The 72,089-nt window shown below is 28.9% G+C and overlaps 1 protein-coding gene across 1 annotated transcript; it reads left to right on the top strand.

Moving 5' to 3' along the window:
• Positions 1-44,886: 44,886 nt before the first annotated feature.
• On the top strand, positions 44,887-71,164 carry LOC129989247 (probable C-mannosyltransferase DPY19L1). Its single transcript, XM_056097636.1, has 21 exons — positions 44,887-45,111; positions 47,154-47,178; positions 48,074-48,161; positions 51,438-51,575; positions 52,119-52,239; positions 53,542-53,635; positions 53,768-53,825; positions 55,191-55,282; positions 57,457-57,529; positions 57,695-57,799; positions 59,541-59,627; positions 59,716-59,772; positions 60,495-60,575; positions 60,753-60,854; positions 60,955-61,026; positions 61,999-62,046; positions 62,983-63,102; positions 63,701-63,875; positions 65,605-65,704; positions 66,160-66,285; positions 68,598-71,164. The coding sequence occupies exons 1-21, from the start codon at positions 44,919-44,921 to the stop codon at positions 68,740-68,742; spliced, it is 2,100 nt and encodes a 699-aa protein (XP_055953611.1). The 5' UTR covers positions 44,887-44,918; the 3' UTR covers positions 68,743-71,164.
• The last annotated feature ends 925 nt before the right edge of the window (positions 71,165-72,089 follow it).

The following is a 72,089-nucleotide window of genomic DNA, read 5'->3' as shown; positions in this document are numbered from 1 at the left end:
TTATATAGGGAAGAATAAATTAGACTTTTGCTTCAGGTAAAAAAACATTTTCAACCATGACAATTAGGGTTGATATTATAATATTTAAGATATATTAATATTTTAAGATATATATGCAAATTTCACTTCAATATGCCTGATGATTAGCCATAATTTTGAAAATCTGTATATTCATAACCAAACAATTTAGTAGATATTAAGTAAGACGTGCCTTGCAATTTCTTGGGAAAGAGTTGTCTCTATCTATTCATATTTTCCAGGATGCGTGAACAAAAAAACTGCCAATGAAGAGAATTATAGAAGAGATCAAATATCATGCGACATTTGATTTCCCTCTGGCCTCCAAGAATCCCTGATCTAACTCTTAATAATTTTTTTCAGTGAAGATAAGTAAAATATCAAATTTCGTTTCAAAGCTAACTGATTAAATTGATGCAATCAAGACAAAATACAACTGCAGAAATCAAAAACCGGACAAACTATGAGATGAGATTCTATGCCAAGCAGATATAGTTCCGGTTACATGTGGTAGTTCGGATTATTTGCAGAGTATTTCCGAATTTATAGTGTTCTATAACGCTGAAATGTTATTTTTGGAATCATTGTTCAAAGAATACTTTTTTTTTCTCATATACGAAACATTTATAGAGAAAATATTGCATTTATTGAAAAACTCGAGTTTAAATTGTGAGAAATCTCTAGGTTTCAGACCTTCCTTATTCCGTATTATACATTTTTGGAATTATGTGAGAATGATACATAAAAAAAAGCTTAAAGTTAGTCTATGGATTTTGATAAATGGTATTCCTCCAAATTTGTGTATTCCTATTAAATTTTGAACAAAACCTATTTAGACGAGGACTGGCTGTCTGATTGTTCAAATACAAGTGGACATGATAAAAACAAAGCTTTAAGACTATATAGATAATATTTAGTAACAAGTTTAGTAGTTAAAATGTAATCCATTAAATGTAATAATTTTATATAATAAAATATGAAAACAAATCAGTCAAAGAGTTGACAGTCCATCTGTCTGTATTTTATCATGCATGTTAAAGCTGTAACTCAAAAACTAATTGAATTAAATGAAGGAAATTTGGTATGTAATCATGTGGCTACAACTGTAATACTATGACTTCAGTCGGTTTGAAAAAAGATGTCCGTATTCGTTTCTCTGATACATATGTATTAACCGCATGTCAGCCAAATCTATAAAGAACATGCGCTAGATTCAATAGCAATGCTGGGCTCGCACCAAATATCGATACTTCGTAATTATTGTTGATAAATATCATTCCATTAACACACAAGTACGGATTTTCAAGTACTCTAATCCAATTAGTGGGACACTGAAAATAAAAATCTGAGCATTCGTGTCACTCATTGTCTTGTCCAAGGTGCAAAACCTTTCATGGGGAAAAAGATAATATGTTTATTAAAGAGTAAATGATGAAAAGTAGGGGAAATCAATCACGCTGGTTATTTCACTTAGAAAGTATAGCCATTCTTTTGTAATTACCCTGTGTAATTCACTTTTCAAAAAATAATTGTGACTCTACAGTTTATAGTAAAAATACAATTGACCCCAATATTTTTATTACAACCTTAAAAGAGAACACTTATTTTCTGCGTGTTATGAAACACTACATATATAAAGCGCCGTATCAAATCTTTAAAATCAATCAAATATTACTAGGTGAAGAATATAAAGTAACTATTTTTTATTATTTTCAAACAGCAGATAAAAGCTATTTCAATTTAAAAATGTATCACTTTCATGCGATAAGGAAATACATAAATCAAAAAATCGAATAATTGTTGAATAAAAAAAGAATCATAAATTATCATAGAAGTATTCTAAGCAGACGTTTTAATATCTTAAATGCAAATAACATATTCGTGAACGCCCTACGTATTAAAAGTCATGTAAAAGGGTGTTACCGTTCACTCTGAAATCGCCCCCTGGAGTTTGAAAACATTTAATTTATTCCATCTTTTAAATGTCGATTGAGAGATTGGCGACATAAGCTCTCCAGACCGGTTTTGTCTACGAGTGTAGCAAAGCCGAGTCTTTCGAAAGTGTATAAAACTTTTTAATTTGTAACAATAATTGCTGAACTGCCATTGTGTTTTTTATATTATGTAAGGGTAAAAACTATACATTATTTTTAAATCTAAATAATAATTACTCGCAGATGTTGATGAAATGAAAATGCAATGCAGTAGAATTTCTTTTGTGTGTCATTCAACGATCAGCACCAAATTAAGGTATTCATGAAAAAGATATATTAGCGATTCTTAGAAGAATCCAACACGATTAATAACGAATAATGACACTTTATTCCACACAAAAACAGGCAATATATTTAATAAAACAGAGCCGAAATGTGCAGAAGAAAAACACTTGCAGTAAATAGCAGCAAACAAGCATCAAATTGATAAAAAGCAGCATAAAGCATTCAGAGAAAATTAGCTGAAGAAAGACTTCGCTTAACTACTCACGACTCTCGGCTCTTCTGTAACTTTATACTGATTGATTTCAGCTCTGTCAGGCCACTTTTTATAATTTCGGTGAAAGGGAAAAGAAGCTTCAAGAACAATTACTAGAAATCGATGGAGCTATGACCCTAAGGGAGCTACGGTTCTAAAAGAGTTATTGTCAAGATTCTCAAATTCATTTCATTGTTGCCGTCAAAAGTCGTCAAATGATTGCCAAGATGGAAATCGTTGACTCATTATCCATTCATAAAACATTTCTAAAGCTGTACAACGACCTTCCTTATCATGAAAGTAACTGTGCAGAAAGGTAGTATTACAAATTCGTAACAATATGCTTATAAGTTTTCTTTTTAATACGATTCTATGTTTTGATAGATTATTATGCTTATAATTTCAAACAATATTTATAAAATTTCAACGTCACAAAATTCCAACTATTTTATAAATAATTGGACAATAAGTAATTCAAGTACTTTCAGACCTACTACTTTCACAATTACCTTTCTTTAATAATCATGTATTCATACTTTTCATACTTGAATTTTTTTTCCCCACCAAATGGATAACAAAATATAATTCTCATTACTTAATACATGTCGATATTTTAGATTATTCCATTATCACGTAGAGGAACTAAAATGACTATAGTAGCAATTAGTACATTTCTTTTTCTTTTTTCTCCGAGGAGGGGTGAATTTTCAAACAAGCGTTTAAATCCCCATTTTCCTTCAAAAAATAATTCGGCTGAAATAGTAGTGATATTTGGTTTGTTATTCTAATTTAAACACTTTGAACTAATTTGCATTCTTAGAAATTTTTTCTACTATGATCTTAAAAGACTCTCTATAAAATACCTTTAAAAACTTTTTAATATTTAAATTAATAAGAATGAATTGGAATCAATTCTATATCGTGAGCTAATGAAAAAAGACATAAATAAGCAACATAAATAAAGAAAATTCACTGTAATATAGATAATAGTTCATTAGCTGCATAAAATGCATTCATCCATTTTCTGAACAGAAGCACTACAAAAAAAGAATACAATTTTGAGTATACAAAGAAGAAATATTGTGATTGTCAGAAAATTTGAAATCAGATTTTGACGAATCTTTACTTTTCAGACCGCTCTGAGTCCCGGGAAAAATTTCTTTTTAACTGAGTCTGTTTTTGGAAACAACTATTTAAAAATGTTTTATGTTAAAAAGAAGAAATTTGGTATATAAATTTTATACTACATTTATAGATCTCTATAAAATTTTAAAAGAAATTCATTCAGAGGTATCTTGTTAGTCCGGTTATCCGAATGCAAGTGAACATGATAGTAACAAAGCAAGTGTTGAATGGATTAAATTTTATATGCAGGTTTTAGCATCTAAAATGCAGATAAATATTTAATTCCGAACCAACTTTGTCAAAATAATTTAAATAAAATTTGGTATGTTATCTTCTGACTAAAATTATCCTATATCAAATTTTGATTTCAATCTATAGTAAAAAAAAGAAAAGTTTGTTCAAAATACAAATTTGATTTTTAGGTATTTTATATTAATCACCTGCCAGGAATTAACATCCAAATATTACACAATAAATTCAATAAAAATGAAAGATTCAAACAAAAAAAAGCTATAATAAAAGGTGATAACAGCTTTATTAGAAAATATACGAGAAAATTTTGGGGCGACCACTTCTACTGATTGATTATAAATTACACAATTAACAAACATGATTCGAAAAGTTTTTTTAGCAGGATACTCTAGTAGCAATTTGGATATTGAAAAATGGCGCTTTTTTAAAATGCTTCTTAGAACAGAAAAAAAATCGAGTTCGTATTCGGAAATTTGCCCTTCACTTTTGCCCTGTGGTGATTTGCATCGAATTTGTTGCAAAATGAATTGTAAAATCAACAACCTAAATTTCAATCATCTAGCAGACTAAGTTTTTGATTTATTTATTGTTGCCGAATTACTAACAAACATTATGACAGAAGAAAACTGTACTCAAGAAACTGTACATGATCAAAATCCTTCAAAATCTCGAAGTCAATTTTTTTCAGAATTGCAATGATTTCTCTATTTGTTCTTTGTATTAAAAAATGTAGTAATCAATGCTAGAATTTTTTTAAGAAAAGAATATTCAGAAAGATGTCATTTTTTGTAATTTACATAAGATACTCTTAAACTTTTTTTTGCTTCTTTAAAAGACTGAAATATCAATGACCTATAAAGACAGCGTAAACATGTTTGAATTTCATTTGCATGCAAAAAATTACAGCATATCCTGGATCATCAATGACCGAGGTAAGCATTGCACAAAAACACTTTGAAGAAAAATTTACCCCTTTTTGTTCCACGTTTTCATTTTAAAATTCGTAGACTCTTTCTCCAAAATGCGCCTAGCCATACGTCCCCCAAAAATAAAATTGCAACTGTAGGCATTTCCTTTCAGTTTAAGGTAACGAATTGACCTTATGTCATCGTTTTTCTAAGATATTAGAATATACTTGAATGAGGTTCAGCGCGCTTTCAATGGAAAATTTCCTTGTAGAGGAATTCTAATCTTCTGCAGCTATTACATTAAAAAAAGGGGAGGGAGGCATTGAGAGTTCATCGTTCTACGAAGGACAATGTGCATAATTAAAAGACGAAATATGTGTGTTTCTAAATAAAGGCTCATTTCACTTGAAAAACAAGTTTGTTTTTTTATGATGATATTCGCTCCCATTCATCACGTGATTTCCGCCTCAGTAGTATGAGCTATTTGTTGAAATGCAACAGGAATTATTACAACTAAAAAATAAACAATTGATTTAGAATAAAAAATAACCCAATAGCGGATCCTCAAGATTAAAATTTTACTTTCTTTAAATGCCTTTTCATATTAAATTAAATCAACTAGCAACAAAACAGTAAAAGTAGATTTAAACAAGCGGGAGTAGTCTCTCCGAAACTTTCTCACATGCTTCCCAATTAAGGTTTTAACCCCCCCTCCCCCGGCATAAAATTATTGATCTTGTGAAAGGCCAAAAATGCCTTACTTGATACTAGCAAACAGCAGTTACGAAATATAGCTCTTTGACGTAAATCTAACATTTTTAATGAATTTATCGTGCGAAAATGCATTTTAAACGCATTTTCTGTCGACCGAATGCAATTAAAATTTGACACGCAATTGCAATTGTAATCATACCGAATTTCATTGCTTTAAGTCATTTTGTTTATGAATGTTTTTGTTTATATGCATGCAAAAATACAAATCGACAGACACCCTCTAACAGGATATCTATGGAATCCTCTCTGGATATCTATGGAATGTATGTTTCAAATGTTAAACCTGTGTTAAACAAATTTTATCTGTCAAGCTCTTTGCATTTTGTAGTTATCGAACTCGGACAGATAAATTTTCTCAAAATGGATTTTGTTCAAAATTTTAAAGAAATCTACAAATTTGGTACAAAAACCATACATCAAATTTCATCCGTCTAGCTCAAAGCGTTTTTGATTTATCGTGCTCATAGACAGAAGTAAGTGTGTTTTCCGAACTCAGGGGTGTCTAAAATATGAAGATTCGTCAGAATCACGAATTCAAATGTTTGATGATTGCAATATTTCCTCTATACTTCGTAAATGAGAAGGTAAAAAGCAACAATAATAACAAAAAACGCATTTTTATGGAATCCGTGAAATATATAGTTACGCTACTGTTATATTCTACGTGTTAATCTAACCTCGTTTGTAATTTCATAATAAGAATACGTGTTATCGATAGTTACTAAGTAAAAATCGTTAGTTTGTGATACGAAATTTTATTGGTTTTAAGTGATTGCTTTTGAAATGTTAAAGAAATCGCTTAGGAGTCGTTTGATTTTTGGAGACGAAGGGGGGAGGAATAAAGAAAGTTATAAATCTTTACTTTAGAATAAATTTAAGGCAAAGATATGGCATATTTAGAAGTCAAATCAAAAACTCTGTTTCAAATTTTTCTTTTCTTTCTTCTTTTTTTGCATTTGAGATAATGGTTCTAGCTACACTTGGAGAAGGATTATTGACCAAAGTGATATGTGCCATATTCAGCCCATTGAAGCAACCGTTGAGTAAATATATAAAACCTGAGGTTGAAAACTGATTTCGATCTGTTTCGTTAACTGGAAAACTGTCAGGTGATATCAGCCTGCATTTATATTTTTCTTGACAAAAAATGTCCAGTAAAATATTTACCAAGCAGTTTTGTAATACCAGTCTACTATTTTCGATTACTGCTGTTCCTCATCTTCGCCAAGACCTTAACCCTTAAGGAAGAGGTGTTTTGTTATAGTGAAAGTTTTACCAAGTATTTCAGTTCAAGAACATTTAAATCAGTGTTTGAAGGTTGAAAATTCAATAGTAGTAACTATACAACTAAAGCCAATGCCACACTGATGCTGACTCGAAATTTACATAATCCCTCGTTGCAGTCATCATATTGTATATAACGTATTTCCAATGGCGGAAGATATAATTTAATTCCTTTATACAAATCAACAATTTGTTCTGTTGATGATTTGTATAGAGATATCGCGTTGAGATTTCGATTTCCTTCCATAACATTCGTTTCTTTGCTGAAATTGGGAAGTGCTCTGCCATCATTCCTGTTCCCCAGAATGAAACCCGTGACAAAAATTATTAGATTTCAAATATTATTCTTAAATAAACTTGGAAGGAAGGCATTCACTACTGAATTATTCCAGAGATTATTAATGCGATAGACTGCTGAATCAGGACTGTTAAAAGAACTGATAAATTTTCAGACATCTGATGCCTTTCGCATCACAAAAACAATTTGCACGCACTGTTCATGATGACGACAAGGACTGAAAAAATTCAATCTAGTGTCTATGTAGCAGTAGCATTATTTTTCAGCTCTTGCAAGAAATGAATTATTGACAATATTAAAAGAAAAAGATAGAATGGGACATCTAGAAATCTCTTTAATAAAAAAAAATTGACAATCGGACTCAATACTTTACTAGTACTTTTAGTAAAATATTAAAATTTATTTGATATGATTTGCTGCTTGTTTTGGATGATATTTAAAAATATATTTTCTGAATTTGAGCTTCTAAGCTTCCAATGTTTTACATAAGGTATTTAAAATCAAATCATTAAAGAAATATTTAAATCATAAAAGCAATGTTAGAACAAGCTTACTCATAAAAGATATTTAAAAATGAAGGACTGTTAAGTTACCAAATTTTATGCAAACTAAAGTCGCAAAGAGTTTCGAATTTCTAAATTGTTTTTCTTGAAAATTAAAACATTTATTTTTATTCTAATTTTTAATTTGAGCAATTTAAAAGTAACGATCGAGATAAATTGGCACATTTTATTTAAAATTGGGGTTAAGCCTTTAAGTCGGTTTTTTGGTTTTAGTTTTATTAACGTCCCATTTGAAGCAACACTATGGCTATTTTGGGACGGACCTCGTAATTTTGAACCGCTGTCAGATGACGAGGATGACACCTGAGCTGGCACCCCCCTCTCCACACCAGCTGGAGGACGTTTGGTCAGGACAGATTTAACGTGCAACAGACCCCTTTACACGACGGTTCTTCGGAGGGAATCGGGTCTCGAACCTGAAACCATCCGGTTCCGAAGCCGAGACCTTACCACCAGGCCACCGCGGCCCAAGCCTTTAAGTCGGAGTCAATTTACAAATCATTAACATCTAGGCACTTTTTTTATGTCTGAAGAAATAGAATTATTAAAAGAAAATCATTCTAAGTGCTGATAATAAAATGATGCAAAACAGGGTTTCTTAAATTTGTTAATTTTTGAAATACTTGAGAAAGTAAAATAATTCAATGCTCCCGAAATTAACTAATGATAAACTGAAAGGTATATATATTTTTTTATTTCGTGCAGTTATACAAAAATGGATAAATAGCATTTAAGAAATTAATTTAGCAGGCATTGAAAATCTAAATGATGTACTTAATTATTTTTGTGAATTAATACCGAAGAGCCAGATTGATCGACTATATGTAATGTCACGAACCTTATTCGCTGAATTTTTAATCGGAAATTTAAAGAATATTTTATGAAATACTTAAGAGCATGAAATGCGCATATTTCTAAATGAACGCCACTCATTGCTTGGATTCATAGCATTACTTTTTCTAAACAAAAATTTTTAAAAAAAAAAACATATTTTTTATTTGCTGCTGCCATGTACAGTAATAAAGCTTTGTACTCATTGAATTTTTTGTGTACATTTTGCATAATAGTTATGCGAGTTTACAGAATTAATAAATACATGATAAGTGTTGCCATATATAGATCATCTTCGCCTAGATTGAACTGATATCAAATTTCAAATTCCATTAAATATTCGGACTATAAAGCTTGCAATTTATGTTTCATCTACGCAAATGTGATGTGTGAAATCATTTTAAGAGAAAGTATTACGTGGTTGCAATTAAAGAACAATAGTTTGCATTCAGATATCATCAATTAAATATTTTAATAAAAGGCTAATGGTCGCGCTGTTTAAAAACGGAAGTAAATTATGTTTTTATACCTACAGATCAATTAGGCTATTTTATACTATTATACCATAATTAGGCTATTTTATACTATTATACCATAATTAGGCTATTTTATACTATTATACCATAATTAGGCTATTATATACCATAGTTTGGTTATTAGTTTGGCTTTTATATACTAAATCATTTTATTAAAATAGTTTAAAGTCAGATTAGAAGAGGTTTCATTTGTATGATTATAAAGGTTTTTCCAGATTAGACCAGAAACAAATAACTGCTTTCGAATAATTAAGAACTTAGTTATAAAAATCAGTAACCTTCATAAAAAGGACGTAAATAATAAAATAACAAAAAAAAATAATAAAAGGACATTAAAGACATCAAATGTTGTATAAAATGTAAATAAACAAATAAAGAAGAAATGATACCGTTCCTAAGATGTCATATTTGTGTCCATTTATTGTGTAATATTGTGAATTTCAGAATTAAAAAATATTTTAATTGAAAATAATACTAATACTCGAAATTATTTTAGTCAATTATTTTAATTATAATTGAAAGATTTGTGCCCAATTTGTAATAATCAATTGTTTTTTTGTTGTTTGTTTCTTATGGCACTTGCCACTGACAAGCCCACTGTTACAAAGACAGCGATTTTAAGCCTGATGGGGAACGTCTCTTATTTTTTATAGCAGCGCCAACTAGGGCCAAGAGTACGACTTTGCCATTCACGCATCACTCATTCGCTTGCACAACCCCTTTTTACAGGAGGGCACATTCACACATCTCACAGATAGAACAACAGAAGAACAACCATGCCCAAACCGGGACTCGAACCCGGGACGCCCAGATCACGGGGAAGACGCGCTACCCCTATGCCAGGACGCCGGCGGTAATAATCAAAGTCTCTTTAAGTGCATTGAGGGAGAAATTTTAATATGCTTTATTAACTACTTCAAAATGTATTCTTAAAAAATTAATTACATTATTTTAAACATAAAAATACTACAAAATGTGTCTACTATTTTCTTTTTAAAATCACCTTCATATCAGTGCACATTAAAAAAAATTTTAGCAATCCAAACAGTATAATCTTTTTTTATATATCAATTACAATAAATAAAAAAAAACTCTTTTTTTTTTGCCAAATATTTAATTTTTTTAACCAAAAAAAAAATGTTAATGTCTTTGCGAAGAAATTCCCAACTCAAATTTATCAGCTGTTTGAGATTCCTTAAAAGGTTGACAGTCAGCATCTAATAACAAACGCACTACTGTTCCATCAACCCCGCTTGAGAGTCCAATGAAACTTCATAAATTACTGTTACGCTGCTTACTACATAGAAATTCATGTTAAACATCAGCGTATAAGAAACAAAAGTCCAAAGAAAATTCTGCTCACGCAATTTTTTGCTCTGTCTGCCGCTGCTCTTCCTACAGAAAGGGTAATGACGCCTAAGATAATAAGATATTTTTTCACAGCAACTTGTTCGAATCAAAGATTGTTTTATTGTATTACACCAAAGAAGGTAATTGCCTTCCTTATGATGTTTACTGACTTCAGACATCAAGACTTTAACCTTTCGCTACAAGAATTCACCGTGAGAAGGTATTTTTGTTCAGCGTATTGATACATGGAAAAGGTTGAAAAACTTTCCGTGTTAATATGTCAGAATTAAATGAGCTTTACAGGGCCCATAATACATTCCAGAAGGGAATTCGCTGCATAAAAGTGAAACATTGTCTTTTTAAAGAAGGTATAATGCTACATTCTGAGGAAATACAAGAGCGGCACCGTGATCTTGTGGATGCATGTTTGGCCGAGGGTTGATCGACATTTGGGTTGTTTATATTATTTATATTTAATTTTCATTACATGCAAATTTATATAATTCATTGCAGATTATGCAAATCAACGTAATTTATGCAATTAAAGTAGTCATCCTTAGGTTGTATATAAGGAATAGTTACCAAACTGATGGCCATTCAGTCATCTAAATGCTTCGTCTACAAATTCTTGAAACTTCAAGTAAAATTGTTCGCTTGTAGATAAGTCTTAATTTGCAATTTTAAAATTATTATCTCACTTCTGTTCTTCTTCCCAAAAAAATTTATGAATGTCTTTAAAATTAAATTCTTTCTTCATTTCAGTTTAAAAAAATAATGATTTATTCAAAAAGTAAAATCATAAAAATTTTCTGAAAGTATCTTTATAATTTATTGTGTCTCAATAGTTGTTCTTGGTGTTGCTTTATTTTCTATTTTTCCTCTCTGAAAACTTTCCGGTTTTCACATGAATCCATATGATTTTACTTCAATCAAACCAAAATTTTCATCCTTATGTTGTTCCTTAATAAATTCAAAATGTGACATCTATTCTATATTTAAAACAATAAAATTCGTCACGAATTATAGCCTTTAGTAAAGAAGAATTTATGCAATAATTTTATGAACTATTTTGTAGATGAATTTCATCGATCAACAATAATGTTAAAAAATGATCACCGCAAAAAACTTTTATTGGTTTTTTTTAAACAATGTAATGAATTTTGAAATTTATTTCAGTTGAATAATCGTTTACCTTTTTTTCAACATTGATTTTTAAAGTTTCACAGTTGGAAAGAAATATCTTGTTATTTTGAAAGAATTTTGCTAATTTCATTGTGTATTATAAGCTTTAAATTTTAATGTTGAAATTTTGTAGAATTGAACATTATATAGCATTTTTATATTTTAAAACAGAAAACAAAATATATATTTCTTTTTTTTGGTGTTGATAAGATACTTAGTTATTTTAAAAAGAATTCTTCCTATAATACTGATAAATCAAATTTAAATTAATAAACCTTGATATACCGCTACTTTGAAAATTTCCATAGATAAATTCTTGTTATTATCATTGTGATGAAGAAGGCTCTTTTTTTAAACGATATTTTAAAACATTTGATTAACAAAATTTGCAAAATTTGTCCTGAAAAATATTTCTGTTTTGAACTTGTTTATAAATATAACCTGAATTTAAAATTTATTTGATGCAAAGTGTTACATTTTAAGTATTGTTGAAGCAAGATAAAAAAAAAAAAGCTTATTCGTTTAAAAAATAACAGACGACTATCTTCTCATACATTTAAGATAAATTTTACTCTAGATTTAAAACGAGAATATAGTCACTTTGTTTATTTATAATGAAAAGATATTTCACCAGTTTCCGCCTTCTCATGCTTCTGGGATCACTCTGTCTCTTATATTGCTAAAGAGAATTTGATTTTGGTGATAATTCAACAAAAAAAGTTTTAGCTTCTTCAAAGATAGATATAGTTTCAACAAGTCTAAAATTGAACACTAAAGAGAATTTGATTTTGGTAATAATTTAACAAAAAAAAAGTTTTAGCTTCTCAAAAGATAGATACAGTTGAATTAAATACAGTTCTAAAATTGAAAATAAAAAAAAATTCAAAATATGCTTATTTTTTGTAAACTTTAATATCCATTCACACTATTCTCCCCAGACGACGTCCTGTCATAGGGGTAGCGCGTCTTCCCCGTGATCTGGGCTTCCCGGTTCGGACATGCTTGCTCTATTGTGTCCTATCTGTGAGGTGTGTGAATGTGCCCCCATGTAAAAAGGGGTTGTGCAAGCGAATGTGACGCATGAAATAACTAAGTTGTACTCTTGGCCCTAGATGGAGCTGCTGAAAAAACAAGAGACGTTGACTCGGCTAAAAATCGCTGACGGATAACTGTCAGCAGGCTTGTAAAGTGCCATAAGTAACAACAATAACTATTTTCCCTAACGAGAATATATTTCTGAAACGTCAATTTAACATTATTATGCTATAATCATGGCCTATGAGCACTGTTAAAAATTAACTTTAAACACACTTTAACAAATGACAAGTATAAATAAACATTCTTCGCATTATTCTGAAAATAAAAATGTTAACTCCTTCCATTTTCTGGCACCTCCAGAATAAAATTTTTATACTTTTCACAGAATTAAATGTTAATGTAATGTAATTGAATGTTAAATTTGTCACAAAGAATAAATGTGAATTAAAGAAATAATTAAATAAAATTAAATACTGTTTGAAAACACTTATGAAATTAATAAATTAAGTTCTTTGGAGAACAACCAATTCAAATAATGCATATTTAAAAGCTCATGCTTCCATTCCCCAGGGAAACTTAAAATGAGTTTCAAGAAAACAATCAACATATTAAAATAATAATCTTTAAAAAACCGAAATTCATAAAATGTTTCATTTATTTGCATCTTTTTAAGAAACATTAATTTCAAGATAATTTCCCCATGAAGTACTGAATCTTAATTGATCTTTTTTTGTTGTTGTTGTTGTTGTTGTTTAAATGCTGAAAAAAAATTAACAAGACTTTTTGAAATGTTTTATTGCTTTAGTGCAAAATAGTATTTTCTGTTAATTGAAAGGAATTACTTTTTTATGCAATCTGTCAATGAAATCGACAAATACGGAATACAAAATAAGAAACTAGATAACAATCGATATTATGGGACGGTGTTCTGACTTCCTTAAGTTCACTGTAAACAAACAAAGAATATTCCTTTGTTCCCACTTTCAGCATCCAACTCTGTAAACTGCTATTAAATTATCGGATGTGATGTTCATTTCACAATAATATGGAAACATTTTATGAAAGCAATAAAAATTTATAAAAGGCTTTTCTTCCCGAAACATTGCTTGAAAAAAAAAAGTTAAATTTGTTATGACTGCTATCGGTTTCTGAACTCTTTCCTTCTTTTAATCTTTACATCAGAATCATAATTAAAATTAAAATTTGAAGCACGTGTGAAAGCTTTCTAGTAGATCTCAAACATAATTAAGAATTATGACTCCATAAAATCACGTGTAGATCTTTGGAATCTTCATATCAGCACCATAATTAATTCTGAAATTTGAAACACGTGTAAGAGCTTGAAATAGATCTCAGAAATAATTATGAATTATGAAACCATAAAAACACAGCAGATCTTTGGATACATATTAATTAAATTTCCTTTTACGATTGCTCTAAAAAAATTACTGCACGCACCTGCAGCCATTCGACCCATTTAAAACCACAACATGTCACCGTCATCACAAAAACATGGGCAAAAATAAGCGACCACAAAAGTCATGTGGTCTCAGAACAATCCGGTGTTTTTATTTAATTCTAAGTTATCGGGTTACTGATCCACTCGACGGGAATAAAATCGAGTTGTAGAAAGTTCTTGCTAATTAAGAAAGCTTTCACACACCTTTCCCGAATTTAAGAGGTTAAAAACCGACGATGCATACGAATAAAAAAAAGACAGACTGCTTTGTACTGTCCCCCGTCACTTTACAAGGGCAAGAAGTAAATTAATCTCTTTATGCATTTCTAGAAGCAACAATATTCCCAGCAGACGATTTTTAAAATCATACGAGCTTGTCGAATGCACTCGTATGTCTTTAACTGTCAACCGCAGTGGGAAAAAAAAGGGACGGTATTTAAAGTAAGGGTATTAGAAAAAAGTGGTCAATAAATCAGGCGATGGTCTCAGACTGCGTGGCTACTCGAGAGACAAGAAAAGAAGAGTTACGTTTCTTCCTTTCCAGGCACGTTCTTCAACTCTTCCCCTCCTGTTAATCAACAGCTGCCCTTCACCTCGAGCTCATTCATAAAACGATGAAGCGGCGCGACTCATTTGAATTCCGAGGGTGGGAGCTCCATTCTAAATCCTGAATCGCCGATTCATTCCTCTTAGTCATCCAGGTTAAAAAATTTGTCCCGATCGTCTGGGTATAAGTCCGATTTTCTCCACTGCTAACTCCTTCATTTTTCAAACTTTTTCGGAAAATACCTAAGCAAAGGCATGAAGAAGGAAAGGGTGTAGGAGAGTTTAAGCTATAGTGATGACAAGAGCGGATTAAATATTGTACGCGTTTAAAAACAATGCAAATTTCTACCTGCCCCACTGCCAAAACTATAATTTTTATTGCTTTTAATCTATAAAGCAGCTCCATATAAGTAACAATTATTATGACAGACTAAAATAAAAATAAATAATAGTAGATCATTTTCATGAGGTTTCCGTTAAGTGTTTTGCAAAAAAGTAATATATAAATTCAGAAGTAATTTTAGACGAAACAATGATGAATAAATATTAATTCGAAAACTCTAATACAAAGAGTTCTAAAGTTATTGTTTTGAGAAACAGATGCTCAATTCCAAAAAATAAAATTGAATCACATAGATCTGCAATTAATTTGAAAATACTATAGAGTTCTAATAATAATATTTTGAAATTTACTTAGTTTCGATTTAAATAAGTTCGAGTCCATGGTTTTTATAAATCGAATAAAAATATATAAGTAAATTGCCTTGAAAGTAATAAAAAAAATCTCCAACCTAGAGCCCTTTATAATTAGGATGCTCAAGGCATTTTTTCTACTTTGCCTTTTTCATAATCCGGTTCTGTATGGAAACCACAACGATAAAATAGTACTTATTTCAAGCGGCCTATTTCCGTATAGGCAGCTGCCTAATCTCCCTGGCTAAGGGGGCCCACAAACAGATATGTAAGTAAATAAAAACAATGCAAATTCTCTTAATCATAAAATATAAGGAGTGCAATGAGTATAAACAATGAAATATCGAAATAATTATTAAATAATTGAAAGTCTCATTAATTACTTCATTATGATATATTGGAATATTAATAATTCATTTCACTGGATATGTTACAATCCATTTAACAGACCCTGTAAAATTGTAATTTTCAATGCTATATTTGTTTGAAATTTATTGTTTTTATTTCCTTTCAATCAATCATTATAATCAAATGTTTTCATATGTTCATGAGGAATTCATTAGCTAATAATTATGGTTAATTTTTCTAGCATTTTGCCATTTTAGTCATCTATTTCCATGACATGCAAAGTCAAAAAATGAATAAACAAAGACATTGATATTTTCCCAAAGTTACTAAAACAGAAAAAATAAATCATTAACATCCTGATTAAGTTAAAAATGTGCCGAATAATAGATATTAACTGGGATTGGAAACGCAAAAATATACCACTGTTTTTATCGCTCTATAATACCAAATACTATACGCTGGGGTGGTATAATCAAATATTATGTTCCGAGCACTACTAATATTTCCTTTAAAGGTATATGCATTTTTGGCATGACACTGCTGAATAATAGTTACGAAATATAGATATCTGCAAGCATTTAGCATTTTTACGGAATCTATCGCGAAAATATCTATTTTAGACACCTTTTCTCCCACCGATTTACACCAAAATTCAATATGAAATTACAGTTGTAGTCACAAGATAGTACACCGAATATCTTTGATTTAAATCATTACGTTTGTGAATTATTACGTTACTTGGTACAGAAGTGCAAACTTACAGAAGGTCACTCGTTTGATGGATTTGGTTCAAAATATGATAAATATATTTCAGCTGCAAAGAAAATCAAAGAGTACCAAATTTTATCCTCCCAGCTCTTCGTGTTTTATAGCTATCGAGTTTACTGGTACTCGAACAGCTAGAATAAAAAACTTCCCGTATATGGATTTTGTTAAAAACTTGAACAAAAATTCATAAAAATTTTCAAATGTATTCATAATTATATATCCAAATTAGATCAAAGCATTTTTCAGTTATCGTGCTCACAAACGGACTGACTGAGTGACAGACAGATAGAAGGACTTCGTGCCAAAAAATGTGTTTGTCAAAATCAAGGTACAAATTTTTTGACAATTACAATTCTTCCTCTATACATCGTACAAGAGAAAGTAAAACTGCATACCGATAAACAATTCATTTAATAATTTTCCTCGTGTATTTTTAATGCTAATCGCATCTCTTAAATAAATTTTAATTTTAAAAAAATTAGAATTAAAATATCTTAATCTTAGTCTACTATAAATTCAAATAATAATAATAATCCTTATAAGATCATACGTTTTTGTCAATCATCTGCTTTTCAAAACGAGAAACAAGATTTATATAAAAATGCTCCAAAATGAACGATACCAGAAATTAAGTAAATAATTCCTATCGAGCTCATAAATCAGTCATAATCGTGATTTTTATTTAAACATATAAAGCGTAAAGAAATAAAACAGTATGATAGGACTCCACTAAATAAATGATTAGATATTAGAGAAAAAAAAAAGCAACATTTTTATGTAAATTATTTTTTCCTTATATTCAACTTACATACAATATCTTCTATGATGTATTCTATGCATTTTTCTATCTTACACCCTCCTTATTAGACTATGTCAGAATGAGGTTTATTTGTTATACATAAAAAATGAAGAAAAGTTACAGAAGTTATTCTAGATCAATTTATCTTAATAAAAATGTAAAAAGACCTTAAATTGAATGCATAAAGACAAAGCAAATATTTTTAAAGCTTATGATAAATAATTTTCCTATAGATCGTTTTTCTAACTGCCATATCACACCATCTCATAAAAAATATTAGATTTTCGTCAACTTTTAAGTATATTTCAAGGCTCTTTCAAGGCAAACAGTTCATCTTCCTCAGATATTCTAGAAATCACTGACATCACTGATATATGCCATTATTTACAAGCTTTGATATTTTTTTATAGATCAGCAATTTACAAAATTCTTTTGCTGAATTAGCTACTCTTTTCATTTTAGTCTCCACAGTAAAATAATAATTCTGGAAAGGGGAAAGGTAAAAACATATACAACATATTTAATAGAGATTAAAATTGATTTACATTATCGCAGTGGTCTAATGCCCTTGAAATCTCTAGCAATTCTAATAATAAGACAACCAGACGTTGTGCTTTCGTCTTGTCTTTTTTTCCAAAAAAAAAATTAATCTAAATGCAACAAGTCTATCAAATGTAACACTACTACGGAAAATATCCAAAATATCCGACTGTGGGTTGAGCGATGAAAATTCTATCAGGTTCCTTAGCAAATAACGATGCATTATTCTATAAAATACACAAGTTATAAAACACAGACGAAGCGTACCCAAGACAAAACTTGCAATAAACAACAGCATGCAAATAGCAAATCGATAATAAACAAACGTAAAAGCATTAAGTACTCAGAAAGAACTTAAGACAGACTTCGTTTGACTTCTCACGTCTCTCAACTCTTCTCGTTACAAATGGCTACCGACTCTCGGTTTTTGATAGTTTCCATGACTTGGCACAAAATGTTTTTAAACAAATGCCGGAAGTGAGTCTTAAAGGATTTAAGGCTAATATTCTCGAATATTCTAAATCATTCATTTTTGTTTCCAAATGATCGCCAAAGTCTGGTATTATTGTTCTTTCATCTTCCAGCATCCATTAGTTATCTGTGAAACAGTTTTTCTTACCATAAGACTTACTGGGCAGAAAAGCAATATTACAAATTTGTAATTATAAAATGAAATTTTCTCTCTTTAATTTTGGAGGGGAAAAATAATTCTGAAGTTCTAACTTAATGTCTTCAAAATGTTCTCTGGTTTATTCTTTCAACCACTCATGGTATGTGTATTGATACTCACGCACTGAGAAAACAGTAACACAAAAAAGAATGAAGAAAATGGATAGAAAAAATTTAGGAACATGGTCCTAAATGTGGTTAAAACTGTTTATTTGCTACAAATTTAGGGAGAATCTATCAAGAGGTATAACCAATTTGCCCTTCCATGCGTATGTGAACATGGTTAGCCACAAATTCAAAATGGTAGGTGGATGAATTTTAGCGTATGATTTTTACATTAAAACTTTAGGTTTGCAACTATCTTTGGATTAAATTTATCAATAAACTATTGTCTTTTCATTTTCTGGCCATATATATATGAATACGATGGCTTAAAAATACTGAGAGTAAAGTAAATACAACTTGATATCGTTTTGATTCCCAAATTTATTAATCCATATAAAATTTTCAATCCAGTCAAACAGAATCAGTCCAAAATGCACCCTGAATGTTTCTTTATATGACGAAGCTAATTTCAAAATCTGTTGTATTGCTTCAATATATGAGAAAATCAAAATGATAATACTGCTGTTGGTTTATCTTTTGTAAGTTTATTCTTTACTTTTAAATGTGTATCTTTGCTGTTGTACTCGTACCGTTAGTAAAGATAGTAACCCAACTATCATTAGTAAAATAAAATTCATTAGAGAAGTTTATTATTTGAGTATTACATATCTGTGAATACGAGTTGCGCACTAAACGAAGAATTATATACATTTTTTACAGAAATGCACTAAAACTTAACATTCCTCCTGGAAGGATGGAAACTCAAATAGGGACGAATCATCTCTTGCTGACAAGTTGAGCTTCAAATAAATCCACTTCCGCTCATGTTGGGTCACTAATGGCAATGTGGTGCACCTCTACCGGGTTGAATGGCCAAACTTCCAGTTTCCTCAAATCGGGATATCATTTTGCTGACAGCTTTGAGAGTCATTGGCCCTTGCCATCAAATCTTGCAATGGGCGGAATTCCTCAAGTTCAATCATTGCAAATTTTTTATGTAAAACACCGAATTTTTCAGTAACATCAAAATACTGAATAAAATGATAGCCATTAAAGAAAATTCGCTTTTCGCTTCATATGTACCAAACTACAAAGAAATTGTAATGCCTCAACATTCTTCAAATACTCTTTAAAAAAAATGCTAGATAATATAATTTCGTGAAAAGAACTTATTTGACAGGTTCTCTTTCAGAAAGGTTACTTTATATGAATTTTCATTTTCTTGTACACGTAGTAAAGTAATCGTCAAGTATATTAATCTTCGAAAAATTCGAACTCGAGTTTTTGAAGAATCCCCACGTTTTAGACCACCCTGAGTTCGAAATACAGATTTTTGGAATTATTCATCTGGCTGTGACAAAGATAACTGGGAAACGCTTTGAGCTAGACGGATGAAACTTAGCATACGGTCTGCAGATTTCTATCAAATTATGAGTAAGCTTTGTTCAGACGAAGTCTGTCTATACAGCTCTTCGAATATAAATGAACATAATAATTACAAAACAAAGAGAGCTAGAAAGATGAAATTCGGGACACAAATTTAACATCTATAGTGTAGACATCTTTGAAATTTGGAGCCCAATCCAACAAGGGATTGACTGTCTGTCGGTCTGTACTTTCAGAAACATGTAAATGCGATATTTCAGAAACAACTTCAGTATATTAGATTTGGTATGAGGTGTTATGACTACAAGTACAATTTTATGTCAAATTTTTTGCTTCAATCGGTTGAGAGGAAAACGTGTCTAAAACGTAAATTAGATTCTTTTCTATACTATTATCATGCGTCATGCTAGGGAATAACAGCCGTATAATTCGCGAAAGCTTCCCCTGGTTTTATTTATTTATTTTTTTGCATATAATAAAAAATACAATCGACGTAAGAAAATTCATAAAATATTGTAATTTTTAATCGATTTAATGTAAACGGTTTCCTTAGTTTGATTTATGTATCAAAGACATAAATTGTAAGACTCTACGATCTTTTCCCACTTCTTCTTGTAAATAAGTTTAAGATGATGTCATTAAACATTCGAGAAATATTCAGTGTCGATAATCTTTTGCTGATGATAATTAATCCTTTCACAACTATTGCCGTATAAACATACTCGAGATTCCACATACCAGAAATGCCGTGCTTAATAAGAACTGTTCAGACAAACATATATTTGGCACACATCTGAAATGAAACTTTCAGATGTGTGCCAAAAATAAAATGCCATTAATTAAAATTTATTAGAGCGTCAGTTTCGTTTTTCTTTACATAAACGAGTATCATTATAAATCGAATAATAATTAAAAATTGGTCAATATCATCAGTGACCTATTGGATTCAAGTATGGGTGTAGAACAAGAAGGTTGTGTATCCTGTCCACTGACTATGCTTTTAATCATCAGTTTTCAAAAGCTGATGGACCAATGTTATTTCTTTCTTATTATTTAACAATTTTCTTACTGTATCTTTGTGCTTGCAGCATTCCTAATTTTCCTCTTAATGAAACACAAATTTGGGTCAACTTCTTCAAGATGGTAACCTCCATCCAGATACAGGAGTGACATCAAACTTTGAACTCAGGCTCTATCTATGTGTTTTGAGTCGTTTTAAAATGCTACATTTCCCCTTTATCATTAGTCTTTGTCTCAAGGTGCTAGATATAGTCGATCAAGTGATGTTAGAAAATCGAAAATCCCAAAATATAGTAAATACTATTTTTAGCTTTTATCATGAGTCTTTTACTCATGGTTGAAGCTCTATATGTATTCGATTAAGTAAGATTAAGAAACACAAAATGCAGAAAACGCCACACCTCCCCTTTATCATGAACCTTTAACTGATGGTTGAAGCTCTATATGAAGTAGATCAAATGAGATTAGAAAAAATCTTATCATAGAATACAGAGAATCATAAAATAACAGAAAATGTTATGCTTGCCCTTTATCATTATCCTTATACTCGCATGATTAAGGTGCTATATACAGTTAATCAAGTGAGAATTAGAAACACGAAAATCACAAAATAGTATGTGGCATAAACTTGCAAATTGAGCCAAGTTTTCATTTCGCCTTAAAAATCCTGAAAAAGGAATTTTATCATTTTTATATTTCGCGGTTTCGAGATTAATCATTCTTCTAATAAACAGCTGCACGACCTTAAAATTTTAAATGCCAAAATACACATTTCATAGAGGCATCTATGGCATACAGAGCAAGTAATCTGCATACATTTGTATTTGTTAGAGTTAGATCACGCTGACTTGGTACAGGCGGATAGCAACTGAAATGTTAACAAATATTTTAATTTCGGCATTTTAAAGATATTTCCATGCCTATAAGGTTAATCGTGTCAAATGCCTGAGTGACGTTAGCAATCTCTTGACTCCTCTGTATAGCATGTTTTATGTTGAAAAGAAAACAAACTCGAAAAAGAAAATCAAATTACTTTTAGCCTGAGCTTTACCACATGTTAATTCACTTGCATTCCGACGTACAATCCTGGATAATGCAGAACTTCGAAATTCTGCAGCACTATTAATCATTGATTAAAACTGAAAACATTTGCATTAGTGGAGATTGTCTTCGCGTCTAAACCCTTTGAAATGTCGGAACACGTTAAAATATTCCCCTTTCTGCAGGTAGAAGTATGTGATGCGGGCGAGGATAAATGAAGCTTTCACTTTCAGCAGGAGGTACCAATGAACCCGTGCCCTTGACATTGAGGACAGGCATGCCTCTTTCCATGCAAAGCAGGGCCTTCGCAGGGGGCCCGGGGGATCGTAGGCGAAAGCTCTCCTATCCATCAGTGTCGTCGCAGCATGCCGATAACAAAAGAATGAAAACGCTCCTTTCAGAACTGCAAGTGACAGCTCACAGGGGCAAAAGACCTTATTAAAATAAGGGGGCGACATTTTTGCAGGTGTTCGCCTTCGTTGCGGTTTCACCTCTGGCCGGGGCTTCTGTTCAAAGAAATCACGCTGCTTCAATGGCCACAAATTAACGAATTATCGAAAGTGCAAAGTAAGAGTCCGTCCGTCCTCTGTGATTTTTCTGGGGGGAGGTGGAGATTAGACCTGTCGTGATTATAATCTTCAAGAGACTCTGTGAGGTGAATATCAAATGAGGTTCTGTAAAGTTCTCGAATGAAACGGGAATAATAAAAAAATCATCTCCAAAATCCAGGTGGGTAGATGTCAAAACATTTAAGACTCATTTGCAAAAAGCGGCTCTGTAAACAAAGAGTTGTTTGAGTTTGTGAAGGAGCCTTGATTTCGTTCGGATGTTTTCATGCGAATGGTTGAAAAGAAAGGAAAACAACTTGACTCTTTGACAAATGTTTAATGCTCCTGGAATTCTGTCACAAAGACTTCGCCCAAACGTATAAAGCGAATAAACAAAGGAGCACATAATATTCGGCGCTATTAAACAAGTTTTTCTTTTTTGTGAGATTTCCTGGTATTGATAATACAGGAATTTTTGCCTTCAGAGAACTAGTTAAATATTAAATGGCAGTTACTTGCATGGCTACTGCTGATGAAACTGAACTTCATTGGTGCTAATCTCGGTTTGATTGCTTTGACTGGGGAATGACAAAGGTCTGGGTTAATCATATTATGCATATAAAAATATATATATATTGAAAATCTTCTTCTGAATAATCTCAAAACCGCTGATCAAATATTTATCTATCTATCAGTAGCATTGAGAAAACAAACACCAACGATAAGTTAAACTTTTCAGAAAAATAAAACAACCTCGATAAATAAACGTTAACTCAATAAGTTTTAGTAAATATTTTTGAAAGAGTTGTTAAAAAAAGTTGTAAAAAAAATAAGTTTTAGTAAATATTTTTGAAAGAGTTGTTAAAAAATACAGAATATACTCGATTTAATGAAGTAATTGGAGTAAAAGGGTGTCCTCAAATTCAGAACAGCGTAAAATAGTTCATTGTGTTATGTCCAATATTTAAAATAAGATTTTAATCTTTAAATAGCACTCTATAATGCAAATGAAAATATTTATGATAAATATCACAATATAGTAATAAGAGTTCCTTCCTTTCCATACAAAGCAGTATAGAAATATCCTCGTTCTATTTGCACTAGTGAAGAAAAGATTATGAAATTTAATCAAATTCTGTTCATTAAATTCAAAATCTTTTGATTTAGATAAGTTTTAAAGGATAAAAGGTTTATCGTCTGAATTTAGAGCTGTGCCTTTTTTTAAATAAATTGTTAATCTTAAATCCTGTTGTCTTCTAGTCATGACGATTATTCATATCTGGATTTGGGCGTTTATATAGGAATTTCGAAATTTATTGCATTGAAGGCACACGTTGGAAAATTCTTTTATCACCATAAAAATCGTTCCCGTTATTTGATCATATTTCAAAAGTACTGATTTTAACAATTTATAATCAAGCAGTTTATTCACTAATTCAGCCTTCAGATCTCAATGATTTATTTGCTATTGCTCTTTTCTAATGTTATGGCATCATTATACTATATAGTTTCTTCATTTTTTCCGAGCCATGCAAATGCATATTTATAATCTTTTATAATAAAGGAATAGAAAGTCTTACTCAGCTCGGGTGTGGAATGTAGTATTGCTAAAAAAAATGTAAAAATAATCCTTGCTTCTAAAAGAATAAATTAAATTGATGAATTAAAACATTTTCGATTTATTTGTAAATAAACAACATAATGCTCAATTGTTTGTCATTAATTTAATCCAATTATCAAAATTTCATTGATTGAATCGTTTTATTTCATTAGAAATTTTTCTTACCAAAATCATCATGCATATTTATATACAAAATCAAGAATACTTTTACCTAAATTTTTCACAGAAAATGTATCAATTTAATCAATGTGCAAGAAAAGGAAAAATAAAATGCTGCATTTCATAAAATATAAAGCTCATTTTTTAAAATTACATTACAAGTTATGTTTTACAGTAATTCAATTTGCAAGAATTCACAAAATCTCTATTAAAATCATTATTGTATGATTTGAACCATAAGTTTTCTCAAAATCTGACAAACAAAAATGACTTTTTCCTCCAACTGAATTTCCTTCAGTTGGCGCAGCAAGAAAAAAACTTATACCAAACCAAACACGACTAAGCATTATTGAAAAGGAAAAAAAAAAGAATCTTTTAGACTTTATGAACTTTGAAAAAAGCAAAGAAATATCAATCAACGTGACTCTTACTCAAAGAAGTAGTTGCACTTTTGTTTTATATTACCATAAAACGAAATCCTCCGGCTACCGTTCTTAGAAATCTCACATACCTTTATGAAACATAATAATTCAAACTCCCTTGCCAACAATGTCATGCCCTTGACGACAAAAATGATTTGACAGCATTATAATATTACGTTGTCCTATCTGACCTTTAATAAGCATATTACCTACCACCTATAATACCTCGTTACTTCTGGTACAATTTCTACAATCTAATAAATCCAAATTCCAATCACGTTGTATGGCTTTATATAACTAAAAGGGAGGTCCGGCATTGTCATTCTAAGTTGCATCTTAAGAAGAGGGCTTAGCTGAAGAATATAGATCACCACAGCATTGCGCCTGGCGATTTTTTACCCGTTTCTGCAGCGTGGAAGAAATATGGTTTCGAAGATTTAGGTGAGGCTATTTGCTATTTAGTGTGCGAAGGCTATTGTTGACCTTGGGTGAATGATAAGTCGCCTAAATAAGATCATGACACGAGTGCGGCACTTTTCCTTCTCGTGCTATTTCGGGTCCTTGCCGAATCTGGCCGACTAAAAGAAACTGACATTCAGGAGGATTCTGCCTTGATTATCCGGATTTCCATATTACTGTTGGGAGATAAGATACTTTCAAGGTTTAAAAGTATACTGTAAGGAGATTTTTCTAGAATATGTAAGAATTGAATAATGTTAATTAAAAATGTAAAGGCAAATTATAATGCATTATTCAAGTTAAAGATAAAACGTCTCCTTCTCGGAGAAATCAATTCAATCTTGAATCCTATTTTGACGATACATTTTGTTTGACGATTGTTTGTTACATTTTTCCGAGCCCCTCTTAATTTTGAATTTGAGATATAGAAACGAGTCATTGTCATTACACAACAGGAAAAAAAAGAAATATTTACATGTGTTTTAAGCTCAACGAATGTTCTATTCTTTTATTTTTTAACTCCATTTGTTGTTGTTTTTGGGTTGTTTTTTTTCTTTGTTTTCCCTTCAATTGATTAATCCTTAAATTTGAACAAATCTTAAATTAAAGTGTTTCTCCGTTAATGGTTTAAAAATCATGATTGCTTTAAATTTATGTTAATCTCCTAAATATATGGTTATAGAATAAATAACCAAATGCAAAATACCATTTTGTTGTATTTCTATTTCCTCGAAAGGTTTTTAAAAAGTTGTAATTTTGCATTAGAAAAAGTTTTCATTTTCAAATAAATTACAGCATTCTAAGCAGTTTATTGTTAAGCGTATTGAAGTAATTTCTGATTTTGTAAGACAAATAATATGATTTAATTCTTATTAAACATTTTCATTCCAAAATCCTCAAAAGAAACTATTGTAAGTGAAAATGAGGATTTTATGTATTAGTTACAACAAATGGAATGCACATTGAGTCTCCTAAGATTAAAAAAAAAATCTTTAAACTCTCTGTATTGAATAAAAAGAAATCATAAATGCATAAATAAGTGTTATTTTTAATAATTTTTAAAATATAAATTTTCACATTAAATTTTTGGGATACTCTATATTCTTCAGATTTTATTAGAATACTTCTCATGAAGCATTCTTAATGATTAATAATTGTGTATTTTTCTAAACAAGATTTTCTCTTGCCCTTTACACGATACTTCTGGCTTTATCTGTTTATTACTTTCCCGAATACGCAGTCTAAAACATAGTAATCGTCAAAAAATTCGAACTTGATATTTTGACGAATCTTCCCGTTTTAGACCTCCTTGAGTTCGAAAAACATATTTTTGTGAAATTTTCGTCTGTCTGCTTGTGAAAAAGATAACTTAAAAACGCTTTAAACTAGTTGGTTGAAATTTGGTATACGGTCTTTGCACCAAATTTGTAGATATCTATCAAATTTTGAGCAAACTCCGTTTAACGGAAGTCTGTCTGTCCGGTGGTTCGAATATAAGTTAACATGTTAATTACAAAACGAAGAGAACTAGATGGATAAAATTCGGTACACCGATTTCACATGTAGTGTAAATCCAATAAGGGTTGATTATCTGTCGGTCTGTACTTTCAGAAACATATTGTTTGTTTGTTTGTTTCTTATGGCACTTGCCACTGACAAGCCAGCTGTTACGAAGACAGCGATTTAAGCCTGAGGGGGACGTCTCTTATTTTTTTTTATAGCAGCGCCAACTAGGGCCAAGAGTACGACTTTGCCACTCACGCATCATTCATTCGCTTGCACAACCCCTTTTTACAGGAGGGCACATTCACACATAGAACAACAGAAGAACAACCATGCCCAAACCGGGACTCGAACCCGGGACGCCCAGATCACGGGGAAGACGCGCTACCCCTATGCCAGGACGCCGGCTCAGAAACATATAAATGCGATAGCTTAAGAAAGCAATGACTTAAATATATCAAATTTGTTATGTGATTTTGTGACTACAAATGTAATTTTGTATCAATGAGTTGGAGAAAGCGAGTTTAAAACACAGATAACGCGTTAAAACACAGATTTTCGGATACTTTTAACCACATGCCATAGATTAATAGCCAATAAACTCGCCAAGGATCACAGACAGATTCAGTGAAAAAACTAAATTCACGCCAAAGATTAATATTTCTTAACTATTTTACGCCAAATTCATGCTAGTTGTACTTTTGAGTATTTCTTATTAGAAAGTATCCGTGAAAGTTTTGGGAGACCACTCCTACTTGTTTTCACTGCAAATCATTATTTTCTAAGTGTTTCCTATTTGTTTTCAAAAGCGAAATTTCCTCTTGCCCTTTATATCGTACACTGGCTTTATCTGTTTATTTTCGATGCAAATTATTTAATCCTGGAAGCAATTTTCCAGTATAAAATTTACGATTACGACAACGATCACTCAAGCGATAACTCTTACAATGATACGAAATCTCATCTGAAACTTAAATTTATTGCTTTGTCACACATAAAACTACGAATAAAGTATTAAATCTATACTTGGAATAAATCTTTCTCGTGTATGGGAGTGCAAATTTTTATGTGGCCATTTATCATGGTTGGAGAAATGGTCCATGATGGTCCATAAACAGTATAAAAAGTGGTATCAATGCAAAAAAAACATTATAATTACGTTAAACACTTCTATCTTCGGGAAGAAATGTTTGCCTCTTTGGGAAGAAATGTTTCAAATAAAGTGGTATCAATGCAAAAAAAAAAAAAAAATTACGTTAAATACTTCTATCTTTGGGAAGAAATGTTTCAAATAAAGAATTATATTCATAAAGCTCTTTAAAAAAAATTACGCATACAAAATTTTCTACTCGGTAAATGATAAATTTACATTTTGCCTTGAAACCATATTTCATGGAAAGGAGTAATCTTCAAAATTTTTAACAATAATCAGATAATGTTAACAACGTATGTTTCTCATCACATCCACTTACAACCCCAAATATTCTCTAGTAGCATAACACTTGACTTCCACAGATTTAGCGTCATAAGTCTTTGGAGGTATCATTTCTCAAACTTGTAACATCCGCCCTTAAACCTAATTTTTAATAAACTACTCTGGCTCCCATTTTCCTTCTCCAGCGTCAATTTTTTACCACAAATTTTGCCACGACATCTTAAATTTTCACAGAGTCAAAATTCTAAAAAAAACTATTTTATTCGTTATGAAATTGCTTTCTGAGCAATTTTTAAATACCAATATTTAAAAAAAAAACTCTTAAAAGCATTAAAGCATTTAAAGTATTTTTTCTATTTCTCATCGATACATAATATTAACTTTCGATTACCTTATTTTTAAATATAATGCAATCAATTCACATGACTGCATAGTCACAAGACAAGTGCAACAGCGCAAGTCATCTGACATCCAACCACCGATTGCTTTATTCTGTAGTCTAATATTGCGTCATTTTTTATTTCTGCTAGATAAGTAAAAATCTTCAAAAAAAAATTTGTATGGCTCATTTAACACGCATCAAATGAACCTCATTTAATTTCATTGATATTGCTCCTGCCGATTCCTCGTGATTCAGATAAAAGTCTTCCAAATTCATCAAATCATTCAACCGTAAAAAAATCCAACACCACTCAAAGGCGTTTATTCGAATCCAAACTATCTAATCCTCCAAGACAATATAGGGAATGATCCGATGAGGCCCGCTTGTCCCGCCCTTGTTGCAAATAAAAAACTTCACCGACCAAAAAATGATATTGGATCCGATGAGGCCTGCTCTATCTCGTAGTTATTTCAATTAAGGAAATGCTCCTGAAAATAGGGTGTCACAAAAAAATGTATACACATTTTAGCAGCTGATAACTAAGTTATTTCTTCTTTCTTTACAGACTGAACCCATTGAACCGAGTGATGGCAGACAGACTTGAATTTGAAGAAAGGAAATTTATTCTAAAATGCTACTGGAAGTATGAAAATGCAGTAGAAGTGCAAAGACAATTTAAGAGGGAGTTTAACAAAGAACCACCTACACGAGTTTCCATTACTAGAATTAGAGATAAGTTTGAAGGTGATGGAACTGTTCAGGACGTCCATAAACCTGCAACAGTTGTTCAATTGATGGCAACCATTGAACATGAATGTACGAATATCCCAAGGGAATTGTTCCATCATGTGTGCTATTCCATCGCTTCGCGTTGTCAGCAGTGTCTGGAGCAGAACGGACATCAGTTTGAGAACATGCGATAACAAGACAATAGAATGATATTTGTAGAATCTTTTACATGTTGAAAATTATTCGAATTATAATAAACCCCAAATTTACAATTATTTATAGTGTGTATACATTTTTTTGGGACACCCTGTATATATGATCCTATTAGACCGGTTCTCTCTCCTACTTATTTCAGGTAATGAAATACCCCAGAAAAAACAGAGTATGAACCATTGAGAGTTGCTCTGTCTCGTAATTATTGCAAGTAAAGAAATGCTCCAGACAAAACAGGATATCATCCGACAAGGCCTGCTCTGTGTCTTACTCATTGCAATTAAGGAAATGCTCTAGAAAAAACAAGATATGACCTGAAACGATTGGCTCTTTCTTTTACTTATTGCAAGTAAGAAAAATTTAACCATCATCAACAACTGCAAGTGGTCTAGAATAAGAGAATCTTGAATAGAAGTGACCACTTATTAAATTAAGTGCAAAGATTTATCTGATAGTTTCTAGAATGTCGGAATTTCAGAAAGCATCACGATGAGAGTCAGTGTAACCATTCATCTCAAAGGAATGGGGCTCTTCAAGATTCATTGTTTCTAACCTTGGCCTTCATATCTAGTTCTTGGTTTATAAATACTCTCATAGTTTCAGCTCTGTTCTATGTTTCCATGTGTTTTTATTTCCCCAATTTCATCTAGGATCGTATTTATATTGAAAGATTGTTTCCAATTATAGTCAACGATAGTCTTTCCTCTACTTACTCATAAACTAATATAAAATGGCATATTCTGCTGATTTCTCTTTCATTGAGAAATGAATAAGAAATTCAAACTTCTACGACGAATCACAAAGAAAACACCAAATCCCGCAAGTGACGCATGTGCCAGGATAATGAAATAGGCATGAAATGCATACGGACGGAATATGGCGCATTTTGTGCTTCATAGTATAATGAAGATAACCGATTTTCAATGCATTTCTTTTGACTGATTACACCCAAACTTTGAAGCATACTTACATGTTTGGTCACAAAAACACACCAAAATTTCATTTATGATCATTGGGCTTTTGAAATATCCTATTTATATGTGCGTAAATAATAGTCTAATAATACTGAGATAGATTTGGTAAAACTTTAATATGTATCTGCAACGTTGGTGATATGCTATATGCTAAATTGTTGCATTATTAGTTGTCTTGTTCAAACAGATAAACACTCCATTAATGAATTTGTCCAAGATTTTATAGAAATCTACATGTTAAGTGTAATATCTCATACAGAACTTCACTTATCTAGTTTGTTACGCTATCCCGTTATTGCGTTATCATACACAATGAAATCATTCCAACAATGACATTTTCTAGCTTCAAAGAAATCTAAAAGCTGAAGACTCATAAAATTTTCGAAATGAAACTGATGATGATAATGTTTTCTCTTCATAAACGATTAAATCAAAATTGACTCCAAATAATATGGGATTCAATGGCATGAACTGCTTTAACATCCAATATTGGCAAAATCCAACATGTTCATTTCGATATTTAAAAAAGCAGGAAGATTGTGAGCAAAATGTCATAAAAATAATAAGAAAAAGCTTTGTGTAAGTTCTCTTAAGACGATATAAATGAGGGGTGGGGGTAGATGTGGGTGTGTATTTATGCACACTAGTCGCTTTTGATGATCACCTTGTAAGCTGGAATATTTACTTTCCTGGCTGCTAAACTATTAATAGTAATAATTTATTTAAAAAAACTAATAAGTAATTTAAAATTTAACTTTGTCAATTGAAAAGACTGAAAAATATCAATTTAACGGAATTAATCTACTAAACAATATAATCAAATTTCTACACATACAAATTGAAATGTCAATATATTTAAAAATAGAAGTGGTAGTGAAAATTTTATTTCGAAAAAGTTTTTTTTACTTATATTAAAATAAGAGAAAAACTTCTACTGAAATGAAATTGGCATCATTAAAAAGGCAGGGTTTTTTTTCAGCTTTAAGAAGGTATAAAAATGCTTTTTGTGATACAAGCCTTTCTGAAAATGTAGCTGAAAATCCCCCAAACCTTATTTAGCTTTCAATTAACTTATATTTTAACTAAGTTGTCTTGAAGAGTACCTATGCAAAATTTCATCATAAATTGTAGATTTATATAAAAGTCATACAAATAAATCTTCATCTTTATACATAAAGCTAAGTCACACAAGTTTATAAAAAATTATTATATGAATTAGACCTCGGTACAGTCATTCAATCACTTTGGGTTAACAGAGAAGCATGCAGGTTAAAAACTTAATTGAAAGTGAAAGAAACCCCTTTGGGTAATCTTGATTCATTGTTAAAACACAGCAGCCGGTAATATCGTAAACATCTACTTATTAAATAAATTTACATTTCTAAGCGTACTAACGTTTAGTATGGGTTTTCACAGCAGGCAAAATTCTTATATGACGCGGATTTTTTCATCTCAGTTTGCTGAAAACGATTTTTTTCCTTCTTTTTCGCTACTGAAAAATATCTCGTCACAATATATTTCATGAAATATGTGACACAGTACTTCGAAGCAAAGTTTGGAATTTGGTATTCATAAATTATGCATTGCGGCTAACCTATTTGGAATCGCCGAAAATGTTGACATAATTCTTCCAGATGCTTGAAAGCTTCTAGACGAAGACAGTTGAAGAAAATTTATTCTGATTTAAATCAAAAAAATTTCAATTAATTAAAGTCAGTTTAATTTTTCCATTCGAGTTGCAGTTCAGTCTTCGACTTCGTTTCATTTTTTACCCCTATGGTTCATCCTCAGAAATTACGACTCTCAGACGGTTCCCTGAACCCACTTTCATAGCTGTCATCCACTGTTATTTTCATTTTGTTTGACTTACATTTTTAACAATTGTTGCTGTTTTATTTGAGGAATTTATTACTTATCCTATATCCTGTAACGCCCATATACCAAATTTATTAGTATAACTCAAAGTGTTTTTAAGTTATGTTTACAGACAGATAAACTAACAGAAATGAATTCGAAATTTTGTTTTACGGACTTGAAGGTCTCCTACCACAAATTTTGTATGAAGACCATATCGAAAGATCGCAGACAGACAGACATTGTCCACAAATGGTTTTTTCCAATTCAAGGAGGTATGAAACACTAAGATTTTTCTAAATTTCGAGTTTATTTTCTTTTTTACGATTACAATACTTTATCTAAACTACGTATATACAAGAAAGTAGTAAAATTTGACCGGCACAAGCACGATACGTGTGAAAGAAGAAAAAAAAACTTTTATCAACCAATTAACAAAAAAAGTTGACAAATGCTCACATTAAAAGCTCAAAGCTCACATATAAAAGATTAAATTAACTCGCTCTCTCTATACATAAACTAAACGCGGAAAATTGTAATTTTCAACACTTACCTTTATGAAATGAAATTAATTTAAAACATCACATTTTCTTGTAAAATAAACGCGAGAATAACTTTTCTGTGACCTTTTAAAATATCTATATTATTTAAGGCAAACAGTATTTATAAATCTAGAATAATATAATAATTGGATTAAATATTATCGTCTACTAATGATTCTCTCTTCCCCGGACGTCTGTATCAAGAATCCCTTGACTGGAATAGTAGTGTGACTTGTTGCTCCATCTTGCATAAATGTAACAGCAGAAAGCGCATCTTTTTACGCAAACAGTGAACAACCTTTTCGGGGAGAAGCGTTAAATAACGCTGAGCATTTATTATCATCCTTTTCCACCCATGTACCGGACACTGTGTTCTATAGAACAAGGGTCCTGTGATGAAGGAACCAGTGAACCCACACCACACTGTGACTTTGGGGGAATGCAGTGGTTTCTCAATGTAAATTCGTGAATTTGACGTAGCGCAGATGCGACAATTATGTGTGTACTAACGTAGCCAGGGAGTGAAAAATGAGCTTCATCTGTCCACAAGATGTTAAAGACCAGGGAGGGATCTTGTTCAATTTTGGAGAGAGCCCACCTCGCAAATGCTTCTCTTTCTACAGTATCCGATGCTAAAAGTTCATGGCAAGACTGTAATTTGTATGGATACTGATGAAGAACCCCAAGAAGAATGTTGCGCATAGAGGATGGTGGTAATCCCAAGCGTTCGCCAGCTTCTCGTGCACTGCTAGTCCCTGCCGCGGTTTCGGAAACTAATATTTCCAGATTCCAATCGGAATTTACGCAATTCAATAGTCGCTGATTCCTGGTTCAGGTAAAACAGCTTCACCAACAAAGCTTTGTCTTTTCCACATAGCATCAAGTTCTCCGTTACATAGCATGCAACGGATAACTGATTCTGGATCAAGAAAATATACAGGGTGTTTATAAAGTCCAGGACCCATTTTGATGTTTAATAACTCGTAAAATAATAAAGATATAAACAAACTTATGGCATTTATTGATGGAATAACTCATATATTTTCCTTTTCAGGTTTGAATATTTTTACTTTTGTAAATATCGTCTGCACGTGTGGTTAATTTCAGATAATTTCATTTTCCAGTCTAAATATCTGTACTTTTCTAAATATTGTCTGATTATTAATTGCATTTTTCTCTCTTTTGTTTTTGGCAACTATTGCAATGTTATGTTTACTTTTGATGTCTTTGTTCTATGTAGTACTTTTGTATGTGATGTTTTATTCTAGCGGATATTAAGGAGAATGCATACACCACAAGAGAAAGCACAGATTTTATGGTGGTTCATAGAAATGAAATCGATAGTGCAAGCACAGATAAATTTCAGAAGAATTTACCAAAAAGATCCTCCATCCAAAAACAGCATCTTGTGGTGAAAAAAGAATTTTCTAGAAATTGGAAGTATCGAAGATAAGAAACGTTCCAGACGTCCTTGCACAAGTGATTTTGATGTTGAGCGTGTCAGAGAGACATTTTTACACAATCCTAGAATATCTGCGAGATCAGAGGCAACAGAATTGGATATCCCAATTTCGACTGTGTACAAGGTTATTAAGAAAAAATTAAGACTGCATGCATACAAAGTTCAAGTTTTGGAACCGAACGATAGGCCTAGGATGATGGCCTTTGCAACAGATATGCTAAGGAGGATAGAAGATGCTGCTGATTTTCTGAAGAGCATAATGTTCTCCGATGAAGCATCCTTTCATGTTTCTGGCATTGTTAATCGCCATAATGTGCGCAAATGGCTTTGTGGATGCCGACATGCTTGTCGCTACCTGGCGTGAAATTGACTATCGACTTGATATTCTCCGTGCGACGAAGGGGGCACACGTGGAAGTTCATTGACAAGGGTCATGAAACTTTTTGAGTCTATTTAACCATTTATGTTATTAATTTAAATCTATCTTTATTATTTTATGAGTTATTAAACATCAAAATGGGTCCGGGACTTTATAAACACCCTGTATTTATGAACAAGAATTTAAAGATGCGTGATGAATAGTTTTTAGCCTCATTTCTAAATTCGTGATAAAGTTGTCACAAATTTAATTAATCTATTATTTGCCATTCCTCCATTTATAGACATTTTTTTTTTCACATCATTTCTATCCAATCAATGGTATTTTGACTGTCCCGTATATGTAGTATAAAGAAAGTATGGATTCTCCTAAAAATTCGAACTTAAAATTTAGTAAATTCTTCATGTTTCAGACTACCTTGAATTGGAAAAACGCATTTTTGGAAAATTTCCGTCTGTCTGTGACAAAGATAACTTAAATACGCTCTGAGTAAGACGAATAAAATTTGGTATACGGTCTTTACACCGAATTTGTATTTTCTGTCAGATTTTGAGTAAATTTCGTTCTGAGGGAGTCTGTCTGTCACTCCGGTTTTCCGAATATAAATTAACACAATAACTACAAACCTAAGAGAGCTAGATGGATAAAATTTCGTACGAAGAATTAACATCTATAGTCTATACACCTATCGAATTTTAAGCTAAAACCAACAGAGGCAGATTGCCAGTCAATTTGTACTTTCAGAAACATGTAAACGCGATAGCTCAAAAACGAAGTTATTTAAATACATCATATTTGGTGCACAAGTATAATTTTGGGTCAAACTTTTGTTTCAATCCAATGGAAAAAAACGCATCTAAAATACAAAGTTGGTTTTCGGATACTATTAACTGCATATCAGTGATTAATCGCAAATAACTAGCCAAGGATGATAGGATACATTCAGTAAAATGCTTAATTCACGTCAAAAGATAATATTTCATAGCTATTATACGGCAATGCTATGAAAAGTGCTCTCCAGATAATATCTGTATTGCGAGAAGGTTTCGGGGAAACGTCTCCTGCTTGTTAATTTTAAATATTGCTTCTCAATGTTAAACTGACTGATATAAAATATTCATACTCATAAATTTTATTTTTCTTATTAGAAATAAAATTAATTCTACTTAAAACTTAATTAATAGATTCTAATTTTAAAATTTCAAAATAATATTTTATTTTATAATACATTCCTTTATCGTATATAAGATTTTTAAAAAATGTAATGATAGAATTTGAGCTTACAATAACTTAAGCAGGAAAAAAAATAATATTGGTAGTAAATACTTGAAAATGAATTAACTCTATTGGATTAAAAAGAATTTTGATAAAATGTAAGATTGATAATAAATCTTCTATCCATCATGTTTTTTCTTCAGAAAAGTTAAAAACTTTTTCAAATAAAATTTCAGAAGCTCAGAACACTTGAGGAAAATATTCTAAAATTCTAAATGATTGCAGTTTTGAACAATGAGCACTTCGAACAACGTTCTCACCATTTATTAAATAAAAAAAAATTAAAAATTTATAAAAATTAAAAAGTGACCCAAAGTTTTCAAAATAAACCCATATTTTAAGATGTCCTATAATCAGAAGTCACATGCGATGAGATCAGGTAGTGAGTTATAAAACAATGGTTGACTACTCATTTTTCTTCTTTATTTTACGATTTTTCTACGATACCGTTCGATACTCTTAATTCCAGACAATATCGTGAAGAAGCCGTAACAATATTGTTGAACTTGGACTCACACGATGTGAATGCATATCGAAGCACTCATGTGATGTAGAAACGAGCACTATTTTGCATGAATTTTGTATCACGATTCCAGGAACCTCAGCTCTGAGATCACAGAACTTATCAAATTGTCATAATTAATCGTTGAACAATAACGGAGCCAAGTGTGATTTCAGGTAAAACATATCTCTTTAAAAAGGAAAATGAAACCCAATGATTATTTTTTTTTATTTTTTGTAATTTTTTAATTTCTTTCTATTTTGTTTACTTTCACCCATACTAAGTATGGAGCAAATACTGTAATCATCAAATAAATTGGGACTTAAGATTTTGACTTCATGCTTCAGACCTTCTCGAGTTAGAAAAAAACTTTTTTTTTGGCATTATGCCTGTGTGTCTCGAACATATTGTTTATAAACATGATAACTCACAAACGCTTTGAGTCAGACGGATGAAATTTGGCATGTGGTCTTTACACCAAACTTGTACATTTCTATCAAACTTTGAACAAAATCCAGTCAGAGAAAATGCATATGTCTGGATATTCAAATATAAATTAATACAATATCTAAAAAACGAAGAAAATTAGATAAATAAAATTTAATATCTATAATATAGATAGCCATCAAATTTAAAACCAAATCTATCAAGGAGATGAACTTTTTTTCTGTACTATTACTATTAAATTTTGTACGGGAATTCTAACGTTATGGCTATTCCACTACAAGTGAACCTGAAAATACAAAATGCAAAGAACTAAGCAGATAAAATTTGGTTTATATTTTCAGCATCTAAAATATAGATTCTTTCCAAATCTGTTTAGCGATTGACCATTTGTCTGCCTGCACTTTCGCATGCATGTAAATACAATAATTCATTAACTCAACAACTTAACACATTCTTATCCATCCATTTATGTAGTCCGCGTCTCCTCCCGCTGGTGTGGTGTGGTTTGGATTAGGAGGTGCCAGCTCAAGTGTCGTCCTCGTCATCTGACCGCGGTTAAAAATTACGAGGTCCGTCCCAAAATAGCCCTAGTGTTGTTTTACAACGGGACGTTAATATAACCAAACTAAAGTAGTTTCGTGTCAAATTTTAATTTCATTTGGTCAACGAAAGGTTATATCTGAGGGTATGTTCTAAGGACATACCCTCAGAATTTATCATGAGGGTATGTCCAGAATACATACCCTCATGATAAATTCAGTAAAGATACTAGATTCATGTTAAAGATCAATATTTCACAACTACCGTGCACCAATGTCATGCTAGATATTCACGGCCTCACTCAAAGGCTACAATTTTTTGAGGAGGAAGAGGGAGTAAAAAATGTATTGGAGTGTATACGAGAAAATTGCATAAGACCACTACTGCTGGTTTATCCCTCAAATAATTTGAACCCTGTCCATAAACTTGCAGTGTAGAAGTAAACATACCTCTAAAAAACCATGCATTTTTTTCGACTCCACATTGTGTAGCGCCATCTATTGATGAAGATTTGTAATATTTTTATTTAACGTATGGCCAGCGCATCATATGAAATACTTATAGAATTGTTCCTGGTCAAGTATTCTATTATTCATTCGAAGTAATAGAATATTTTCCACAGCTATGAGTTTTTGAAGTCTAACTTGAAGAATGCTGTATATTTCAGAATAATTTTGAATTTTTTAAATCGGTTGGTTTAACAATACAATTAGGATTCGTCGAATAATGTTGTTGTTACTTATGGTACTTTCCAAGCTTGCTGACAGTTATCTGTCAGCGATTTAAGCCAAGTGAGTGTCTCTTGTTTTTTCAGTAGCACCAAGTAGGGCCAAGAGTACGACTTAGCTACTTCATACGTCACATTCACTTGCAGGGACAGCCCTTTTTTACAGGAGGGCACATTCGCACACCTCACTGATAGAACACAAAAGAACAACCCGTCCCGAACCCAAAACTCCAGATAACGGGGAAGACGCGCTAGCCTTTGCCAGGACGCCAGAGGTCTAATAATAAAAATTCTTTAAAATAACCTAACTTAAACTTTCTAATAGAGAGTGAAATTTCATGCAGATCTTATTCCTTAAATCGCCCAATTATTTATAAAACAAAAATTATTACTGAAATTTTTTTAAATTAATAAATTAAATTAAATCAAAGGAAAAAAGAATTATTTTTAATATGAGTGGATTCTTGTTACATATATTAATAAAAAACTGTTCAGAAAATATTCCACAATAGGAATCAATAACATAAGAAAACTGCAAATTTTTCAAAAGTAACTCATGAAAATTATAAATGAGGCTCAATGTTTGTTAGATGAATAGTTCTACACACCTCAAAACTAAATTCTTCTATCTTATCAAATTCGTTCCTATCGTATTTTTTGATAAAGCAGCCAGATACCCAATGAATCGCCATAATGATCAGCTAATAATCATGAAAAAGACCGGAACAGGAACAAATACGACAACATGCCGGGAAGTAGAAATAGTAGAATTGCACTTGATTCTAAAAATCTTGCTCCTCCTCATCAAAATTGCATTTGCTTTAAATTTAGCATAAAATTTTACATAACTAAGAAAAAACAAATTTTAATTAATGTGCAGAGAAACAAGCCCTCATTTAGAGTATACTGATGCAATTAAAAAGGAGGCCCGTTAAATACAGTTGGCTATAAAGATAGTAATTAAATAAATATTAAAAGAGGAAAAAGGATTAATTAGTTAGAGATTTTGAAAAAGAATTTTGCCGTGTTGCCAAAAAAAGCAATGTAATGTAGTAAAATATCAATGATGTTAAAAAAGTTAACTTTTAAGTCAGATGTAGTAAAAAGTTAATATCCGAATCAGATATTGGTGCTAATTAGGAGTTCACCTAAATGTGCCAGCGCGTTTTGTAAAAAACACAATATGGAGACCATTTTAAATTGTCCATATTGTTAAATACCATTAATTTACAACAATTAAAAGTCGGCTTGTCTTCTCTTAACTGACAGAAAATTTTCGAATATGCTGTCTAACGCGTTCCGAAATTTTTTCTTAGAGTTGAAAATAACAGGATAGACCAAGATAATTGAGTATTTTTCATCATTAAAAAGACAATACAGTGTAATTAATGCAAATCTTATCAATTTTATAAAACTTCAGAATTTTTTTAAATATATCAAAAAAAAACTTTTTTCGAAATTTTCAGAGAGTTAAATTATTTTAATTCTTTAGACAATATTAACAGGTATCACGCTATAATTATCCCACCAAATTTCCAATTTAAATTGGGAATTTAATTGGATTAGATATACAGTAGATTGAGTTATTTAAATTTTTCTCAAAAGCAATTTGTGGATTTTGCTTGATGTGACAAGAATCAAAACCAAAATTTATTAATTAATGAATTAAAGAACTTCCCCAAATAAGGTCCAAATATTCGTTTCAAAGCTTAGATACGCCGCATACATTTAAACGATTTTTGTTTCGATTTATTTAATATTCCATTCTTTACATGAAAAATATTTTCCAGCGATAAATTTAATCAGTTACAAAAACAATAAGAAGATTTTGTAGCTATGTGTTGATTGAATACAACGTAATAGATTCAGATAAAGCTGTAAACAAATAAATGAAATAAACAATAGTAAATTTCTCTTTAAAATACTTAAAGTACCTTTGATAAATTAATATTTTTGACGTATTTTCGACATAAAAAGCAACAAGAGGTCAAATGTTGGAATAGCTTTCCTCTTGAATAAAGAGAAGATTTAGTAAATAATGTTGGCGCTTCGTAAAAACACTGTCAAATTTCAAAAGAGGAAGTAAACAGAACAATTTTTAGCTAACATGCGAAATGAAACTGAAGAGAAAATTTAATAATCAACATGTAATAAATATTAACACGATTCTTTGAATTAGGAAATAATGTGTTTCTATGAAATCGTAATAAATATTTATTCCGTGATTCTAGAAGAATCCATTGGGATATTTATTTGTCTGAAAATGAATTTTACTGAAATGTAAAGTATTAAAGATAGTGGTTTCCCCAACTATATTTTACAGATAAGCAATTAAACAATTGCACTCAGATCAGAATGATTAAGACAAAATTATAGATGAGCTAGTTAATCAGATTTTTAATTTTTGGTGTACGAAGTACACTAAGGAAAAATATTCTTATCATCAAAAAACTATGACCTCCAGATTTTGGAGAATCTTCATTATTTCAGACCTCCCTGAGATCGAGAAACACAAATTTGGGATTATAGCTCTCTGTATGTGAAAATGATAACTCAAGAAAGGCTTTGAACTAGGTAAGTGAAAATTGGTATAGAGTCTGTAAGCCAAATGTATACTTTTCCAACAAATTTTGAATTTATTCATAGGAAATCTAACTGTCAGAGTACAGATGCACCCAATAGTACAAAACTAGCTAGATGAATAAAATTTGGCGTATAATTTTAATGACTGAAGTGTAGATTTATTTTTAATCAAATCCGACAAAGGGTTGTCGCCTATTGGTCTATCCATTCTCTGCATGCAAAAGTGATAACTCAAAAATTCAATGATTTAGATAAATGAAATTTAGTGTATAATCATGTAATTAAAATTGTAATTGTGTGTCAAATTTTGATTTCATTCGGTCCGAAAACAGGTGTTCCAAAATGCATACTCCGTTTCCTTCACTATATTATGAAGCGTAATATGTGCGGGATACCTAAAATAAAATTTTACGCAAAGAAGGGAACATTCTTCATTAGGAAGTATACGGGAAAGATTCGGGAAGATCACGCTCGCTCTTTTTTCTCACTTTTTTTTTCAATTCATTGAAATAAGTGAATGTTTCTTTGAAGTGTAAAATTAAACAATTTTTGGTACTATAACAGATATCATGATAACTATTGTGGTGAATAGCATATAAGCCAGTTAACAACTACGGTATGCTAGCATATGCTTTTGTATCCTGGTTATGTTCCTAGGCTGCAAACCACAAGGTCCCAGGTTCTATCCGCGCGCATTACATTATCGCCAAATTGGTGACCTCGGACGATGAACCTTCAACCTTCAAACAGCTGTTGTGGCGCCAACTCCCACAGCAAACCAAAGTCGTCAGATTCACTTGACGCAGCATCAACAACCACTCACCCACACACGCTCACCATAACGCTTGGCGCTACTCAACTGGGTACAGGACCATTAGATAACAGCTAAATACATCACCACTCAACAGCCATATCGTTCGTCTAACCTCCGACTCACTGGAGGGAGAGTCTGTGGTGAATAGTATATAAGCCAGTTAACACCTACGCTTCACGAGCATGTGTTTTTGTATCCTTAGCTATATTACTGAACTGCGGACCACAAGGTCTCAAGTTCTATCCGCGCACATCTCAAACCGTTAAACTATCTTGAAATTGTAAGAAATCCATTTTCTCAGTATTTCGTTAGATTGCAAGAATTTCAAGAACTTCATCTAAATTAAGTAGCTTTAATATTTTTCTTATTATTATTATTTTCTCGTACACGAAGAATGGAGAAACTACTGTAATCGTCAAAAAATTCGTACTCGAAATTTAGGATATTCTCCATATTTCAGACCTGAGTTGGAAAAACGTATTTTTGGCATCATGCTTGTCTGTTTGTCTGTGAACATAATAACTGACAAATGCTTTGAGCCGGATGGATGAGATTTAATATATAGATTTTAGACAGAATTTGAAGATTTCTGTCAAATTTTTAATAGAAATTAATTTTTTTAGGAAGTCTGTCTGGCTAGCTATTCAAATACGAGAATTTTCTTTTGAAAATTCAAAACACAAAAAGCTCGATAAATAAAATTTTGTACTCAAGTTTGGCACCTAAAATATAGATTCTGATAAAATTTTGAATCACATCTATGAATGGGTCGACCGTCAGTCCGACTGTATTTTCGCATGCACGTAAACGCAATAATTCTTAAGCGCCATAACTTAAATAGATGAAATTTTGAATGTGATCTTGCGACTATAACCGTAGTGTCAAATTTTAATTTCAATCAATCAGAAAAAAGGCACCCAAAACACATATCGCACGAAAAGTTCTGTAAAATTGCGAGATTTACGCCAAGCATCTATATTTCGTAACTATTGTTCAACAATGCCATGCAAGGCATTCGCGAAAACTTTGGTTTCAATCGATCGGACAAAAGGCATCCAAAATACCGTTCGGTATCCTAGTGCTAACCACAATATTAACCCATTTTACCGATTAATCAGCCAAAAAATCGCCAAGGATCACATACTAAAAAGTTCTTTCTTAAAGATTGTTCATCAAAAATGCTAGGATAGTCACCAAAGACGTTTAGTTTAAATTTTTAATTATTAATTAAAAATTTAACCATTTCTCAAAATAGGGTGTTGAGTTGAAATACTTTTTTACTTTCTCTATACGAAGTAAAGAAAAAATATTATAATCTTTAAAAAATTTGAACTCGAGATTTTGACGCATCTCTACGTTTCAGACCTCTCTGTGCCCGAAAAATTCATTTTTGAAATTATTTTTGTCTATTTGGGAACACGTTAATTCAAAACACGCTTTGAATAGAGGGCTAAAAATATTACATTACGATTAAATTTGTGAATTTCTAGTAACTTTTGAAAGAAATCCATTCACGGGAAGTCTATCTGACTGTTTGATTACTAGAAGATGTACTTAAGATACTCAAAGAGGGAAGACAGTCGTTTTCAAAAGAAGGTGAGACTGGCACTGCAATGACAGCTCTAGAGAAAGTAAATATCTCCACGGCTACTTGTTTGTGATAGAATCACATTAAGAGTCCTGTTAAAAAGACTGAATATCTCATCAGATGCCAATCACACGTTCCTCTCAGAAAAACCGCTTGTGGTACATACTTATGCATAATGATTTCTAAAATTGCTCACCACTTTTCACGCCATCTTTATACACCACTAAGATGTATAAAGATCACGTCAAACGTGATCTTTATACATCTTACAACCCCTGATTAAGTAACATGAGATTTTTTTTCTTTTTATAAATTTAAAGAAACATCTCCGGGGTAAGTTTTTTCCATTATCAAAGGCAATCGCAGGAATCACGAGGATGATTTTGACTTTTGAAAAAATTGCTCCGAACATGCAATTAAATAACGAAAGAAAATGATTAAATGCCTCTAATTAAATAGTATTTGAGAAAGGCCATCAAAATTTGTTAGATAAGTATCGGTATTTATATTTTATTAAATTATGATCATTCTTAACTGAAAAGCCAAAACAATCGCCTATGGTTGCAAAAAAAAAAATCTTAATTTTGTAAAATTTAGAAAATTGATCTCCTTGACATTGATTATTATGCTACGAAGCATTAAACTGATAAATTTCCAGGGAAAATAGCAGTCAAATTCAACATTATTATTGTTTACAAAATTTTATGTATAAGTACCTTAAATTTTCTATGATTTTTCTTTTTGAATCAACACTCCAGCACAGAATGAAAAATTAAACACAGTTGTATTATTCTTTCAGTAAAAGGGCACAATAAGCGCTCATTATAGAATCGTTATCAACTTTAAGAGTAAGGGCTAAAGGCTCGATTCTGCATTTGTTTATAAGCAGTGTACTTCAAATATTTGGAGGATCATGTCTTCCCTCTGTTACGGCATAGAAATTTACAGAGGGAGTGCTGGCTCTAATTCGATATATCATCCTCATCATCCGATCAAGGTTCAAAATCGAGAAATCCATTTCCAAATATCCTTGGTATATCTTCTAAATTAAAAGTTAATCTAATTAAACAAAACTAAATCCAATAAACAGAAGATATTAGAAATGTCGAAATATTGATTTCGCCTCAGAAGATCATTAGTTCCAAATTCTATCGATTTTTCTAATCAATGTTTGCATATTCTGAACTGATTCGATCAAAGTTTCATTATGTGTTGGTTAGAGGATATTGTGAAGTATTCGTCATGAGCTTATATTTTCATTTAGAAATTATTCGGAAATTCGTAATGTGAGTTGTCGCGGTAGACATCATTTTAATCATTAGCCCACTCTGAAAATTGAGAGATTCACTTTAAGGAATAACTCAAAACTGGAAATAATTCAAATAAGCTGGTCTCTTGTGAAATGAGTAGTACAAAATATTTACGCTTGAAGTGCAGATATCTAATATTAAGGTTATGGATATGAATTTTCTTACGTTTTTAGATCTTTCTTTAAACCCGGTAAAAAGATCCACAAAATAAGAAAATCGCTGATTTATGTTTAGAATCTATTTGCTATATTTTATAACAAGGATTTAATGAATTTTATTAATTAAAATGATAAGACATTGTTGGACTGGAAACCTTCCGAGTAAGGACATTAAAACCCTTTTTTTTTTTTTTTTTTTTTTATGATTGCGCTTTTAGAAAAAAGAATCCGCGAATAGAAATCTGGCTGTATTTAGAAAGGCAAAATAAACTGAACTGAAATATATCATGGCAAAGAAAATAAACAAACGCATTGTAAAAGCCGGAAATTTGCATTCAAATATTAGGAGAGAAAAGTTAATTTCCAAGAGTAAGCTTAAAAAATTTGACATAAATTCGTATGGACAAAAAGATAATTTGTCTTTCACCGGTCGTCTTTCGAAAATTGATGGATTTCGGCCTTTTTCCATTGCTGCTTTGGGTAAATATATTATTAAGCATTAAATATACATTTTTTTAAACAAAACTCTCATCGACTTCATAGTTCTGTTAGTATACGAATCTTTAAATGTCCAGATGTCACCCGAAATATCAAAAATTATTTCAATTTTTATATTTAATTTTTTTTTCTCACTTGTAATTTATACCTAAGTTTTTTAACTCAGCTTAGAAAGATCATCCCATATTAACACTTTATCTTTATATATAGTATTTAATTTTATTGGTAAATATTCAGAAGGCAAAATGAAAGTAAACCTTTTCTTCTTATCAGCTATATCAAGAACTGTTAAATAGGTTGCTGACTAACTAACAATATCCATTTATAATGAGACATTATTGAAGAAAGATATTGTCTTAAAAGATAACTTATGGAATCATTATTAGACTGCTTTTAAAACTTTTACTGTTATGAGGCTCTAAAAAGTCAATCAAATTGTGAGGTACAAAATTGGATTAACTTGTAAAATCTTTATACGATGTTTTCTATAAAGTGAAAGCTAAGTTTTAAATTTTATGTGATATATTTCGTAAAATTTAATCTTATGATAAGTTTTAAATAACTAATTATAATTGAATGGTAAATGTTTTGAATATATTATTTTTATTCACTTCATTTATTCAATTGTTGATAATTTTACTATTCTGATATTTTATTATAGACTATTTAGAACTCATAAACTGCATAGTATCTTTTTCATGTGACAGTGCCTTTTATCATTATTATTGAGAAATATGCTGTTTTTGTTTTTCTTTCAACAGTATCATCCATTAAATATTTTATTTTCTCTATTATTCATTTTAATGGCATCTACTAATTTAATGTTTTGTATTATGCATTGATTCAGGTATGGGTTCAATCAAACTTCACAAGAAGGAGAGAGGATTTAAGGTTCAAGTTAAAAGAAAACTATTACTAGGGTCTGAGAAAAAAATAGTTAAAAAAATCAAGTTTTCTTGATTTTAAAAGTATTTTATCTCCATCCATGAAAAATGGAGTTTGGCATTAGATAGTTCATTTATTTATTTATTTTTATCATTTATTTTCTTTGATTTATATTCAGAGTATACAGGATAAGGATGGAGAAGACACGAAAATGGGGAAGGGTTATTTGGGAAATGTTAGGTATTGTAGAGGAACCGGCACACCAGTGGATATTGGAGATGTTTATAGATTTCACTTCAAATTTGTTTCAAATTATAACACTTGCAAATATTTTCATTTTAGTTTTTGAACTTAAAATTGTTATTACTTATAACACAGTGACATGGTATTTAAGCCATTCAAATGGCTTGTGTGAAAATCAAATCAAACTAATCTTGTTTCAAATTGAATTTCTTTGTATTCCACTCTTAAGAATGATTTAATACTTGATGTAATAACATATATAGACATCAGATTTTAATATTCAGACAATAGATAAGCAAGTAATATTTACTAAGCAAAATGCAATATATTTTCAGTGGAATGCCAATGACATGTACATAATTTTGGAAATATTTTTGCAAAAATGCAGACTTCAAAAGGCATTATAGCATTTTTTACAAACAGTATCAATTAAGTGAAAAGATATTGTCCTCACCTAAAATATTATCATAAACCATTGTGCAAAAATTAAAAAATGTTAATCTTAGATACAAAATAACAAACATGAAAAAAAATTGTGTAATAAACCTAAGTAAATCAAAAATGGAAGTATACTTGAGGTGAAAATAAAGAAAAATGAATCACACATATACATTTTCTCCATGTGAGTGAAACATCCCTGTTTAAGGAAGTATCATTATCAAGACTCGTTTTGGTTATGTTTATGTATTTATTTTTATTATTCACATTTGGTTTACATACAATTTTCATCACTAGAATTTTTACAGATGGTTTAGATGTATATTATAAACACATGCTTTAAAATCTAAATTATTCATTCTTTTATCTTATTAATGTAATTTATACTTGTTTTCTTAAATGACACTTATAATTAATTTTTTTAATAATCCATTTTTATTTTATTTTTCTCATTATAGCAGTCTTATTTGGATTCTTTAACAGGTAAATATCTGTATTATACATTTTATTTTATCAGTATAGCTTATGTATTTCTATACATTTTATTTTATTTCTTATTTAAATTGTTTATTTTATATAGAGAGTAAAATTTATAACTTAAATAGCATTGCTTCTCCCATCAATTTTTGAAAACTCATACTTTTTTATGTAATTGTATCTAACAAAATTTTATTAGTTAATTCTACTTAGATGAGTTTGATTCATACTCATTTAAAGATAAAAGTATTATGCTTAGTTGAAAACTTAATATGTTAAATAACTGGTGACAACTTGATGATATGAAATAAGTTTCAAATGATCACTGATAAATGGTATAACATTTGTTTCTTTGCTGTCATAAAACTGTCAAAAAAACTTAAAATAGAATTTATATAGTTGACTTCACAATCATTCAAACAAAGACAAAATTAATGTATCAAATACCTGACTGCATATTGTGCTACATTGTGTAGAGATATAATAATACAAGCAACAAATGAAAGAAGCACTATGGATTTCAGTATGAAATTGGTAGATGCGTTTAATATACATCTCGGGAAGAAAAATTTAATCTATCAAATGCCTGTTATTTAAAATGTTATTATAGCATTTAGATTGCAGGGACATTAATTGCTTACAACAATCTATCACACTGTTTGCCTTTTTATTGTTAGTTATTAGTGATTCTGCTGCTTTCCTATAATAAATTTCTGAACTTAAAAAAAAAAAAAAAAAATTAGCTGCAGAAGCAATTAGAAAAACAATTAAGATAGTATGCACTTTTTTTAATCTTATTTAAATGTCTTTCTATTTCATTTCAATAAACTAAACTACATGTTGTTTAATTTGTGCATAATTATTAGGGAATCAAATCAGTACTCTATCTTTTTATTTACAGCTATCATCAAGCAACCATGTTTGAAAATGACAGGCATTTTTCACATCTTTCATCATTGGAGAGAGAAATGACTTTTAGAACTGAAATGGTATGTTAGAAATTTATGTTTATATGCTGCCTTTTTTTCTTTGCTAAATCAAATTTAAAAAATTCTATTAACAATACACAAGAATGAGTATCTATTATTACTCTATAAGCTGACCTAAAGTTATGAAATTTGGTAAAAATATACTTAGGATGATTAAAATTTGCAGCTGAGAACAAAGTTCAATAGTAATTTTTATTGTTTTAGAATTAAGTAAGAATTTGATATCTCTTCATGATAACTTTGGAAATTGTAATTGTACAAAAATCATTTTTACACTACTTTAAGCTTAGAAGACAAATTACCTAAGCAATTACATTTTTAATGGCTGTGATCTAATGAGACTCTGTTCTATACAATTAAAAAATACAAGAGACAATACAATTAAAAAATAAGGTATAGGACTATTAAAAGAGTATAGTAATGTCTATCAAAACTCAGAGCTTAAAGAAGAGGATCATAAATATCAATTTATGCATAAAAGATATGATTGGAAATTAAATATGAGTAATTTTTCTGATTGTTTTCTAACTACTTGTCAAATATTGCTGACAGCAAATAAACTGAAATTACTTTTTATATGTAATTACCTTTCACTAATTATAATTCATTGTTAATTTTATAATTAATTTCATTATTTATAAAATTAATTCTAATTTAATTTGTTTCTTCACTTACCTGATTCTGTTTACTTTAAATTATTTCTTTTCTGTACATTTTAATGAACGACTGAGAAAATTATGAAGGAAAAATCATTTATTAAAAATAAAATTCTATCAAATGTAGCTAAGTATTTTCCATAAATTCCATGTTTTTTTGTTTTTTTTTTCCAGTTTTGAAAATATACAGATTTTTACATTGAATAATACATATTTAAAACTCTATTCTAATCTTCTGCAGTAGTTAGCATTTAGAGAAATTGGTATTTAGAATTTACTTATTATTAGAAATAATATTTGTGGATTAAAATTTAGCTAATGTTTAGTTTTATAAAATTGTTTTCTTGTTACTAAGGGATTATTTTAGTAATGTGAAAATTATAACTATTTAATTTCATAAATAAAAGTTTTCAGTAGTGATTGAATTTATAATTATTCTTCCTTTTGTTGCATAATTCTTAATTATTCTTCTTTAATTATGCATCAAAAGCTTGAATGTAAAATTGCCAAAGAAAAATGCCACCACTATGATATATAAAACGGAACTAAAATGTACAGTCATCAACAACAAAAAAAAGAGAGAGAGAACACCTCTGTAACCTTGTTACGTATTGTCACATCTTCACAAATTGTGTGTCAATGGAAATGATTCAAGAGGGCAGGTTTAGAGATAGACTAGCCGATTAACCAAATCATATCATAGTTAATTAACTGCTGTCTCGAAATTTTTCCATTGCAGAAATCGAGACTTTTTAATGATTCGATTCAGCAGGTTTTTTTATGTATGTGTATGAAATTTCATTTCGAAATTCATAATATTTCTTGATATATATTTAATTTTGTTTGCTGAAAACTCTGCCCGAAAAGAGCCAACCCACCAGGTACTGTATATCAAATAACAGGTTAACAGTAAAATAGGTTTTGCTTTCTATCCTAGGAATTGCAGAGAAACAAATAACACGTCTCAGATTTATCCTTAATATGAGTATGATTTTTCAAATTTCAAATTTTTTTCCCTTTTATTTAAATATTGAAGCATTTTCATTGCTTTAAAAATCAATTCATCATTTTTTCTTTTTTAATTAATTTTGTCATAAGAAAATTAGTATACATCTTTATTTTTATAGCAAATAAAATACATTGTTTAACCTTTTTTTTTTTTTTTTTTCCCCTTAAAAAATTGCTAGTTGATGCATTGTGAATACCTTAAAGACATTTTAAACCAATGCAATTATCTGGGTTTATTAAAAGGATGGACTTTCATTTTCAGATGGAAACAATTGTTAATCAGACAAAAGATTTATTATGTTTGCTACTGATGAATGATAGAGTGATGGACATTTTTTCTGTTATGCAATAGCTGATGTAATCAAGACAAATAAATACAAACGAATCGAGCCAAGCACATTATCATGCTATAATACTCAAACTGGAAGTTGAAAACTATATTTTTTCATGAACATAATTTCAAACAGAGAATTATTTTATAATTCTTTGGTAATCATTTCATGGATATTTTTAAAATATTCTCAACCTGATTAAAGAAATTTATGAATAAATGCAAAGCATTGAACCATTGAGTATACAAATAAGAGATGCTAATTTTTAGCATTAATTAATTTACCAAACAGTAAGAGATGATATGGATTTCCTTAGATCTCTATTTCATTTACTTGCAAATAAATGATAGTGGCCGAGAGAGAGTGAAAATTTTTCAGCAGTTAATCTGTTTCTGCAATTAAATTTTATATTGTCTGAGTAAGGAAAAAAACATTTATTTTTTTTAAAAAGAAAGCAAAATTAATGTTAAATTAAAATCTGACCTGATTTAAAGTCTGACCCAAAAATAAATTTGCTATTTAACTAACTACGGTGCTATAATGGCCATTAAAAGTCATGCTTCATGAGGAGTATATATATATATAAATAAATTTAGTATACAGTCCCCCAAAAAGTGGGCAACTTTAGAAATTTTGCAATTTATGTGAATATTTTGAAAACTATTTGAGATATGTGCATAAATTTTTGGATTCCGGCATTTTAGCTTGTCAGCTTTGCCCCCATGCAAAAATTTTATTATGTTACTATTCATATTTTCCCCACATTCATCTATAAGAGTTCATTTCGAAAATTAAATTTATGCTATATATGCATTTATTTTATGAATTTATGAAAAATTAGTTTTTTTGAAAATGTGAGTGATAAAATTTTTGAGAAATATATAATAATTTCCAAGATATCACCAAAAGTTCATAAGACTAAGTTACATTGGAAGCAACATTGTTCAAAACCTAGTAACTCTAGAAACTATCATCCATAAAATTTCATTGAAGGTTTAATTTCATTACATCAAATCGATCAGTTAAAAAAAAAAGAAATGGAATGGAAAAATTTTCAAGATAGTAATTAATTAACTTGTTTAACCAGATTGTCTATTTCAATAAACCTGTCCCCTCGAGTCATTTCCATCGGTACCTAATTTATGAAGATTTGATAATAAATAACAAAGTTAAAAAGGGGCTCTGTTTTTTTTTTATTGATGACTGTATTGGAATAAATTAAATTATTTTATAGTAAATAACTAAACATATGTTACATATCCTTACAATTTATTTTTTAGGGACTGTATTATTTTTATTACAAAACATTAACAGAATCTCAATCATTTCTGGATGGACTGAGTCGCATTATGAATGATAATCTAACTGAATATCCATCCACTATCAATACATTAGAAAGGTTTACTCTGTATCCAGAAGTATGTATGCCTAGTTTTTCAATTTTAATTATATGTGCTTTAAACTTTTTATTGATTGTCATTGTTTTATTTTTTTTTATGCTAATAGCATAATAAATATTTTTGTTGATAATTATTTTACTTTTGATGTTGTAAGTGTAGAAGAATTTGAAATTGAGAGATTTTTATCCTGGTGCATATAATAGTAATGTTTTATAGATATATCTATGATTGTTTTGTGTAATTTTTGATATGCCAGATAAATCAGTGATCTTACTTTAATGGGTTTTTTTCTTCCATCACTCAGAACCCTTTTGAAATTTTTATATATAAATGCTAGCAAGTACTTAGTTCTTATCCAAAATGTTCTGAAGTAAATTTTGAAAATAGTTTTGCTTTTGCTAGACTTAATCATTATGCAATTAATAAATAAAAATTTGGATCAATAAAAACAGTGAAAATGAAAAGAAACATTGCTTAAAAATTTTACAGTATAAAATTTTTTATGTAATTTCTCATTGATGTTTGTTACTGAAGTTTAAATAAATAAAAAAAAAATTTCAGGTTCTATTAGCTGCGAGTTATAGAAATATCCAAGCAGCTACTGAATTTCTTAATGTGAGTCTAAAAGAATGTTGGCAGGTTCTTAGAGGAGATGATCTTCCACCAATTGAAAGCTGTGAAGGTATATTTTGTGCATAAAAGATTATTAAAATTGTCCATCATTTAAAAATTTATAATTTGTGTGGGGGGGGGTGCTTGTGTGCATGCATTCGTGCGTGTGAGTGAATTATGCTTTATCGATTATATTCTTCCAAACATGACAAGCAGAGTAGTTTTGATTGAGTTTGAATCAACAAGTACATAGAGAGATTTTTTTTTTTTCATATTTCATTGGAAATTGAAAGATAATTTATATTATGCTTATCATTGTCTTATTGCAATTACATTTTAAAATTATTCTTTGGAGCATTAACTTGTGATTTTATAATTATTCTTTTGTTATTAAAAATTTTAGCTGCGAAAAGAAAAAAAAACATAATGCATATAGTATGATTTTCAGATTACAGACTAAAATTATATATTTGAACATAAAATTATTTGGAAATAATATCCTTTAAAGTTTTTTTTTGGGGGGGAGGGGCTTAATTTTTATTGTTATTAGGTTTAAAAACAGTTGTAAGAGCTTTTTTCAGTATAATATTTACAATAATTCCATTTGAATTGTCTTTCATTTTTGGAAAAATTTTAATAAATCAACATGAGATTTTATTGAGGTAAATTCATTCATGATATTTGATTTTTAAATATCAAACAAAGTATTATAATTTTTCTAATTATGCACTTTTTATGATTTTTTTCCAAGAATTGTTTTTCACTCGTTATCTTTATAATTTCTTATGCATAATAGATATACATATTTATTCTGAATTTTAAAAAAAATACTAATTTAGAGATGTTTTTGTTAATGTTGAAGTTTATATATCAAATAGTTAGGAATTAATTATAAATTGAGTAAAAGATTTATTTATCATTGTATTTTACAACTTTAAAGACTTAAAATCATTCCAGGTTTTCAGAAACTTCATTTTCAAATTACTGCATTTGTATATTTAAAAAATTTGCAAAATGCTATAATTTTTTGAACCATAAATATAAGTTATTTTGCCCCACTATTCCAAAATTTTCATTTCTTAGTTTTACAATAAGTACAAGAAAATGCCTTTTTTTCAACTTTGAAAACTTAATCATCCATGTGATAACAGACTATTTCTAGAAAAGGGTTCCTTTTTCTGTTAACAGCCCCAAGCGTCTATTTTTTTTTTTCTCCCTTCCCCATATTAATACTTTAGACAAAAAGTAAATTTTATTTATGGTATTTTTTTTTTATTATTATTATTTTTGCAGTAGTGATTTAATTAACAGAAAAATGTTGCTGAGAGATTTACAAAACTTAATATAATAAGCTTTTACATTATTGTTTTAGGTATTGGTGATCCCACCTACTTTTATGTCACTACTGTATTTCTCATAAATGGTTTAGTTGGATCACTTATTTTCATCTTTGCGACAATTTTAAGGTAATTTTTATTTATTTACTTATTTGAATAAAGCCATGGAATTCTTTATCCAATTTGTTTTTCTATTGAAATAAACTAATCCTAAAAATTAAATTTTTTATATTTATAATAATTTTTTATCATTATTTATAGTGACTCTTTATCAGGTGGTATAATAGCAACTGCTTGTTTCTTCTTTAATCATGGAGAGGTTTGTATTTTTTAACTTGTTCAATATAGAAATATGTTCAGTATCTTTCCTGTCAAATTTGTTATATAAATTCTACAATAGTTTTTTTTTTCATTTACAAAAAAAAAAGAGAGAGAGAGAGTGAGAAAGAAAACAATTTTTTAAACTATTAACTTTTATACTTTATGATGTTGAAATTGCAATTTTGGAATCAAATTGTTAAAGTCTTGAGAAGCATATATCAAAACTCCTCAATGCATGTGGGTATAATTTATGTTAAATTTGCAACTTGAATTAAACATTTTTGCATCAATGTCATATAGAAGTGATGTCACATCAACATCAACTTCATTCAAGCATGTAGCTTTAAGTAGCTTAAGAAATGCTGCCTTGTGCATCATGCTCTTCATATAATCATGATTAAAGAAACTGTCCATTTTAAAGCAGCTTCATTCTTGTCTGCTTCGTAATGATCTGCTTCCTAACAAATTTTTAAAAAGTATTTTATGGAATTTTTCTATAAAATTAACAAAAGTATATTCTGTTACCTTTATTTACTACCACCTGGAAAAATTTTTAAACATTTTCTTTTCTTTGGCCATTTTAGATCCCCAAAATTAATAAAAATAATAGGAACTTCTATTTAATGCTAGTTTATGTTTATAATAAAAATAAACAAATCTCAAAAATAGCCTTCTACATCAAAATTCTAATATAACAAAAGTACTTGCTATAAACATCGGTTTGAAAACAACAATTTAGTCAATTTTATGAATATATAATTAAATCAGCTTCTTGTTGATATGAAATAAAAGTTTATGGAGTGGAGAAGATATCATATTTTTTTAATTTGTGATTGTGATTTAAAATTACAATGTTTATATTTAAATATTTCTTATGAAACTTCAATACAGGATAATTGAATGAAGCAAATTTTTATAAAAAATAATATTCTTAAAGTGCAAGATTATCCTTTAAGGTTTCTTGCCAGTAACCTTCCCAAACTTTAAAAATTATTTATTAAAAAAAAAAATCTTTCTCGGTTATGCTATTTGCTGACATTAGAAGTGACTTTTGTGATTTGGGCATCTTTTGATCTTATAAATAATTTTCTAGATACTATGTAAAAATTAAGAAATTATCAATTATAGAATATAATTTATTATCTGGTGATGTGGTGAACTTTTTAAAAGTATCTATGTAAAGGACTAATTACAAGCCTGAACCTTATCATGATGAATTACTTGGATGTTTTTGTCATTGCATTTTGTAGGGAATTCAATTTATGATCAGTGTTAAAATATTTGTATGATTTTTAAAAACATTTCATATTATTATTAATAATAATAATTCATATTAGTTTTGTATTTTTACATTAAATTTCAGTGCACTAGAGTTCAGTGGACACCTCCATTACGAGAGAGCTTTGGCTATCCTTTATTTCTACTTCAGATGATGCTAGTTAGTTTATTGCTTAAGTAAGTATATTGCATTGAAATTTACTAAGCATAATAATTTTTAATATACTACTATTGATAAATGTTTTATACTTCTCGATAATAATTATATTATTTTTATGGGTTTCTAAAACTTTGGTAAATATTCAAAATATAATTTCAGGTATAATTAACCATATAATAGACAAGCTGTAATTGAACATGCACTACTGGTCAAAAGTATTGCAAGTTTGAGAAACTTCACATTTTTTCAAGAATAAGACCCCAAAAAGTAATATTTCTTTCATTTAAAGTTATATTTTTTAGTATAAATGTAGTGGGGAAGTTTTAAGCTATTGCATCATCCATTGTGAAGCAATCTTCTGCAACGATTGCATTATCCCGGTGGTTTATTACAAAATCTCTCTGACTTCGAAGGATTTCATTTTGTTTGTCACGCTGTCAAAGTGCCTTTGCTGTGCATTGCTTTTCAATTTAAACTGTACATTTCTTCTTTTAAAATGTGAATTAACTCATGAGAAGCACCAGGCTGTTATTTAAATGATCAAGAAAACATTTCAAATGTTGGATTGCTCATCGGTGCGACTCCAGTGAGTCGACTGTTTCACGCCTCATAAAGAGATTCAAAACTGTAGGAACCGTAGATATAAAGCCTAGAAGTTGTCGTCTGAGGTTATCTTCTACACATGTTGATGCTACATTGACACGATTATGCAGCAAAAATAGATTTACATGTTCTGCTACACTTGCAAGAAAATTGAATGAGTCCACATCTGTTATTGCCAGTCCCAAAACAGTTCATAGGAAGCTCTGTGAAGCTGGTTACAATGCACAAGTATTTAGAAAAAACCAGTAAAACCAGTACTGATGAAAGTAATGCGGAAAAAACGATTGGAGTGGGCCAAGGTGCACTAAAATTGGAGTATTTCGGAATGGGGACAAATTATATTCAGCGACAAAAGTTACTTTTCTTTAATATCTGACAAGCCCGGCTACATTTGGCATAAAGCAAAGGAGAGCATGAGACCATGGTTCTACTTCAAAACACTCAAAAAGAGTAATGGTGTGTTGATGCATGTCATATCAGTCAACTGAACGATTTCATTTTGTACAGGGGACCATGAGTGGTCACAAATATGTTGGTATCCTGAAGGATCAATTGCTTCATAGCACTCATTTACATGTTATCAGGTAGAAATGGATATTTCGGCAAGATCTAGCACCATGCCATGCATTGAAAAAGTTAAGATAAATTTTACAGTTAATTTTAAATTTCATTTCAATTCAGTTCTGACCTCTATATCAAAACTTTCGTTATTTTAAATTAAGGCTGCATTTGCAAAATATGGTATTAACGTTCTGTAAAATATGCCAGGAAACTTGCCAGATTTAAACCCCATTCATAATTTATAGAATATAATGGGAAATAAAATAACTGAGAATCATCCCTGAACAAAATGAGAACTTCAAGAAACAATAATTAAAGAAGAAATACCAAAAGAAGTGTTGCAAAAACCTTGTGGATTCCTTGTCCAATAGAGTAGCTGCTGTGATCGAAGCCAAAGGTGGCCCAACTAAATATTAAATGCTTTTGAGTTAACTTGAACTTTTTTTAATCTTTTCTGATCAAAAGAACTTGAAATTTTTTTTTTTTACATCATTTCATTCTGGGGAACCAAAATGGATTCCAATACTGATAACCTGTATATTTAATTTGTATTTTAGTCTTTTTGAAATTAAACACTTTTTTTTTGTCCAATAACTTAATTATATCTTGCTTTTAGATTAATTTAACATATTGACATAAAAAATATTTTAAATTTAAAAAAAATTACTTTTGGGGGTGCTTATTATTGAAAAAAAAGTGAAATTTCACAAACTTGCCATACTTATGACCTGTAGTGTATATTATTATGTTAAAAAATAAAATTAAGTGCCTTTCTTTATTGTGTAATTATTATGATTACAAATTCTAGAATATTATTTATTTTTCTGTTACTCAATAAGCATTTGATTTTTTTTTTTTTTAATAAGATTATTTCCAAAATACTTTAATGTAAAATTTGGACTGACTTTTTTGTGCAAGCGTTGCCTGAAAAAATATTTCTTTGTATCCTAAATATTTAGTAAAATTTTGCTTTAAATGTTTTGGTTCTGAGTGAAGTTTTAGTAATCAGATATAATTGTCTTTTTAGGTGCCAAAAATCATCTTTTTCACATTCTTTCATTATTGCCATTCCTTCTCTTTTTTTCATGTTATCATGGCAGGTAAAAAAAAATAATCACTTTTATTGTCTTTACTTATTATTTTCACTTTTTATATTTCATAAAATATTACTATTGTTTGAATAAATCAATTTTTTAATCTTAATTATCAGTGATTTAAAATACTGGATACTTTACACACTGTCTTTTTTTTTTTTTTTCCCCCAGTTTGCACAATTTGCTTTATTGACACAACTGGTAGTATTGTTTGGAGTGTACATACTCAATTTTACATCAGGCTCAGCATTTAAACATATATTACAGGGGCATATGGTAATTTTATTTTGGCCATTTCTCTGTTTAATGATTTTTTCTGATGTGATGTATTAATACTTTATTAGTGTATTTTCTTCATACGAAATTTTTATATATAGAAAGAAAACGTATATGTTTTTTGTGATAATTGCAGAAAATTTTAATTATTAAACTCTAACTTTGTGTAAGGTTATCCATTTAAAATGCAGCAAAAAATGTACGGTTACAAAAGTATTATAATTTCAATGATTATAAAAACATGAAAAAAATTTCTACATATTACAATAAATATTCAAGTTGGCTATTATTAATACCAAGACATATTGTTGCTTCATAAATGATATTCTTAATGTCAAAATTGGAATAGAGCAACTGATAATTACAGATTGTACTGTAACTGTAATTTACAGATTTTAAGCTTGATCTTTGATCCAAAATAGAAAGTCCAATAGATCAAAAAATTCTCAATTGCAGAGTTTAAACTATGGTTGTGTTTCATATTCTTTCTTTCCTGATAAGCAGATAATTGCCTTTTTCTTTGCCATCATATAAAATAGGCAATAGATAGACTGAGATGTCAATATTCTGAATTTCTTTTTGCTAAGATACCACGTTGTTACTATGCAAACTTTGAAACATGGGTTGCATTTTATATGGATAACCCTAATGTTCAAATTTTAATGTTTATTAAATCCAATTTTCATAAAGTTGTTAATACTCTGAAATATAGAATTATAAAATATTTTTTCTTTAAAAATTTTTTTGAATATCTGAAAATTTCAATTTTACATTTTTTATGGTTGTATTTTTCTTAAAACCTTAATGATAAATTTTGCTGTTGTCCCAGACATTTACTGCATTGCCATTAGTTCTCATTAACAGTTTGAAAGATAGTTTAGTAAAAAGTTATTTCATTGTGTTTATTTTTATCAACTTTTCATTAAAGATAAAGTATAAATTATTTGGACAAGAATTGTTTGGACAATCAGTGCATGACATGAGTTTATTAGTTGTTTAGTTAGATTTCAATTAATATAAAAATGAATAGGAAATGGTCAAGTTAACTTTTATTCTTTTCAGTGTAGTTTAGGTATAATAGTAAAATTTTTATATGTAATTTTAATTCTTTAAATTATATATTATGATAATTATTTTAAATAGTGAATTATATGTTAATTTATATTATAAATCATTTCCTTTGTAATCTGATTGAAAAATAGTTAAAAATGAGGAATAACTGAAAAAAATTCCAGAACAATAATCATTATTGTACAGAGTTAAAAATCACTTGGTAGTTTCATTTTAATATCTAAATAATGCATATAGATAAGTTGTAAAATTTTTGTTTGAACCAATTTTACTGTACAAGCATATTCCATCAAATTGTTCAAAACAGTGTACAATAGATGATTATAAGATAATTAATATTTCTAAACCAACTATAAAAAAAAATGGACTGATAAATACATCTGTTTAAAAAATTATTGTTGTGGATAATTTTTTTTTTTTTTTTGGGGGGGGGCTTAAATCATAAGTACTTTCTCCTTAAATGCTTGTCAATTTGAATGTGTAAGGTAACATTTTGAAAATTCAAAGGCTAGATACATAGTTTCTTTTTTGACTAAACAAAAATATATTTTGTATACAGTATTAATGTTTTTTGAGATCTATAGATAGATAGTTTTTAGGAAGTGTTTACTTAAAAATCTTTTAAGTTGTTTTTTTGTTGTTTTTTTATTTAATATATCCTTTATTTCAGATTAGTCTACTTTTAGCTGTTATATTTCTTTTTGGAAACAAAATGCTGATAGCATCTTTTTATACTTCTACTTTGCTTACATGTTATGTAAGTAGAAATTGCTGATCATATTATCTGTCTTTTTCCGCTGTTTAAAAGTAGTAGTGTTGATATTTATGCTGCCATTTTTTATCAGGTGATTGTGTCATCAGAAGTCATCTTTAAGAGACTTAATTCCCCAATAATAATTATGGTAAGCCTATTTTATCTTATGCATATCGTTCTAATATATACTTAAATTTAAATATTCATTAGCCATCAAATTGGTTATTTTATTAGTTCATTTGGCATTATTTCAGTAAAATTATTCATATATGTATTTGTAAATAACAATAATTTACTCAGTTATTTTTATATTACTTAAAGTAATAAAAATGACAAAATATTTATAAAGTGTATTTAATTTTTAAAAAATGTAAAATAATGTGGTATTATTCTTTTATTTTACATTCTTAAGTGGAAATATTTTTCACAATGAAATGTGAAAGAAATGAATTAATTTAATATTCCATTGGTATCTTATGATCTTAAAGCTACTAATTATTACTTTATTTATTATAAAAATATAATCATGAAAAATGAAATAGTGCCTACTTAAGTGCTGTAATTTGCTGATTCATTGGCAGAAAGTATATTTTACTTCTTAGTAATAATACTTTTGACTTCAAAGATAACCACTAAGTTGTGTATTTAAAATTGGCAAAATAGGATTCTTGTATTACTCTGCATTAATAAATACTTTAATATTATTAGCAGTCTATTACATTTTTTATTATATTTGTGTAGTTAGATATTCTTTATATTTCAATTTTCTAATATGTATTTCAATGTTTTATATGATATTTTACTTGCTTTTCTCATTTATTTCCATTCTTTATGTTATATCACTTGATTCATTGTAGTCTTTATTTTTAGATCATGAAAGGACTTTCTTTAATGGCTGGATGTATTTTGATAAAATTGTTGTTGACAACTATTTTGCAAGTTGAAGATGATGTAAGAAATTTTTCTTTATATGACATTTCTTTTTAAAAGATATTAAATTGTTATACATAGATATATAGGAAGAATTTTTAAAATTAAAGAACTTATAGAAATTAAATTTTTGTAAAAGAATAATATCCCTTACATTTTTATGAATAGTGGGGAAAATTTATGTGTATTTTATTTTAGGCACATATTTGGAATATTTTAAAGTCAAAATTCACTTCTTACAAAGATTTTCACACAATGCTGTACACTTGTGCTGCAGAATTTGATTTTTTACCATCAGAAGTAAGTGTAAGATAAATTCTCAAAATGTATTACTTTTTTATCCCCTTCCTATGCGTTATTCCTATTTAGCACTTTAAAAACTTTTAATTTTATATTTTAGGCATATGTAGAACTGACTAAAACATTTCTTTTACCTATTGGAGTTGCAACTGTAGCTGTTGTTCTTTATCTTGTGAGTATAACTTCTTTGTATTTTAAACTTCTCTCTATTAAGAAATAATTTTTACGCTTTTTTTATTTGTTTATGTATTAGAACTGTAGTTTATTGATATATTGTTTTTTATCTATGCATAAAAGAAGTAAACTTTTAATAAAGGAGAAATTTTTCATGTGATAACTATAAATCTTGTTTTAAAACTCATTCAAGGAATCAAAGCATTATTCCTCTCACAAAATATGAAATACTGTCTTATTGAATTAATCCTGTTGTTGTTGTTCTTAAAAACTGATGATATGCAAATCGAATCATTAATAACTAAGCAAAAGGCTTTATATCTTCAGTGGTTATAAAGCAAGTTTATTTGATTTTGAAAGTTTATTTTATTGCAATGTTTTATTGGTTTAATCAAAATTTTTGCATCAACATTAGATTAAAAGTGAGAAGGAAATAAAAGAATAAACTAAAGGCAGCCAACTTCCTTACCCAAAATATTTCTCTAAAAAAATTATTGCAATGAAAATCACTTCAAAGAAAATAAATATTCAATGAAAACAAGTAATTTTTCTTATTTATGTTTTATTTGTAAATGTAATTATATGATTTAGACATTTTTTTAGCAAGCATACTGTATATCTGTCTATAAAATTAGCATAATTTGAAAGAAGGCCATTGTAATTTTTGGAATTTTACTGTTTTAAAGGAGTATTAAAATACTGTTTCCTCAGTTTAAAACTGGCATACAAGAAATAAAGGAAGTTGAGACATATGCCTTTTTTTAATGTCATAATTTATTAGTATTTTTTCATTGTTATCTTGAATTTTTATTTTTAAAAATTTAATGACTGTGAAATAAGTGTTATATGTTTATGGATTTATAAAGTTAAAAATTTTATTTTGAATAAAAAAATTGAAATAAAATGTTAGATTATTAGTAACTTATTTTGATTTTGTAGTCAACTTTTTCAATAAATTATTTTATCATAGATTTTGTGCAAAAGGCTCAACAGTTTTGAATTACATGGCTATTCTGATGTAAGTACTTGTTTGGAAGAATTTGATATATTTATATTACAATATAAATTTTAATTATTTTTCTTTATTTTTAAAATATAATTAATTATATTTTTCTTATCTGTCATCTATTTTTCAAAATTTTATTTAATTTTTCTTTTAAGCTTGTGTTATTTAACTGATATTGATTTTCTAGTTAAAAAAATATATTAAATCATTTTTCCCCCTATATGTTTATGCAACTAAGCAATGAATTCAATTTCACATGATAATTTTAAAAGTATAATTCATATATTATTATTATATAATTATTTAATTTCTATGATTAAATGTATTCCTTCCTGTATCAATTGTATAAGATTTGTCAATTCTATTAATTTCTCTTTAGAAATCTACAATAATTTATTAAAGGATGGTTTATGTGTGACATAAAAAAATGAAATATTGTCAATAAAAATATCAATGAACTCATTGCATTTGCTCTCATGTTTCAATAATTAGTTTTTCAAAAGTTATTTAGTATATTAATACTAATTTTTGATCTTTCACAGTAAAAATTAATTGGTTTTTTTTTAAATGCCAATTGAAAGGTGTATAAACAATAGAAAGTTCCTGGAATTCATAACAGGAAAAACATTGCATTATTTATGGAAAAATCTAAATAATAAATTTAAAATATTGAGAAAATATTAAGTTTTTAGTAATTTTTAAAAAATATGTATAAATATTCTTGTAGTATATTTTTAAAAATTTACTTTGAACTAAATATTTTATTAATTTTTATTTATTATAATTATTTATTTTAATATGTTAATTTTTAATAGTTTTAAATAAAATATATTGTATTTTTTCTTACTTAATAGAAATGTACATGTTTCATTAAGTTTAACAAAGCTCATAAATTATGTACACTAAATCATAATTTCCAATGTGTATATGTTTTATTATTATATCTAGGTCCTGTACAACATCTTCCAGTGCATTGCCTTCTTCATTATGGCTGCTCTTGTGATGCGACTGAAACTGTTTTTCACTCCTCACTTGTGCCTTTTGGTTTCATTGACAATGTCTGGCAAGGTAATTAGTGCAATTTTTATTTTTACATTTATAATTATTTTTTACAAAAGTTTTTGTTGTTGTTTCAATTTTAGATGTAATAAATATTTTGCTTAAAACTTCTAAATATATTATGTATTCTGTGTTCCGCAATTGTTCATTCATTTTTAGGTTAAATAATATTTCTAATTCTTCTATGTTTTCTGCGTTGTTTTACCAGATTCACAAAGACAATCAATAAGCTCTTGTATGTGTATGCACATGTTGTGTGTGTCACTTTAAGCTATAATTTCCTAAATGGATACTGCTTAGATAATTATTGAGATCACAAAAGCAATGACATCATGTGTTTCTTGTAATTATTCAATATTGAGGAATATATATTTTTTTTTACCGTGATTTACTTTTGGGGAAAATTTACTGAATAATTGAATTAGTTATTTTTATTTTTTTATTAAATGCTTGTATTATTTTCTATTATAAGTATACATTTTGATCCACACAGTTTTTTAGTCTATAAAAAGTTTTGCAAAGTTTACAAAGCTGTGTAATATTGATTCTTAAAAGTGTTTTTTTAATGCATTTTACTTCATAAATTTAATTATCCGATTTATTATAGTTTTTCAGATTTTTAGATACTAAAGACATGAGATTTTATATTTTGTTTGGCTTACTTGGAACCATGAGTGTGCAAGGTGTTGCTAATATCAAACACCAAAGGAACATAATAGGAGAATTTAGTAATCCTGACTTAGAAGAGCTCATATCGTGGATAAATGTAACTTTACCGGAAGGTGAATTTTTGCCTAATTTTTATGCATGTATTTAGCTGTAAAAAAAAAAAAGTTAAAAATAATGTATTAATGTTGAACTTATAAAAACATTAATCAAACGATTGACTTATAAATTTACATAATTCTGTCTTGGCTTAAGTTTCTTAATTTTTTTTTTCTCCTTTCATTTTTTTTTCTGTGAAATTTAATACCCAAGGAGGAAAGCTACTCGTGTGTGTGTGTGTGTGTGTGTGTGTGTGTGTGTGTGTGTGTGTGTGTGTGTGTGTGTGTGTGTGTGTGCGTGCGTGCGTGCGTGCGTGCGTGCGTGCGTGAGCGAGAGAGAGAGAGTTATTTCAATAAAAGGCTATACAGTATTTATAAATTATGAATTATGATTGGACGTTATGGTATTCTATTCATAATTATAGGAAATTAATGTTGTCAGAATTCTTGTATGTTTTTTTGTTCAAGAAATATGAAGGAGTTAAGAAGTTTAATTTATATCCTGATATAAGCTAACGAAATGAATTTATTTATTTGAAGTAAGCACACTACAGAGACTGACTCCATAATATTACTTTCTTACAAAACACTTTCTATTGTATCATTACAGTGGTACTTTGGAAATCCAAATTAGAGTTGACCTCTTTTCAGATTCTGCAAAATTCATACATTTTTAGGAAAATTGGTGGTACATTTTTGATGTACCAAATGCAATAAGATATTGATTTTGGATGCTTTGTGTATGGAAAAAGTGGTAATGACCTTGAGCAGAAATATTCACATTTCCTGTGATTATGTGTACTAAGAATAGGGTCTACCAGATTAAAGAGGTAGCATTAGTTTTTATCTGTTTTCTGATTTGCTTGCATCACATCAGTGTTAGCTTTACTGTTCTTGTATGTATTTCTCTACTGAAGCCTGTCATTGTTACATTGTGTTGAAGTGTATGCTGTGCGAATGAATTAATCCTTCTTGAAAAACAGTATCATAGTTTCCATGGTCAAGATAATCCTGAAAAATGTAAAGGAGACATTTCTACTGATATCACAAACAAGCGCTGTTTGTGCACATAAACTGGTACTACACTATATAAAACAGTGCATTTCTAATACAGTGCATCATGCAGTTGGCATGATGTTTTTACGTGATATTAGGGCAACATCACATTGTCAAGCAAATATAGGTGCTTATATCAAAAGAAGATAAATGATTCCGCTTCTAATAATTAAGGTGTTATATTCATTCTTAAATATCTGTTTAAATGTTATTCCTGTGTATAATTGGGAATGAATTCTAGTTTTATTTCTGGTTTGTAATATTAATTTTTCTTTCATTTTTAATAAAAACATTTTGGAGCATTTTTTAAAAGTTAGAATATCTGAAATTTTGCATTCCATTACTATATTTTAAATTACCAAGTTCCCACTATGTTTATCTAGTACTAACTTAGAACTTACACTTAAAAAAATATTTTGATTAGATAATTTAAAGTAGCATATATCATAGATTTAATATCTTATAAAATTCCTCTTTAAGTGACATTTACCTAATAATTATGCAAATTTTGCTAAAATAAATATTTATTATGCAAGATAATTTTTTTAACCTGATTCTTCTTTCCCCCTTCTTCATGTATAAAGGGGATGCAGTTAGAAATAAATTTTGCTTATATTTATTTGAATTGTAAGCTATATTTACTTGACCTTCTTTAGTCAATGTTTTAGCTTTAATTTTTTTAACTCTTTAGATGCTGTTTTTGCTGGTCCTATGCCAACTATGGCAAACATTTTACTCTCTACAAGAAGACCAATTGTGAACCATCCTCACTATGAAAATGCTCAATTAAGGTTTTGATTACTCCCTTTTTTCTTTGAAAACTGCTTGATACTTATGCTTAACATTAATATGTGATATGTGCAAGTATTATAAAGCTGTTGTTAATAATAAATATATACTGCAAATAGGATTTAAGATTATTATTTTAGACATAAAAAGCATTCTTGGCATTTATTTATTACATAATAGTTCCTTAATAATGCAATTAAGCAAATGTGGTTAAATGCTTTTAAAATAAATTACAACTCCAGTTCATGATCAACTATCAGTATCCACTAATATATATCAAAGATAAAAAAAAAAAAACATTTCACAGTAAAATACTATTAATTTCTTTGTTTTCATTTTGTTCAGTATTTCATTAGAATTAGATTTAAATTTTATATATTCATTTAAGTTTAATTTATCCAGATATTGGCTGCTTTGGAAGTTATACAAGTATAATAAAATTTGTTTTTATTTATAGGGAAAGAACTCACAGAGTGTATCAAATTTTTAGCAGAAAGCCTGTAACAGAAGTATATGGTACACTGAAGACAATGAAAGTAGAGTATGTTATTTTGGAACGAAGTTGGTGTTTTGGAAAAAGAAGGTATGTTTTACACATACACACACACATACATACATATATATATATATATTACTTTCTTTTTTCAAATATACAATCTCATTTAATTATCAGATTAATGTATTTTTTAAAGAGGTCCTTTTTGTTTTAAATATTTCTGTTTTACAATTAAATCCTTTTTCATTATTCTTTTAATATGAGTAAGTTTTGGAAAGTATTACATCCATGTCATGTAATAATTCATTCTTATCTTGTACTGGTTAAATCAATAAAACTATTCATAAAAATGTTCTAAGACATAATTTGAAATTTTCTAAAGTAATATTTTCTAGATAAGCAGATTCATGATTTTCCAAAAAAATCTTTCTTTTATATTTCCATTTTCGTTGTTGAATCTCAAAATAAACCAATTCAAATTGAATTGATATTCATAATTAAAATATTCACTAAAAATACTTAGCCTTTCTATTTAAAGATGAACATTCTGAAACATTTGGCATGCTTTAAAAATATTTACTGCTGACAAAAATAAAAAAGCATATTTTCAACAACATAAAAAAAAAAAATCCCCTAAGCTCCCCCCCCCCAGGAATGAAGTGTTTGTGTTTAATCATAACACTGACAGTTCTTATATTTCCTGAAACAATCTATGATTTAAATATTGTAAATATTAATGCAGCATATATAACACAAACTTGTTATACACAACATGCATTTGATTAGAATGCATTTAAAGAGCCTAATACTTCAAAATTTATATAAAAAAAATTATGAAATGCCTAAAAAGAGTAAAAATATTAAAAATTGCCTAAAATAAAGTAAAAAAATTCAAGTGTATTTTTTAATTGATTTTCTTTCTATGTTGGAAATAAATCTTATAAATAGTGCATTTTTTTTTAAGAATGTTTTCAGAAATTTCCACTAAGTGAATTCAATTAGTTATATATTCCTTATTTACTTTTGAAATTTTTTAAAATAAGAATTAATAAATATTTTATTTTATTTAAAAATATTTAAAAAAAATGTCAAGCCACAAAATTAAAGTTATCATTTTCTTTTTTATTAATTTTTGTTATCAAATACGTTTAATTCTTAAAAAAATTAAAAAACTATATAATGAATTCTCTTTATATCATTAAAAAATGCACTGAAAAAATATTTGATTGCTGAAAAAAATTATATTGTTAATTCTAATTTGTCTCAATATTTGAAAAATGTGCATAGAAGCTGGTATCTTCAGAAATTCAGCAAAAAGAAAATCTCGCGAGAATAAAATAATGAATGGAAATGTATACGACAAGAAACGAAAATACACAGAAGTTTCAACAAAACAATGTCATTACCTCGACCTAATGCCAAGAGTGAGGTCAATGCCACAACCTTTTGTCGGTGCAGGGAATGGTGCTAACATTTCTTGTAAAAGGAGTTTTTTTTCTCCCCCTTTTCTTTATTTTATGTTAGCTGAGAATTGTTGACTTGTGAGTCAGTTAGTCAATGAAAGGGAAAATGGATCTCACGGATCTGCAAACAAATGAAATAAATCATGGTAGAAATATTCTATTTGATATCTGAATATAGTTCAATTTAATTATAATGCATTTGAGTACATTTCCTTATAAATCAAATAAATAAAACACAGTTGCTTATTTGTTCTCGCCCTAAAAGAGAGCATTTAGATCGTCCCTCGTCTCAGTGTGCTGTATCTCCCTCAATTAATAAGAATATTCAAATCATATGATTTTGCTAATCATATTGCAATTTATTTGGAACAAATTGTTTTAATATTTCAGGGTGTGTTTTTTTTTTCTTCAAGATTTTATAATTTTTTGTATTTTAGAAATTTCTTAAATATCACTACTTTTAAAATTATTTATTTTTAGTTTTTTCATTTATTGTTATTTTCCCCTATGTTTGATTTACTCTTTTCCTTTTCATTTTCTTTCTTTTTCTGAGTAAAAAGGAAAGAAATTTTAGCAAATCTTCTATAAAAAAAAAAAAAAAAAAAAAAATTGCTACCGATTCAGCACTATGATATAGCTTTTGGGACCCCCCCCCCCAGGTCTCAAGTCACGAAGGGACCGCCTCCAACGCCTGTTCGGAAATCCGCCACTGGCCATTCCACAAAATTTTATTTCAGAATTACTTAATCAAACGTAGAAAATTTTTCTATGTGCAAGAAATACACTGTTGTACTCAAGACTTCAAGCAATTCATTATTTTATGCAACTGAAATTAATAAAATATTTCTCTTTAAAAACTATTCTTTTTTACAAAAAAAAAACTGATTTTACTAATTTAATATTTTATATAAATTTTGACAATGTATTCTATTTCAGAGAGGGGTGTGCCATGGTTGATTTATGGGACAATGAAGATTTTGAAAATAGAGATAAGGAGAATTTTTGCCAAAAAATAGGCAGGAATCCATATCCATTTCGCAAAATATTTCGTAATTCACTGTATACTGTTTTAAGTCTCTGAAACTAGAACCAAAAGTTGATTTTTTAAGTCCTAGTGAAAAGACTTTTAAGATCTCGTTTCATATACAGCATGTTATCATAGTTTGTAACCAGCTCTTTGTCTGCATTTACATTTAGGCATCGCATATGAGTATGTGGTTTATTTATTGCTTAAAGAACAAGTTTGAAATTATTATAAATTTATCATAATACTTAAATGTTTGTTAGATTTAGGAAATTGTATTTAATTCTAATCACTTCATTGTATATTTTGATCATATATTTGCATAATTCTTTTACATATGCCATCAGTTATTTCTATGTTATTTTTTTATTGTTTTATATTACCTTTTGCCTGTGATTTTTTTCTTTTATACTTTAGAATAAATAACATTTAAGCTTATGAAATTCTTTGAAAAATTGGTTCCTTCAAGAAATTTATTTATTTTTTAAAAGGGAAAAAAAAGTTAATGTTAAACAAGGAAAAAAAAATGAATATCAAGGTTTTAAACATCAAGCTAGATTCCGACAAGTAAAGGAGTGTGCTTCTAAAAATAAATGTTGGACAATAATATGAGTGATTGTTTTATTATTTTATTTATTGTATAGAAAAGTAACATAAATAATTGAAATTATTGTAAAAATATATGAATTATATAATATATCATAAAATGGAATCTTTGGTAATTTTAATTATCAAATTAATTATAATATTTCTTATAAAAATTCAGATCATTATTATCACTTTTTCATAACCATTAGGCATTATTAAATTACTTTGAAGATTTTTATACTTTTTGTTTTAACAGTATTTATAAAATCTAATATTCCGATTTGTATTATTAATGTTTTAAAAATTGTTTTGAAATTAAAATTATTAAATATGAGTTGCATTTTAGATCAATACTGGTAAAATGATGAAAATAATGACACTTTTCACTGAAGTACCATATGGTTGATTTAAAGTATGAAAACCAGATTGCTCTTATGATTGGCTAAAGATTCATATCATTTGTCAGTACCTTTCTTACAATTGGATGTATTCTTAAAGGCTTAAGAACTTCTAATCTTGAATATAAATTCTAATTAAATATAAAAGCCTTTATTAGTGTGTTGAAAATCTTTGCAGTGTTTAATTACTTTACTCATTCATTTTCAAGCAAATTTTTTGTAACTAAAATTCTTAAGCTTTTATTGTTTTGGTAATAAATACAAATTAGTGGAAAATTAAATTGATCTGTAAAATTATAACTGGAGATTATGTAAAGGAAGTTACTGTCAAAAAATATTGTGAATGTAATCAAAATCATAATGGTAATTACTATTATAACTTTAATTTTTTAATGTGCTAATATGATGACTATATTTTTGAATTTCAACTGTCCTAATTAAATAATTCCAATGCTATATGCATGTTGTTGTTTTTTTTCTATGCATGAATTTTTCTTGTAGTATATTTGCTATTTCTATATATAATTTTGGGATACATGGCATGGAATTTTTCTTGTAGTATATTTGCTATTTCTATATATAATTTTGGGATACATGGCATTGTAATCTTTTACTAACAGCCAATAGAGCTTTTAATTTGTGAGATTTTTTTACAAATACTTGATTTTCTATCATTATAATTCTTTAAATTTATTGCCTAAATTCTTAACACAATTAAATGTTCCTTCTAAATTGTTTTTCCATCATTGATTTTATTTAAATTCAACTTAATTCTAATGAAAAGATTCAAGATTTCGATAACTAAATGGTTTCCATAATCTCTTTATCAAAGATTAATTTACCTAACAATTTTTATTTGATGAAATTTACTTTCCTTTGACATTAGATTTTTACAAGGAAGTTGATAATGTGTTAGAATGTATTGAAGTTGATGTAGTGTATTTCATATGGTGATTTTATTAGCATGACTAAAATGCTACTATTACATACATATCATTGGTTTCTAATATTCACAATTGTTGCTTAACTGAAACAGCATTTCCATGACAAATCATTTGATCTTTATAGCATGTAGTTGCTTTCATTTTTTAAAAAATATAATACTACAATACTATAACAGTATGTTTCCATCATATGAAAAAATGGTTTTTTTTATAAAGGTAAAAAGTTTTTTCACTAATGGTGAGTAGATTAGTATGGTATTAGTTAGTGTCAAGTTTTATTACAGCAATATATTAGCAGGTTTTTGAAAGTATAGTAGATAAATCTGAGAATTATTTAAATTGAAAGATACACTTTGTAAAACTTTGTCAATGTTTATTACTTAGTGATATATTAGCAGGGTTTTGAAAGTATAATAGATAAATCTGAGATTTATTTAAATTGAAAGATACGCTTTGTAAAACTTACATTTCAAAATAAAAAATCTGTACCATTAAGTGATCAATTGTAGATTAAATAAAGAAATAACTGCTCATTCTTTTTCAAAAATATTTTGGAATTTCAGAATTTCTTACATTTGTAATTTTCAAATTATTAAGATCATATATGTATACAAATGCTTAGTTACATTTTATACAAATAGGTTTTTTTTACAGTGTAATTATCTTGTTTTATATATTTCTAGAGAAATATATTGATTTCTTATTAATGTTGCATAGAAATTGTGTACCTTTTGTCATATCGTTTTGTGCTTTCAGTGTAAAAGTGCTTTGTATGTTTTATAATTAAAATACTTTTCTTCTTTTTCTAGTTATCTTTATAATTCAGAACATATTGTACTTCTTTTAATTTATTTTTGATATGAGTTACTGATAATTTTAGTTATTTTATGAATAGAGAAATGAATTGTGTAAAGAAAATTAATACATTTCTAGCCATTTTTGGCAACCAATTTATTCGCTCAGATTATTGATTTTTTTAGGCTGTTAAATAATTAATATGGAATACATTTTTCAAAAATTCACCTTGTTATTTAATACGACTGAAAATATTGAATTCATTTGAATTGGTTTACTATATATCAAATAGTATGCATATTATGAAATAAAAGTGGAAATGAAAATTCTACTGTAGAGTTAATGATTGGTGAAAGCATGTGATTGAATGTTTTGATGGATGAGTTTGAATTTCATTAGCACATAGTTAAAAACAATGCACCAAACTGAATTTAAAAAATAATATTAAAATTAAGCTAAATTGGAAGAAGAATTTATATCATTGGAACGGAAATTTTTGAATCTTCAGGTTATAAAAAAAGAGAAAAAAACATTTGTGTAAGATAAATGTTTTGAAAGATATGAACATCAGTTGTAAAAGCGTTTAATGAAACAGAATGAAATTCGTACGACAATTTGTTTACATTTCATTTTTGTCAATCGATAACCTCTGCTAATCATAAAATGAATGTGTGAAAGT

This window comes from Argiope bruennichi, chromosome 10 (assembly GCF_947563725.1).
Source record: "Argiope bruennichi chromosome 10, qqArgBrue1.1, whole genome shotgun sequence".
Classification (NCBI taxonomy): domain Eukaryota; kingdom Metazoa; phylum Arthropoda; class Arachnida; order Araneae; family Araneidae; genus Argiope; species Argiope bruennichi.
Note: the sequence above shows the minus strand (reverse complement) of the source record. Positions and strands in the feature narration are given on the sequence as shown.

Coding starts and splice junctions, on each gene's coding strand:
- LOC129989247 (XM_056097636.1), top strand. CDS start 44,919: ATGGCAAAGAAAATAAACAAACGCATTGTAAAAGCCGGAAATTTGCAT. Junction 57,530..57,694: donor TTTTCATGTTATCATGGCAG/GTAAAAAAAAAT, acceptor TTTTTCCCCCAG/TTTGCACAATTTGCTTTATT. Junction 57,800..59,540: donor ATATATTACAGGGGCATATG/GTAATTTTATTT, acceptor CCTTTATTTCAG/ATTAGTCTACTTTTAGCTGT.